Raw genomic sequence first — 71,526 nt, 5'->3', positions numbered from 1 at the left:
CTGGCCTAATGTTTAAGGTCTTAACTCTTACCCTGGCCTACTGGTTAAGGTCTTAACTCTTACTCTGGCCTAGGTCTTAGCTCTTTCTCTGGCCTAATGGTTAAGGTCTTAACTCTTACTCTGGCCTACTGGTTAAGGTCTTAACTCTTACTCTGGCCTAATAGCTAAGGACTTAGACTCGTAATCTGGCCTACTGGTTAAGGTCTTAACTCTTACTCTGGCCTAATAGCTAGGGTCTTAACTCTTACTCTGGCCTAATAGCTAAGGTCTTAGACTCATACTCTGGCCTACTGGTTAAGGTCTTAACTCTTACTCTTTCCTAATAGCTAAGGTCTTAACTCTTACTTTGGCCTAATAGCTAACGTCTTAGACTCGTACTCTGGCCTACTGGTTAAGGTCTTAACTCTTACTCTGGCCTAATAGCTAAGGTCTCAACTCTTACTCTGGCCTAATAGCTAAGGTCTTAGACTCGTACTCTGGCCTAATGGTTAAGGTCTTAACTCTTACTCTGGCCTAATAGCTAAGGTCTTAACTCTTACTCTGGCCTAATAGCTAAGGTCTTAGACTCGTACTCTGGCCTACAGGTTAAGGTCTTAACTCTTACTCTGGCCTACTGGTTAAGGTCTTAACTCTTACTCTGGCCTAATAGCTAAGGTCTTAGACTCGTACTCTGGCCTAATAGCTAAGGTCTTAGACTTGTACTCTGGCCTAATGGTTAAGGTCTTAACTCTTACTCTGGCCTAATAGCTAAGGTCTTAACTCTTACTCTGGCCTCCTGGTTAAGGTCTTCACACTTACTCTGGCCAAATAGCTAAGGTCTTAGACTCGTACTCTGGCCTAATGGTTAAGGTCTTAACTCTTACTCTGGCCTAATAGCTAAGGTCTTAACTCTTACTCTGGCCTAATAACTAAGGTCTTAACTCTTACTCTGGTCTACTGGTTAAGGTCTAAACTCTTACTCTGGCCTAATAGCTAAGGTCTTAACTCTTACTCTGGCCTAATAGCTAAGGTCTTAGACTCGTACTATGGCCTACAGGTTAAGGTCTTAACTCTTACACTGGCCTACTGGGTAAGGTCTTAACTCTTACTCTGGCGTAATAGCTAAGGTCTTAACTCTTACTCCTGCCTAATAGCTAAGGTCTTAGACTCGTACTATGGCCTACAGGTTACGGTCTTAACTCTTACTCTGGCCTACTGGTTAAGGTCTTAACTCTTACTCTGGCCTAATAGCTAAGGTCTTAGACTCGTACTCTGGCCTACTGGTTAAGGTCTTAACTCTTACTCTGGCCTACTGGTTAAGGTCTTAACTCTTACTCTGGCCTAATAGCTAACGTCTTAGACTCGTACTCTGGCCTAATGGTTAAGGTCTTAACTCTTACTCTGGCCTACTGGTTAAGGTCTTAACTCTTACTCTGGCCTACTGGTTAAGGTCTTATCTCTTTCTCTGGCCTAATGGTTAAGGTCTTAACTCTTACTCTGGCCTAATAGCTAAGGTCTTAACTGTTACTCTGGCCTAATAGCAAAGGTCTTAGACTCACACTCTGGCCTACTGGTTAAGGTCTTAACTCTTACTCTGGCTTAATAGCTAAGGTCTTAACTCTTACTCTGGCCTAATAGCTAAGGTCTTAGACTCATACTCTGGCCTAATGGTTAAGGTCTTAACTCTTACTCTGGCCTAATAGCTACGGTCTTAACTCTTACTCTGGCCTAATAGCTAAGGTCTTAGACTCGTACTCTGACCTACTGGTTAAGGTCTTAACTCTTACTCTGGCCTACTGGTTAAGGTCTTAAATCTTACTCTGGCCTAATAACTAAGGTCTTACACTCGTACTCTGGCCTAATAGCTAAGGTCTTAGACTCGTACTCTGGCCTAATGGTTAAGGTCTTAACTCCTACTCTGGCCTACTGGTTAAGGTCTTCACTCTTACTCTGGCCTAATAGCTAAGGTCTTAGACTCGTACTCTGGCCTAATGGTTAAGGTCTTAACTATTACTCTGGCCTAATAGCTAATGTCTTAATTCTTACTCTGGCCTAATAGCTATGGTCTTAACTCTTACTCTGGCCTAATAGCTAAGGTCTTAGACTTGTACTCTGGCCTATAGGTTAAGGTCTTAACTCTTACCCTGGCCTACTGGATAAGGTCTTAATTCTTACTCTGGCCTAATAGCTAAGGTCTTAACTCTTACTCTGACCTAATAGCTAAGGTCTTAGACTCGTACTATGGCCTACAGGTTAAGGTCTTAACTCTTACTCTGGCCTACTGGTTAAGGTCTTAACTCTTACTCTGGCCTAATAGCTAAGGTCTTAGACTCGTACTATGGCCTACAGGTTAAGGTCTTAACTCTTACTCTGGCCTGCTGGTTAAGGTCTTAACTCTTATTCTGGCCTACTGGTTAAGGTCTTAACTCTTACTCTGGCCTACTGGTTAAGGTCTTAACTCTTTCTCTGGCCTAATGGTTAAGGTCTTAACTCTTACTCTGGCCTACTGGTTAAGGTCTTAACTCTTATTCTGGCCTACTGGTTAAGGTCTTAACTCTTACTCTGGCCTACTGGTTAAGGTCTTAACTCTTTCTCTGGCCTAATGGTTAAGGTCTTAACTCTTACTCTGGCCTACTGGTTAAGGTCTTAACTCTTCCTCTGGCCTAATAGCTAAGGTCTTAGACTCGTACTATGGCCTAATGGTTAAGGTCTTAACTCTTACCCTGGCCTAATAGCTAAGGTCATAGACTCATACTCTGGCCTACTGGTTAAGGTCTTAACTCTTACTCTGGCCTAATAGCTAAGGTCTTAACTCTTACTCTGGCCTAATAGCTAAGGTCTTAGACTCGTACTCTGGCCTACTGGTTAAGGTCCTAACTCTTACTCTGGCATGATAGCTAAAGTCTTAACTCTTACTCTGGCCTCATAGCTATGGTCTTAGACTCGTACTCTGGCCTACAGGTTATGGTCTTAACTTTTACTCTGGCCTACTGGTTAAGGTCTTAACTCTTACTCTGGCCTAATAGCTAAGGTCTTAACTCTTACTCTGGCCTAATAGCTAAGGTCTTAGACTCGTACTGTGGCCTACAGGTTAAGGTCTTAACTCTTACTCTGGCCTACTGGTTAAGGTCTTAACTCTGACTCTGGCTTAATAGCTAAGGTCTTAGACTCGTACTATGGCCTACAGGTTAAGGTCTTAACTCTTACTCTGGCCTACTGGTTAAGGTCTTAACTCTTACTCTGGCCTAATAGCTAAGGTCTTAGACTCGTACTATGGCCTACAGGTTAAGGTCTTAACTCTTACTATGGCCTAATAGCTAAGATCTTAGACTCATACTCTGGCCTACTGGTTAAGGTCTTAACTCTTACTCTGGCCTAATAGCTAAGGTCTTAACTCTTACTCTGGCCTTCTGGTTAAGGTCTTAACTCTTACGCTGGCCTACTGGTTAAGGTCTTAACTCTTACTCTGGCCTAATAGCTAAGGTCTTAACTCTTACTCTGGCCTACTGGTTAAGGTCTTAACTCTTACTCTGGCCTACTGGTTAAGGTCTTAACTCTTACTCTGGCCTACTGGTTAAGGTCTTAACTCTTACTCTGGCCTAATAGCTAAGGTCTTAGACTCGTACTCTGGCCTAATAGCTAAGGTCTTAGACTCGTACTCTGGCCTAATGGTTAAGGTCTTAACTATTACTCTGGCCTAACAGCTAAGGTCTTAACTCTTACTCTGGCCTTATAGCTAAGGTCTTAACTCTTACTCTGGCCTTCTGGTTAAGGTCTTAACTCTTACGCTGGCTTACTGGTTAAGGTCTTAACTCTTACTCTGGCCTAATAGCTAAGGTCTTAACTCTTACTCTGGCCTACTGGTTAAGCTCTTAACTCTTACTCTGGCCTAATACCGAAGGTCTTAACTCTTACTCTGGCCTACTGGTTAAGGTCTTAACTCTTACTCTGGCCTAATAGCTAAGGTCTTAGACTCGTACTCTGGCCTACTGGTTAAGGTCTTAACTCTTACTCTGGCGTAATAGCTAAAGTCTTAACTCTTACTCTGGCCTCATAGCTATGGTCTTAGACTCGTACTCTGGCCTACAGGTTATGGTCTTAACTCTTACTCTGGCCTACTGGTTGAGGTCTTAACTCTTACTCTGGCCTAATAGCTAAGGTCTTAACTCTTACTCTGGCCTAATAGCTAAGGTCTTAGACTCGTACTATGGCCTACAGGTTAAGGTCTTAACTCTTACTCTGGCCTACTGGTTAAGGTCTTAACTCTTACTCTGGCCTAATAGCTAAGGTCTTAGACTCGTACTATGGCCTACAGGTTAAGGTCTTAACTCTTACTCTGGCCTACTGGTTAAGGTCTTAACTCTTACTCTGGCCTAATAGCTAAGGTCTTAGACTCGTACCATGGCCTACAGGTTAAGGTCTTAACTCTTACTCTGGCCTAATAGCTAAGGTCTTAGACTCATACTCTGGCATACTGGTTAAGGTCTTAACTCTTACTCTGGCCTAATAGCTAAGGTCTTAACTCTTACTCTGGCCTTCTGGTTAAGGTCTTAACTCTTACGCTGGCCTACTGGTTAAGGTCTTAACTCTTACTCTGGCCTAATAGCTAAGGTCTTAACTCTTACTCTGGCCTACTGGTTAAGGTCTTAACTCTTACTCTGGCCTACTGGTTAAGGTCTTAACTCTTACTCTGGCCTAATAGCTAAGGTCTTAGACTCGTACTCTGGCCTAATAGCTAAGGTCTTAGACTCGTACTCTGGCCTAATGGTTAAGGTCTTAACTATTACTCTGGCCTAACAGCTAAGGTCTTAACTCTTACTCTGGCCTAATAGCTAAGGTCTTAACTCTTACTCTGGCCTAACAGCTAAGGTCTTAGACTCGTACTCTGGCTTACAGGTTAAGGTCTTAACTATTACTCTGGCCTGCTGGTTAAGGTCTTAACTCTTACTCTGGCCTAATAGTTAAGGTCTTAGACTCGTACTATGGCCTACAGGTTAAGGTATTTACTCTTACTCTGGCCTAATAGCTAAGGTCTTAGACTCGTACTCTGGCCTACTGGTTAAGGTCTTAACTCTTACTCTGGCCTAATAGCTAAGCTCTTAACTCTTACTCTGGCCTACTGGTTAAGGTCTTAACTCTTACTCTGGCCTAATAGCTAAGGTCTTAGACTCGTACTCTGGCCTAATGTTTAAGGTCTTAACTCTTACTCTGGCCTAATAGCTAAGGTCTTAGACTCGTACTCTGGCCTAATAGATAAGGTCTTAGACTCGTACACTGGCCTAATGGTTAAGGTCTTAACTCTTACTCTGGCCTAATGTTTAAGGTCTTAACTCTTACCCTGGCCTACTGGTTAAGGTCTTAACTCTTACTCTGGCCTAGGTCTTAGCTCTTTCTCTGGCCTAATGGTTAAGGTCTTAACTCTTACTCTGGCCTACTGGTTAAGGTCTTAACTCTTACTCTGGCCTAATAGCTAAGGACTTAGACTCGTAATCTGGCCTACTGGTTAAGGTCTTAACTCTTACTCTGGCCTAATAGCTAGGGTCTTAACTCTTACTCTGGCCTAATAGCTAAGGTCTTAGACTTATACTCTGGCCTACTGGTTAAGGTCTTAACTCTTACTCTTTCCTAATAGCTAAGGTCTTAACTCTTACTTTGGCCTAATAGCTAACGTCTTAGACTCGTACTATGGCCTACTGGTTAAGGTCTTAACTCTTACTCTGGCCTAATAGCTAAGGTCTCAACTCTTACTCTGGCCTAATAGCTAAGGTCTTAGACTCGTACTCTGGCCTAATGGTTAAGGTCTTAACTCTTACTCTGGCCTAATAGCTAAGGTCTTAACTCTTACTCTGGCCTAATAGCTAAGGTCTTAGACTCGTACTCTGGCCTACAGGTTAAGGTCTTAACTCTTACTCTGGCCTACTGGTTAAGGTCTTAACTCTTACTCTGGCCTAATAGCTAAGGTCTTAGACTCGTACTCTGGCCTAATAGCTAAGGTCTTAGACTTGTACTCTGGCCTAATGGTTAAGGTCTTAACTCTTACTCTGGCCTAATAGCTAAGGTCTTAACTCTTACTCTGGCCTCCTGGTTAAGGTCTTCACACTTACTCTGGCCTAATAGCTAAGGTCTTAGACTCGTACTATGGCCTACAGGTTAAGGTCTTAACTCTTACTCTGGCCTACTGGTTAAGGTCTTAACTCTTACTCTGGCCTAATAGCTAAGGTCTTAGACTCGTACTATGGCCTACAGGTTAAGGTCTTAACTCTTACTCTGGCCTACTGGTTAAGGTCTTAACTCTTACTCTGGCCTAATAGCTAAGGTCTTAGACTCGTACCATGGCCTACAGGTTAAGGTCTTAACTCTTACTCTGGCCTAATAGCTAAGGTCTTAGACTCATACTCTGGCATACTGGTTAAGGTCTTAACTCTTACTCTGGCCTAATAGCTAAGGTCTTAACTCTTACTCTGGCCTTCTGGTTAAGGTCTTAACTCTTACGCTGGCCTACTGGTTAAGGTCTTAACTCTTACTCTGGCCTAATAGCTAAGGTCTTAACTCTTACTCTGGTCTACTGGTTAAGGTCTTAACTCTTACTCTGGCCTACTGGTTAAGGTCTTAACTCTTACTCTGGCCTAATAGCTAAGGTCTTAGACTCGTACTCTGGCCTAATAGCTAAGGTCTTAGACTCATACTCTGGCCTAACGGTTAAGGTCTTAACTCTTACTCTGGCCTAATAGCTAAGGTCTTAACTCTTACTCTGGCCTAACAGCTAAGGTCTTAGACTCGTACTCTGGCCTACAGGTTAAGGTCTTAACTATTACTCTGGCCTACTGGTTAAGGTCTTAACTCTTACTCTGGCCTAATAGCTAAGGTCTTAACTCTTACTCTAGCCTAATAGCTAAGGTCTTAGACTCGTACTATGGCCTACAGGTTAAGGTCTTAACTCTTACTCTGGCCAACTGGTTAAGGTCTTAACTCTTACTCTGGCCTAATAGCTAAGGTCTTAGACTCGTACTATGGCCTACAGGTTAAGGTATTTACTCTTACTCTGGCCTAATAGCTAAGGTCTTAGACTCGTACTCTGGCCTACTGGTTAAGGTCTTAACTCTTACTCTGGCCTAATAGCTAAGCTCTTAACTCTTACTCTGGCCTACTGGTTAAGGTCTTAACTCTTACTCTGGCCTAATAGCTAAGGTCTTAGACTCGTACTCTGGCCTAATGTTTAAGGTCTTAACTCTTACTCTGGCCTAATAGCTAAGGGCTTAGACTCGTACTCTGGCCTAATAGATAAGGTCTTAGACTCGTACACTGGCCTAATGGTTAAGGTCTTAACTCTTACTCTGGCCTAATGTTTAAGGTCTTAACTCTTACCCTGGCCTACTGGTTAAGGTCTTAACTCTTACTCTGGCCTAGGTCTTAGCTCTTTCTCTGGCCTAATGGTTAAGGTCTTAACTCTTACTCTGGCCTACTGGTTAAGGTCTTAACTCTTACTCTGGCCTAATAGCTAAGGACTTAGACTCGTAATCTGGCCTACTGGTTAAGGTCTTAACTCTTACTCTGGCCTAATAGCTAGGGTCTTAACTCTTACTCTGGCCTAATAGCTAAGGTCTTAGACTCATACTCTGGCCTACTGGTTAAGGTCTTAACTCTTACTCTTTCCTAATAGCTAAGGTCTTAACTCTTACTTTGGCCTAATAGCTAACGTCTTAGACTCGTACTCTGGCCTACTGGTTAAGGTCTTAACTCTTACTCTGGCCTAATAGCTAAGGTCTCAACTCTTACTCTGGCCTAATAGCTAAGGTCTTAGACTCGTACTCTGGCCTAATGGTTAAGGTCTTAACTCTTACTCTGGCCTAATAGCTAAGGTCTTAACTCTTACTCTGGCCTAATAGCTAAGGTCTTAGACTCGTACTCTGGCCTACAGGTTAAGGTCTTAACTCTTACTCTGGCCTACTGGTTAAGGTCTTAACTCTTACTCTGGCCTAATAGCTAAGGTCTTAGACTCGTACTCTGGCCTAATAGCTAAGGTCTTAGACTTGTACTCTGGCCTAATGGTTAAGGTCTTAACTCTTACTCTGGCCTAATAGCTAAGGTCTTAACTCTTACTCTGGCCTCCTGGTTAAGGTCTTCACACTTACTCTGGCCTAATAGCTAAGGTCTTAGACTCGTACTCTGGCCTAATGGTTAAGGTCTTAACTCTTACTCTGGCCTAATAGCTAAGGTCTTAACTCTTACTCTGGCCTAATAACTAAGGTCTTAACTCTTACTCTGGTCTACTGGTTAAGGTCTAAACTCTTACTCTGGCCTAATAGCTAAGGTCTTAACTCTTACTCTGGCCTAATAGCTAAGGTCTTAGACTCGTACTATGGCCTACAGGTTAAGGTCTTAACTCTTACACTGGCCTACTGGGTAAGGTCTTAACTCTTACTCTGGCGTAATAGCTAAGGTCTTAACTCTTACTCCTGCCTAATAGCTAAGGTCTTAGACTCGTACTATGGCCTACAGGTTACGGTCTTAACTCTTACTCTGGCCTACTGGTTAAGGTCTTAACTCTTACTCTGGCCTAATAGCTAAGGTCTTAGACTCGTACTCTGGCCTACTGGTTAAGGTCTTAACTCTTACTCTGGCCTACTGGTTAAGGTCTTAACTCTTACTCTGGCCTAATAGCTAACGTCTTAGACTCGTACTCTGGCCTAATGGTTAAGGTCTTAACTCTTACTCTGGCCTACTGGTTAAGGTCTTAACTCTTACTCTGGCCTACTGGTTAAGGTCTTATCTCTTTCTCTGGCCTAATGGTTAAGGTCTTAACTCTTACTCTGGCCTAATAGCTAAGGTCTTAACTGTTACTCTGGCCTAATAGCAAAGGTCTTAGACTCACACTCTGGCCTACTGGTTAAGGTCTTAACTCTTACTCTGGCCTAATAGCTAAGGTCTTAACTCTTACTCTGGCCTAATAGCTAAGGTCTTAGACTCATACTCTGGCCTAATGGTTAAGGTCTTAACTCTTACTCTGGCCTAATAGCTAAGGTCTTAACTCTTACTCTGGCCTAATAGCTAAGGTCTTAGACTCGTACTCTGACCTACTGGTTAAGGTCTTAACTCTTACTCTGGCCTACTGGTTAAGGTCTTAAATCTTACTCTGGCCTAATAACTAAGGTCTTACACTCGTACTCTGGCCTAATAGCTAAGGTCTTAGACTCGTACTCTGGCCTAATGGTTAAGGTCTTAACTCCTACTCTGGCCTACTGGTTAAGGTCTTCACTCTTACTCTGGCCTAATAGCTAAGGTCTTAGACTCGTACTCTGGCCTAATGGTTAAGGTCTTAACTATTACTCTGGCCTAATAGCTAATGTCTTAATTCTTACTCTGGCCTAATAGCTATGGTCTTAACTCTTACTCTGGCCTAATAGCTAAGGTCTTAGACTTGTACTCTGGCCTATAGGTTAAGGTCTTAACTCTTACCCTGGCCTACTGGATAAGGTCTTAATTCTTACTCTGGCCTAATAGCTAAGGTCTTAACTCTTACTCTGACCTAATAGCTAAGGTCTTAGACTCGTACTATGGCCTACAGGTTAAGGTCTTAACTCTTACTCTGGCCTACTGGTTAAGGTCTTAACTCTTACTCTGGCCTAATAGCTAAGGTCTTAGACTCGTACTATGGCCTACAGGTTAAGGTCTTAACTCTTACTCTGGCCTGCTGGTTAAGGTCTTAACTCTTATTCTGGCCTACTGGTTAAGGTCTTAACTCTTACTCTGGCCTACTGGTTAAGGTCTTAACTCTTTCTCTGGCCTAATGGTTAAGGTCTTAACTCTTACTCTGGCCTGCTGGTTAAGGTCTTAACTCTTATTCTGGCCTACTGGTTAAGGTCTTAACTCTTACTCTGGCCTACTGGTTAAGGTCTTAACTCTTTCTCTGGCCTAATGGTTAAGGTCTTAACTCTTACTCTGGCCTACTGGTTAAGGTCTTAACTCTTCCTCTGGCCTAATAGCTAAGGTCTTAGACTCGTACTATGGCCTAATGGTTAAGGTCTTAACTCTTACCCTGGCCTAATAGCTAAGGTCATAGACTCATACTCTGGCCTACTGGTTAAGGTCTTAACTCTTACTCTGGCCTAATAGCTAAGGTCTTAACTCTTACTCTGGCCTAATAGCTAAGGTCTTAGACTCGTACTCTGGCCTACTGGTTAAGGTCCTAACTCTTACTCTGGCATGATAGCTAAAGTCTTAACTCTTACTCTGGCCTCATAGCTATGGTCTTAGACTCGTACTCTGGCCTACAGGTTATGGTCTTAACTTTTACTCTGGCCTACTGGTTAAGGTCTTAACTCTTACTCTGGCCTAATAGCTAAGGTCTTAACTCTTACTCTGGCCTAATAGCTAAGGTCTTAGACTCGTACTGTGGCCTACAGGTTAAGGTCTTAACTCTTACTCTGGCCTACTGGTTAAGGTCTTAACTCTGACTCTGGCTTAATAGCTAAGGTCTTAGACTCGTACTATGGCCTACAGGTTAAGGTCTTAACTCTTACTCTGGCCTACTGGTTAAGGTCTTAACTCTTACTCTGGCCTAATAGCTAAGGTCTTAGACTCGTACTATGGCCTACAGGTTAAGGTCTTAACTCTTACTATGGCCTAATAGCTAAGATCTTAGACTCATACTCTGGCCTACTGGTTAAGGTCTTAACTCTTACTCTGGCCTAATAGCTAAGGTCTTAACTCTTACTCTGGCCTTCTGGTTAAGGTCTTAACTCTTACGCTGGCCTACTGGTTAAGGTCTTAACTCTTACTCTGGCCTAATAGCTAAGGTCTTAACTCTTACTCTGGCCTACTGGTTAAGGTCTTAACTCTTACTCTGGCCTACTGGTTAAGGTCTTAACTCTTACTCTGGCCTACTGGTTAAGGTCTTAACTCTTCCTCTGGCCTAATAGCTAAGGTCTTAGACTCGTACTCTGGCCTAATAGCTAAGGTCTTAGACTCGTACTCTGGCCTAATGGTTAAGGTCTTAACTATTACTCTGGCCTAACAGCTAAGGTCTTAACTCTTACTCTGGCCTAATAGCTAAGGTCTTAACTCTTACTCTGGCCTTCTGGTTAAGGTCTTAACTCTTACGCTGGCTTACTGGTTAAGGTCTTAACTCTTACTCTGGCCTAATAGCTAAGGTCTTAACTCTTACTCTGGCCTACTGGTTAAGCTCTTAACTCTTACTCTGGCCTAATACCGAAGGTCTTAACTCTTACTCTGGCCTACTGGTTAAGGTCTTAACTCTTACTCTGGCCTAATAGCTAAGGTCTTAGACTCGTACTCTGGCCTACTGGTTAAGGTCTTAACTCTTACTCTGGCGTAATAGCTAAAGTCTTAACTCTTACTCTGGCCTCATAGCTATGGTCTTAGACTCGTACTCTGGCCTACAGGTTATGGTCTTAACTCTTACTCTGGCCTACTGGTTGAGGTCTTAACTCTTACTCTGGCCTAATAGCTAAGGTCTTAACTCTTACTCTGGCCTAATAGCTAAGGTCTTAGACTCGTACTATGGCCTACAGGTTAAGGTCTTAACTCTTACTCTGGCCTACTGGTTAAGGTCTTAACTCTTACTCTGGCCTAATAGCTAAGGTCTTAGACTCGTACTATGGCCTACAGGTTAAGGTCTTAACTCTTACTCTGGCCTACTGGTTAAGGTCTTAACTCTTACTCTGGCCTAATAGCTAAGGTCTTAGACTCGTACCATGGCCTACAGGTTAAGGTCTTAACTCTTACTCTGGCCTAATAGCTAAGGTCTTAGACTCATACTCTGGCATACTGGTTAAGGTCTTAACTCTTACTCTGGCCTAATAGCTAAGGTCTTAACTCTTACTCTGGCCTTCTGGTTAAGGTCTTAACTCTTACGCTGGCCTACTGGTTAAGGTCTTAACTCTTACTCTGGCCTAATAGCTAAGGTCTTAACTCTTACTCTGGCCTACTGGTTAAGGTCTTAACTCTTACTCTGGCCTACTGGTTAAGGTCTTAACGCTTACTCTGGCCTACTGGTTAAGGTCTTAACTCTTACTCTGGCCTAATAGCTAAGGTCTTAGACTCGTACTCTGGCCTAATAGCTAAGGTCTTAGACTCGTACTCTGGCCTAATGGTTAAGGTCTTAACTATTACTCTGGCCTAACAGCTAAGGTCTTAACTCTTACTGTGGCCTAATAGCTAAGGTCTTAACTCTTACTCTGGCCTAACAGCTAAGGTCTTAGACTCGTACTCTGGCCTACAGGTTAAGGTCTTAACTATTACTCTGGCCTGCTGGTTAAGGTCTTAACTCTTACTCTGGCCAACTGGTTAAGGTCTTAACTCTTACTCTGGCCTAATAGCTAAGGTCTTAGACTCGTACTATGGCCTACAGGTTAAGGTATTTACTCTTACTCTGGCCTAATAGCTAAGGTCTTAGACTCGTACTCTGGCCTACTGGTTAAGGTCTTAACTCTTACTCTGGCCTAATAGCTAAGCTCTTAACTCTTACTCTGGCCTACTGGTTAAGGTCTTAACTCTTACTCTGGCCTGATAGCTAAGGTCTTAGACTCGTACTCTGGCCTAATATTTAAGGTCTTAACTCTTACTCTGGCCTAATAGCTAAGGTCTTAGACTCGTACTCTGGCCTAATAGATAAGGTCTTAGACTCGTACACTGGCCTAATGGTTAAGGTCTTAACTCTTACTCTGGCCTAATGTTTAAGGTCTTAACTCTTACCCTGGCCTACTGGTTAAGGTCTTAACTCTTACTCTGGCCTAGGTCTTAGCTCTTTCTCTGGCCTAATGGTTAAGGTCTTAACTCTTACTCTGGCCTACTGGTTAAGGTCTTAACTCTTACTCTGGCCTAATAGCTAAGGACTTAGACTCGTAATCTGGCCTACTGGTTAAGGTCTTAACTCTTACTCTGGCCTAATAGCTAGGGTCTTAACTCTTACTCTGGCCTAATAGCTAAGGTCTTAGACTCATACTCTGGCCTACTGGTTAAGGTCTTAACTCTTACTCTTTCCTAATAGCTAAGGTCTTAACTCTTACTTTGGCCTAATAGCTAACGTCTTAGACTCGTACTCTAGCCTACTGGTTAAGGTCTTAACTCTTACTCTGGCCTAATAGCTAAGTTCTCAACTCTTACTCTGGCCTAATAGCTAAGGTCTTAGACTCGTACTCTGGCCTAATGGTTAAGGTCTTAACTCTTACTCCGGCCTAATAGCTAAGGTCTTAACTCTTACTCTGGCCTAATAGCTAAGGTCTTAAACTCGTACTCTGGCCTACAGGTTAAGGTCTTAACTCTTACTCTGGCCTACTGGTTAAGGTCTTAACTCTTACTCTGGCCTAATAGCTAAGGTCTTAGACTCGTACTCTGGCCTAATAGCTAAGGTCTTAGACTTGTACTCTGGCCTAATGGTTAAGGTCTTAACTCTTACTCTGGCCTAATAGCTAAGGTCTTAACTCTTACTCTGGCCTCCTGGTTAAGGTCTTCACACTTACTCTGGCCTAATAGCTAAGGTCTTAGACTCGTACTCTGGCCTAATGGTTAAGGTCTTAACTCTTACTCTGGCCTAATAGCTAAGGTCTTAACTCTTACTCTGGCCTAATAACTAAGGTCTTAGACTCGTACTCTGGCCTACAGGTTAAGGTCTTAACTCTTACTCTGGTCTACTGGTTAAGGTCTAAACTCTTACTCTGGCCTAATAGCTAAGGTCTTAACTCTTACTCTGGCCTAATAGCTAAGGTCTTAGACTCGTACTATGGCCTACAGGTTAAGGTCTTAACTCTTACACTGGCCTACTGGGTAAGGTCTTAACTCTTACTCTGGCGTAATAGCTAAGGTCTTAACTCTTACTCCTGCCTAATAGCTAAGGTCTTAGACTCGTACTATGGCCTACAGGTTACGGTCTTAACTCTTACTCTGGCCTACTGGTTAAGGTCTTAACTCTTACTCTGGCCTAATAGCTAAGGTCTTAGACTCGTACTCTGGCCTACTGGTTAAGGTCTTAACTCTTACTCTGGCCTACTGGTTAAGGTCTTAACTCTTACTCTGGCCTAATAGCTAACGTCTTAGACTCGTACTCTGGCCTAATGGTTAAGGTCTTAACTCTTACTCTGGCCTACTGGTTAAGGTCTTAACTCTTACTCTGGCCTACTGGTTAAGGTCTTATCTCTTTCTCTGGCCTAATGGTTAAGGTCTTAACTCTTACTCTGGCCTAATAGCTAAGGTCTTAACTCTTACTCTGGCCTAATAGCAAAGGTCTTAGACTCACACTCTGGCCTACTGGTTAAGGTCTTAACTCTTACTCTGGCCTAATAGCTAAGGTCTTATCTCTTACACTGGCCTAATAGCTAAGGTCTTAGACTCATACTCTGGCCTAATGGTTAAGGTCTTAACTCTTACTCTGGCCTAATAGCTAAGGTCTTAACTCTTACTCTGGCCTAATAGCTAAGGTCTTAGACTCGTACTATGGCCTACAGGTTAAGGTCTTAACTCTTACTCTGGCCAACTGGTTAAGGTCTTAACTCTTACTCTGGCCTAATAGCTAAGGTCTTAGACTCGTACTATGGCCTACAGGTTAAGGTATTTACTCTTACTCTGGCCTAATAGCTAAGGTCTTAGACTCGTACTCTGGCCTACTGGTTAAGGTCTTCACTCTTACTCTGGCCTAATAGCTAAGCTCTTAACTCTTACTCTGGCCTACTGGTTAAGGTCTTAACTCTTACTCTGGCCTAATAGCTAAGGTCTTAGACTCGTACTCTGGCCTAATGTTTAAGGTCTTAACTCTTACTCTGGCCTAATAGCTAAGGTCTTAGACTCGTACTCTGGCCTAATAGATAAGGTCTTAGACTCGTACACTGGCCTAATGGTTAAGGTCTTAACTCTTACTCTGGCCTAATGTTTAAGGTCTTAACTCTTACCCTGGCCTACTGGTTAAGGTCTTAACTCTTACTCTGGCCTAGGTCTTAGCTCTTTCTCTGGCCTAATGGTTAAGGTCTTAACTCTTACTCTGGCCTACTGGTTAAGGTCTTAACTCTTACTCTGGCCTAATAGCTAAGGACTTAGACTCGTAATCTGGCCTACTGGTTAAGGTCTTAACTCTTACTCTGGCCTAATAGCTAGGGTCTTAACTCTTACTCTGGCCTAATAGCTAAGGTCTTAGACTCATACTCTGGCCTACTGGTTAAGGTCTTAACTCTTACTCTTTCCTAATAGCTAAGGTCTTAACTCTTACTTTGGCCTAATAGCTAACGTCTTAGACTCGTACTCTAGCCTACTGGTTAAGGTCTTAACTCTTACTCTGGCCTAATAGCTAAGTTCTCAACTCTTACTCTGGCCTAATAGCTAAGGTCTTAGACTCGTACTCTGGCCTAATGGTTAAGGTCTTAACTCTTACTCCGGCCTAATAGCTAAGGTCTTAACTCTTACTCTGGCCTAATAGCTAAGGTCTTAAACTCGTACTCTGGCCTACAGGTTAAGGTCTTAACTCTTACTCTGGCCTACTGGTTAAGGTCTTAACTCTTACTCTGGCCTAATAGCTAAGGTCTTAGACTCGTACTCTGGCCTAATAGCTAAGGTCTTAGACTTGTACTCTGGCCTAATGGTTAAGGTCTTAACTCTTACTCTGGCCTAATAGCTAAGGTCTTAACTCTTACTCTGGCCTCCTGGTTAAGGTCTTCACACTTACTCTGGCCTAATAGCTAAGGTCTTAGACTCGTACTCTGGCCTAATGGTTAAGGTCTTAACTCTTACTCTGGCCTAATAGCTAAGGTCTTAACTCTTACTCTGGCCTAATAACTAAGGTCTTAGACTCGTACTCTGGCCTACAGGTTAAGGTCTTAACTCTTACTCTGGTCTACTGGTTAAGGTCTAAACTCTTACTCTGGCCTAAGAGCTAAGGTCTTAACTCTTACTCTGGCCTAATAGCTAAGGTCTTAGACTCGTACTATGGCCTACAGGTTAAGGTCTTAACTCTTACACTGGCCTACTGGGTAAGGTCTTAACTCTTACTCTGGCGTAATAGCTAAGGTCTTAACTCTTACTCCTGCCTAATAGCTAAGGTCTTAGACTCGTACTATGGCCTACAGGTTACGGTCTTAACTCTTACTCTGGCCTACTGGTTAAGGTCTTAACTCTTACTCTGGCCTAATAGCTAAGGTCTTAGACTCGTACTCTGGCCTACTGGTTAAGGTCTTAACTCTTACTCTGGCCTACTGGTTAAGGTCTTAACTCTTACTCTGGCCTAATAGCTAACGTCTTAGACTCGTACTCTGGCCTAATGGTTAAGGTCTTAACTCTTACTCTGGCCTACTGGTTAAGGTCTTAACTCTTACTCTGGCCTACTGGTTAAGGTCTTATCTCTTTCTCTGGCCTAATGGTTAAGGTCTTAACTCTTACTCTGGCCTAATAGCTAAGGTCTTAACTCTTACTCTGGCCTAATAGCAAAGGTCTTAGACTCACACTCTGGCCTACTGGTTAAGGTCTTAACTCTTACTCTGGCCTAATAGCTAAGGTCTTATCTCTTACACTGGCCTAATAGCTAAGGTCTTAGACTCATACTCTGGCCTAATGGTTAAGGTCTTAACTCTTACTCTGGCCTAATAGCTAAGGTCTTAACTCTTACTCTGGCCTAATAGCTAAGGTCTTAGACTCGTACTCTGACCTACTGGTTAAGGTCTTAACTCTTACTCTGGCCTACTGGTTAAGGTCTTAAATCTTACTCTGGCCTAATTTCTAAGGTCTTACACTCGTACTCTGGCCTAATAGCTAAGGTCTTAGACTCGTACTCTGGCCTAATGGTTAAGGTCTTAACTCCTACTCTGGCCTACTGGTTAAGGTCTTCACTCTTACTCTGGCCTAATAGCTAAGGTCTTAGACTCGTACTCTGGCCTAATGGTTAAGGTCTTAACTATTACTCTGGCCTAATAGCTAATGTCTTAATTCTTACTCTGGCCTAATAGCTATGGTCTTAACTCTTACTCTGGCCTAATAGCTAAGGTCTTAGACTTGTACTCTGGCCTATAGGTTAAGGTCTTAACTCTTACCCTGGCCTACTGGATAAGGTCTTAATTCTTACTCTGGCCTAATAGCTAAGGTCTTAACTCTTACTCTGACCTAATAGCTAAGGTCTTAGACTCGTACTATGGCCTACAGGTTAAGGTCTTAACTCTTACTCTGGCCTACTGGTTAAGGTCTTAACTCTTACTCTGGTCTAATAGCTAAGGTCTTAGACTCGTACTATGGCCTACAGGTTAAGGTCTTAACTCTTACTCTGGCCTGCTGGTTAAGGTCTTAACTCTTATTCTGGCCTACTGGTTAAGGTCTTAACTCTTACTCTGGCCTACTGGTTAAGGTCTTAACTCTTTCTCTGGCCTAATGGTTAAGGTCTTAACTCTTACTCTGGCCTACTGGTTAAGGTCTTAACTCTTCCTCTGGCCTAATAGCTAAGGTCTTAGACTCGTACTATGGCCTAATGGTTAAGGTCTTAACTCTTACTATGGCCTAATAGCTAAGGTCTTAACTCTTACCCTGGCCTAATAGCTAAGGTCATAGACTCATACTCTGGCCTACTGGTTAAGGTCTTAACTCTTACTCTGGCCTAATAGCTAAGGTCTTAACTCTTACTCTGGCCTAATAGCTAAGGTCTTAGACTCGTACTCTGGCCTACTGGTTAAGGTCCTAACTCTTACTCTGGCATAATAGCTAAAGTCTTAACTCTTACTCTGGCCTCATAGCTATGGTCTTAGACTCGTACTCTGGCCTACAGGTTATGGTCTTAACTCTTACTCTGGCCTACTGGTTAAGGTCTTAACTCTTACTCTGGCCTAATAGCTAAGGTCTTAACTCTTACTCTGGCCTAATAGCTAAGGTCTTAGACTCGTACTGTGGCCTACAGGTTAAGGTCTTAACTCTTACTCTGGCCTACTGGTTAAGGTCTTAACTCTTACTCTGGCCTAATAGCTAAGGTCTTAGACTCGTACTATGGCCTACAGGTTAAGGTCTTAACTCTTACTCTGGCCTACTGGTTAAGGTCTTAACTCTTACTCTGGCCTAATAGCTAAGGTCTTAGACTCGTACTATGGCCTACAGGTTAAGGTCTTAACTCTTACTATGGCCTAATAGCTAAGGTCTTAGACTCATACTCTGGCCTACTGGTTAAGGTCTTAACTCTTACTCTGGCCGAATAGCTAAGGTCTTAACTCTTACTCTGGCCTTCTGGTTAAGGTCTTAACTCTTACGCTGGCTTACTGGTTAAGGTCTTAACTCTTACTCTGGCCTAATAGCTAAGGTCTTAACTCTTACTCTGGCCTAATGGTTAAGGTCTTAACTCTTACTCTGGCCTAATGGTTAAGGTCTTAACTCTTACTCTGGCCTACTGGTTAATGTCTTAACTCTTACTCTGGCCTACTTGTTAAGGTCTTAATTCTTACTCTGGCCTACTGGTTAAGGTCTTGACTCTTACTCTGGCCTAATAGCTAAGGTCTTAACTCTTACTCTGGCCTAATAGCTAAGGTCTTAGACTCGTACTCTGGCCTAGTGGTTAAGGTCTTAACTCTTACGCTGGCCTAATAGCTAAGGTCTTAACTCTTACTCTGGCCTAATAGGTAAGGTCTTAGACTCGTAATCTGGCCTACTGGTTAAGGTCTTAACTCTTACTCTGGCCTAATACCTAAGGTCTTAACTCTTACTCTGGCCTTCTGGTTAAGGTCTTAACTCTTACTCTGGCCTACTGGTTAAGGTCTTAACTCTTACTCTGGCCTAATAGCTAAGGTCTTAGACTCGTACTCTGGCCTAATGGTTAAGGTCTTAACTCTTACTCTGGCCTAATGGTTAAGGTCTTAACTCTTACTCTGGCCTACTGGTTAATGTCTTAACTCTTACTCTGGCCTACTTGTTAAGGTCTTAATTCTTACTCTGGCCTACTGGTTAAGGTCTTGACTCTTACTCTGGCCTAATAGCTAAGGTCTTAACTCTTACTCTGGCCTAATAGCTAAGGTCTTAGACTCGTACTCTGGCCTAGTGGTTAAGGTCTTAACTCTTACACTGGCCTAATAGCTAAGGTCTTAACTCTTACTCTGGCCTAATAGGTAAGGTCTTAGACTCGTAATCTGGCCTACTGGTTAAGGTCTTAACTCTTACTCTGGCCTAATACCTAAGGTCTTAATTCTTACTCTGGCCTTCTGGTTAAGGTCTTAACTCTTACTCTGGCCTACTGGTTAAGGTCTTAACTCTTACTCTGGCCTAATAGGTAAGGTCTTAGACTCGTAATCTGGCCTACTGGTTAAGCTCTTAACTCTTACTCTGGTCTACTAGCTAAGGTCTTAACTCTTACTCTGGCCTACTGGTTAAGGTCTTAACTCTTACTCTGGCCTAATAGCTAAGGTCTTAGACTCGTACTCTGGCCTAATGGTTAAGGTCTGAACTCTTACTCTAGCCTAATTGTTAAGGTCTTAACTCTTACTCTGGCCTATCGGTTAATTTCTTAATTCTTACTCTGGCCTACTGGTTAAGGTCTTAACTCTTACTCTGGCCTAATAGCTAAGGTCTTAGACTTGTACTCTGGCCTAATAGCTAAGTTCTTAACTCTTACTCTGGCCTAATAGATAAGGTCTTAGACTCGTACTATGGCCTACAAGTTAAGGTCTTAACTCTTTCTCTGGCCTAGTGGTTAAGGTCTTAACTCTTACTCTGGCCTACTGGTTAAGGTCTTAACTCTTACTCTGGCCTACAGGTTAAGGTCTTATCTCTTACTCTGGCCTACATGTTAAGGTCTTAACTCTTACTCTGGCCTAATAGCTAAGGTCTTACACTCGTACTATGGCCTACAGGTTAAGGTCTTAACTCTTACTCTGGCCTAATAGCTAAGGTCTTAGACTCATACTCTGGCCTACTGGTTAAGGTCTTAACTCTTACTCTGGCCTACTGGTTAAGGTCTTAACTCTTACTCTGACATAATAGCTAAGGTCTTAGACTTGTACTATGGCCTACTGGTTAGGGTCTTAACTCTTACTCTGGCCTAATAGCTAAGGTCTTATCTCTCACTCTGGCCTACTGGTTAAGGTCTTAACTCTTACTCTGGCTTAATAGCTAAGGTCTTAGACTCGTACTCTGGCCTAATGGTTAAGGTCTTAATTGTTACTCTGGCCTACAGGTTAAGGTCTTAACTCTTACTCTGGCCTAATAGCTAAGGTCTTAGACTCGTACTATGGCCCACAGGTTAAGGTCTTAACTCTTACTCTGGCCTAATAGCTAAGGTCTTAGACTCATACTATGGCCTATAGGTTAAGGTCTTAACTCTTACTCTGGCCTAATAGCTAAGGTCTTAGACTCGTACTCTGGCCTAATGGTTAAGGTCTTAACTCTTACTCTGGCCTACAGGTTAAGGTCTTAACTCTTACTCTGGCCTACTGGTTAAGGTCTTATCTCTTACTCTGGCCTACTGGTTAAGGTCTTAACTCTTACTCTGGCCTAATAGCTAAGGTCTTAGACTCGTACTATGGCCTAATGGTTAAGGTCTTAACTCTTACTCTGGCCTAATAGCTAAGGTCTTAACTCTTACCCTGGCCTAACAGCTAAGGTCATAGACTCATACTCTGGCCTACTGGTTAAGGTCTTAACTCTTACTCTGGCCTAATAGCTAAGGTCTTAACTCTTACTCTGGCCTAATAGCTAAGGTCTTAGACTCGTACTCTGGCCTACTGGTTAAGGTCTTAACTCTTACTCTGGCGTAATAGCTAAAGTCTTAACTCCTACTCTGGCCTCATAGCTATGGTCTTAGACTCGTACTCTGGCCTACAGGTTATGGTCTTAACTCTTACTCTGGCCTACTGGTTAAGGTCTTAACTCTTACTCTGGCCTAATAGCTAAGGTCTTAACTCTTACTCAGGCCTAATAGCTAAGGTCTTAGACTCGTACTATGGCCTACAGGTTAAGGTCTTAACTCTTACTCTGGCCTACTGGTTAAGGTCTTAACTCTTACTCTGGCCTAATAGCTAAGGTCTTAGACTCGTACTATGGCCTACAGGTTAAGGTCTTAACTCTTACTCTGGCCTACTGGTTAAGGTCTTAACTCTTACTCTGGCCTAATAGCTAAGGTCTTAGACTCATACTATGGCTTAGAGGTAAAGGTCTTAACTCTTACTCTGGCCTAATAGCTAAGGTCTTAGACTCGTACTCTGGCCTACTGGTTATGGTCTTAACTCTTACTCTGGCCTAATAGCTAAGGTCTTAACTCTTACTCTGGCCTTCTGGTTAAGGTCTTAACTCTTACTCTGGCCTACTGGTTAAGGTCTTAACTCTTACTCTGGCCTAATAGCTAAGGTCTTAACTCTTACTCTGGCCTACTGGTTAAGCTCTTAACTCTTACTCTGGCCTAATAGCGAAGGTCTTAACTCTTACTCTGGCCTACTGGTTAAGGTCTTAACTCTTACTCTGGCCTAATAGCTAAGGTCTTAGACTCGTACTCTGGCCTAATGGTTAAGGTCTTAACTCTTACTCTGGCCTAATGGTTAAGGTCTTAACTCTTACTCTGGCCTACTGGTTAATGTCTTAACTCTTACTCTGGCCTACTTGTTAAGGTCTTAATTCTTACTCTGGCCTACTGGTTAAGATCTTGACTCTTACTCTGGCCTGATAGCTAAGGTCTTAACTCTTACTCTGGCCTAATAGCTAAGGTCTTAGACTCGTACTCTGGCCTAGTGGTTAAGGTCTTAACTCTTACTCTGGCCTAATAGCTAAGGTCTTAACTCTCCTCTGGCCTAATAGGTAAGGTCTTAGACTCGTAATCTGGCCTACTGGTTAAGGTCTTAACTCTTACTCTGGCCTAATAGCTAAGGTCTTAACTCTTACTCTGGCCTTCTGGTTAAGGTCTTAACTCTTACTCTGGCCTACTGGTTAAGGTCTTAACTCTCACTCTGGCCTAATAGCTAAGGTCTTCACTCTTACTCTGGCCTACTGGTTAAGCTCTTAACTCTTACTCTGGTCTATCTAGCTAAGGTCTTAACTCTTACTCTGGCCTACTGGTTAAGGTCTTAACTCTTACCCTGGCCTAATAGCTAAGGTCTTAGACTCGTACTCTGGCCTAATGGTTAAGGTCTTAACTCTTACTCTGGCCTAATGGTTAAGGTCTTAACTCTTACTCTGGCCTACTGGTTAATGTCTTAACTCTTACTCTGGCCTACTGGTTAAGGTCTTAACTCTTACTCTGGCCTAATAGCTAAGGTCTTAGACTTGTACTCTGGCCTAATAGCTACGTTCTTAACTCTTACTCTGGCCTAATAGATAAGGTCTTAGACTCGTACTATGGCCTACAAGATAAGGTCTTAACTCTTTCTCTGGCCTAATGGTTAAGGTCTTAACTCTCACTCTGGTTTAATAGCTAAGGTCTTAGACTCTTACTCTGGCCTAGTGGTTAAGGTCTTAACTCTTACTCTGGCCTACTCGTTAAGGTCTTAACTCTTACTCTGGCCTACAGGTTAAGGTCTTATCTCTTGCTCTGGCCTACAGGTTAAGGTCTTAACTCTTACTCTGACCTAATAGCTAAGGTCTTAGATTTGTACTATGGCCTACCGGTTAAGGTCTTAACTCTTACTCTGGCCTACAGGTTAAGGTCTTAACTCTTACTCTGGCCTAATAGCTAAGGTCTTAGACTCGTACTCTGTCCTAATAGATAAGGTCTTAACTCTTACTCTGGCCTAATAGCTAAGCTCTTAACTCTTACTTTGGCCTACTGGTTAAGGTCTTAACTCTTACTCTGGCCTAATAGCTAAGCTCTTAACTCTTACTCTGGCCTACTGGTTAAGGTCTTAACTCTTACTCTGGCCTAATAGCTAAGGTCTTAGACTCGTACTCTGGCCTAATGTTTAAGGTCTTAACTCTTACTCTGGCCTAATAGCTAAGGTCTTAGACTCGTACTCTGGCCTAATAGCTAAGGTCTTAGACTCGTGCACTGGCCTAATGGTTAAGGTCTTAACTCTTACTCTGGCCTAATGTTTAAGGTCTTAACTCTTACCCTGGCCTACTGGTTAAGGTCTTAACTCTTACTCTGGCCTAGGTCTTAGCTCTTTCTCTGGCCTAATGGTTAAGGTCTTAACTCTTACTCTGGCCTACTGGTTAAGGTCTTAACTCTTACTCTGGCCTAATAGCTAAGGACTTAGACTCGTAATCTGGCCTACTGGTTAAGGTCTTAACTCTTACTCTGGCCTAATAGCTAAGGTCTTAACTCTTACTCTGGCCTAATAGCTAAGGTCTTAGACTCAAACTCTGGCCTACTGGTTAAGGTCTTAACTCTTACTCTTTCCTAATAGCTAAGGTCTTAACTCTTACTTTGGCCTAATAGCTAACGTCTTAGACTCGTACTCTGGCCTACTGGTTAAGGTCTTAACTCTTACTCTGGCCTAATAGCTAAGGTCTCAACTCTTACTCTGGCCTAATAGCTAAGGTCTTAGACTCGTACTCTGGCCTAATAGTTAAGGTCTTAACTCTTACTCTGGCCTAATAGCTAAGGTCTTAACTCTTACTCTGGCCTAATAGCTAAGGTCTTAGACTCGTACTCTGGCCTACAGGTTAAGGTCTTAACTCTTACTCTGGCCTACTGGTTAAGGTCTTAACTCTTACTCTGGCCTAATAGCTAAGGTCTTAGACTCGTACTCTGGCCTAATAGCTAAGGTCTTAGACTTGTACTCTGGCCTAATGGTTAAGGTCTTAACTCTTACTCTGGCCTAATAGCTAAGGTCTTAACTCTTACTCTGGCCTCCTGGTTAAGGTCTTCACTCTTACTCTGGCCTAATAGCTAAGGTCTTAGACTCGTACTCTGGCCTTATGGTTAAGGTCTTAACTCTTACTCTGGCCTAATAGCTAAGGTCTTAACTCTTACTCTGGCCTAATAACTAAGGTCTTAGACTCGTACTCTGGCCTACAGGTTAAGGTCTTAACTCTTACTCTGGTCTACTGGTTAAGGTCTAAACTCTTACTCTGGCCTAATAGCTAAGGTCTTAACTCTTACTCTGGCCTAATAGCTAAGGTCTTAGACTCGTACTATGGCCTACAGGTTAAGGTCTTAACTCTTACACTGGCCTACTGGGTAAGGTCTTAACTCTTACTCTGGCGTAATAGCTAAGGTCTTAACTCTTACTCCTGCCTAATAGCTAAGGTCTCAGACTCGTACTATGGCCTACAGGTTACGGTCTTAACTCTTACTCTGGCCTACTGGTTAAGGTCTTAACTCTTACTCTGGCCTAATAGCTAAGGTCTTAACTCTTACTCTGGCCTACTGGTTAAGGTCTTAACTCTTACTCTGGCCTAATAGCTAAGGTCTTAGACTCGTACTCTGGCCTACTGGTTAAGGTCTTAACTCTTACTCTGGTCTACTGGTTAAGGTCTTAACTCTTACTCTGGCCTAATAGCTAACGTCTTAGACTCGTACTCTGGCCTAATGGTTAAGGTCTTAACTCTTACTCTGGCCTACTGGTTAAGGTCTTAACTCTTACTCTGGCCTACTGGTTAAGGTCTTATCTCTTTCTCTGGCCTAATGGTTAAGGTCTTAACTCTTACTCTGGCCTAATAGCTAAGATCTTAACTCTTACTCTGGCCTAATAGCTAAGGTCTTAGACTCACACTCTGGCCTACTGGTTAAGGTCTTAACTCTTACTCTGGCCTAATAGCTAAGGTCTTAACTCTTACTCTGGCCTAATAGCTAAGGTCTTAGACTCATACTCTGGCCTAATGGTTAAGGTCTTAACTCTTACTCTGGCCTAATAGCTAAGGTCTTAACTCTTACTCTGGCCTAATAGCTAAGGTCTTAGACTCGTACTCTGGCCTACTGGTTAAGGTCTTAACTCTTACTCTGGCCTACTGGTTAAGGTCTTAAATCTTACTCTGGCCTAATAACTAAGGTCTTACACTCGTACTCTGGCGTAATAGCTAAGGTCTTAGACTCATACTCTGGCCTAATGGTTAAGGTCTTAACTCCTACTCTGGCCTACTGGTTAAGGTCTTTACTCTTACTCTGGCCTAATAGCTAAGGTCTTAGACTCGTACTCTGGCCTAATGGTTAAGGTCTTAACTATTACTCTGGCCTAATAGCTAAGGTCTTAATTCTTACTCTGGCCTATTAGCCATGGTCTTAACTCTTACTCTGGCCTAATAGCTAAGGTCTTAGACTTGTACTCTGGCCTACAGGTTAAGGTCTTAACTCTTACTCTGGCCTACTGGATAAGGTCTTAATTCTTACTCTGGCCTAATAGCTAAGGTCTTAACTCTTACTCTGACCTACTAGCTAAGGTCTTAGACTCGTACTATGGCCTACAGGTTAAGGTCTTAACTCTTACTCTGGCCTACTGGTTAAGGTCTTAACTCTTACTCTGGCCTAATAGCTAAGGTCTTAGACTCGTACTATGGCCTACAGGTTAAGGTCTTAACTCTTACTCTGGCCTGCTGGTTAAGGTCTTAACTCTTATTCTGGCCTACTGGTTAAGGTCTTAACTCTTACTCTGGCCTACTGGTTAAGGTCTTAACTCTTTCTCTGGCCTAATGGTTAAGGTCTTAACTCTTACTCTGGCCTGCTGGTTAAGGTCTTAACTCTTCCTCTGGCCTAATACCTAAGGTCGTAGACTCGTACTGTTGCCTAATGGTTAAGGTCTTAACTCTTACTATGGCCTAATAGCTAAGGTCTTAACTCTTACCCTGGCCTAATAGCTAAGGTCATAGACTCATACTCTGGCCTACTGGTTAAGGTCTTAACTCTTACTCTGGCCTAATAGCTAAGGTCTTAACTCTTACTCTGCCCTAATAGCTAAGGTCTTAGACTCGAACTCTGGCCTACTGGTTAAGGTCCTAACCCTTACTCTGGCGTGATAGCTAAAGTCTTAACTCTTACTCTGGCCTCATAGCTATGGTCTTAGACTCGTACTCTGGCCTACAGGTTATGGTGTTAACTCTTACTCTGGCCTACTGGTTAAGGTCTTAATTCTTACTCTGGCCTAATAGCTAAGGTCTTAGACTCGTACTCTGGCCTAATAGCTAAGGTCTTAGACTCGTACTCTGGCCTAATGGTTAAGGTCTTAACTCTTACTCTGGCCTAACAGCTAAGGTCTTAACTCTTACTCTGGCCTAATAGCTAAGGTCTTAGACTCGTATTCCGGCCTCCAGGTTAAGGTCTTAACTCTTACTCTGGCCTAATAGCTAAGGTCTTAGACTCGTACTGTGGCCTACAGGTTAAGGTCTTAACTCTTACTCTGGCCTACTGGTTAAGGTCTTAACTCTTACTCTGGCCTAATAGCTAAGGTCTTAGACTCGTACTATGGCCTACAGGTTAAGGTCTTAACTCTTACTCTGGCCTACTGGTTAAGGTCTTAACTCTTACTCTGGCCTAATAGCTAAGGTCTTAGACTCGTACTATGGCCTACAGGTTAAGGTCTTAACTCTTACTATGGCCTAATAGCTAAGGTCTTAGACTCATACTCTGGCCTACTGGTTAAGGTCTTAACTCTTACTCTGGCCGAATAGCTAAGGTCTTAACTCTTACTCTGGCCTTCTGGTTAAGGTCTTAACTCTTACGCTGGCTTACTGGTTAAGGTCTTAACTCTTACTCTGGCCTAATAGCTAAGGTCTTAACTCTTACTCTGGCCTAATGGTTAAGGTCTTAACTCTTACTCTGGCCTAATGGTTAAGGTCTTAACTCTTACTCTGGCCTACTGGTTAATGTCTTAACTCTTACTCTGGCCTACTTGTTAAGGTCTTAATTCTTACTCTGGCCTACTGGTTAAGGTCTTGACTCTTACTCTGGCCTAATAGCTAAGGTCTTAACTCTTACTCTGGCCTAATAGCTAAGGTCTTAGACTCGTACTCTGGCCTAGTGGTTAAGGTCTTAACTCTTACGCTGGCCTAATAGCTAAGGTCTTAACTCTTACTTTGGCCTAATAGGTAAGGTCTTAGACTCGTAATCTGGCCTACTGGTTAAGGTCTTAACTCTTACTCTGGCCTAATACCTAAGGTCTTAACTCTTACTCTGGCCTTCTGGTTAAGGTCTTAACTCTTACTCTGGCCTACTGGTTAAGGTCTTAACTCTTACTCTGGCCTAATAGCTAAGGTCTTAGACTCGTACTCTGGCCTAATGGTTAAGGTCTTAACTCTTACTCTGGCCTAATGGTTAAGGTCTTAACTCTTACTCTGGCCTACTGGTTAATGTCTTAACTCTTACTCTGGCCTACTTGTTAAGGTCTTAATTCTTACTCTGGCCTACTGGTTAAGGTCTTGACTCTTACTCTGGCCTAATAGCTAAGGTCTTAACTCTTACTCTGGCCTAATAGCTAAGGTCTTAGACTCGTACTCTGGCCTAGTGGTTAAGGTCTTAACTCTTACACTGGCCTAATAGCTAAGGTCTTAACTCTTACTCTGGCCTAATAGGTAAGGTCTTAGACTCGTAATCTGGCCTACTGGTTAAGGTCTTAACTCTTACTCTGGCCTAATACCTAAGGTCTTAATTCTTACTCTGGCCTTCTGGTTAAGGTCTTAACTCTTACTCTGGCCTACTGGTTATGGTCTTAACTCTTACTCTGGCCTAATAGGTAAGGTCTTAGACTCGTAATCTGGCCTACTGGTTAAGCTCTTAACTCTTACTCTGGTCTACTAGCTAAGGTCTTAACTCTTACTCTGGCCTACTGGTTAAGGTCTTAACTCTTACTCTGGCCTAATAGCTAAGGTCTTAGACTCGTACTCTGGCCTAATGGTTAAGGTCTGAACTCTTACTCTAGCCTAATTGTTAAGGTCTTAACTCTTACTCTGGCCTATCGGTTAATTTCTTAATTCTTACTCTGGCCTACTGGTTAAGGTCTTAACTCTTACTCTGGCCTAATAGCTAAGGTCTTAGACTTGTACTCTGGCCTAATAGCTAAGTTCTTAACTCTTACTCTGGCCTAATAGATAAGGTCTTAGACTCGTACTATGGCCTACAAGTTAAGGTCTTAACTCTTTCTCTGGCCTAGTGGTTAAGGTCTTAACTCTTACTCTGGCCTACTGGTTAAGGTCTTAACTCTTACTCTGGCCTACAGGTTAAGGTCTTATCTCTTACTCTGGCCTACATGTTAAGGTCTTAACTCTTACTCTGGCCTAATAGCTAAGGTCTTACACTCGTACTATGGCCTACAGGTTAAGGTCTTAACTCTTACTCTGGCCTAATAGCTAAGGTCTTAGACTCATACTCTGGCCTACTGGTTAAGGTCTTAACTCTTACTCTGGCCTACTGGTTAAGGTCTTAACTCTTACTCTGACATAATAGCTAAGGTCTTAGACTTGTACTATGGCCTACTGGTTAGGGTCTTAACTCTTACTCTGGCCTAATAGCTAAGGTCTTATCTCTCACTCTGGCCTACTGGTTAAGGTCTTAACTCTTACTCTGGCTTAATAGCTAAGGTCTTAGACTCGTACTCTGGCCTAATGGTTAAGGTCTTAACTGTTACTCTGGCCTACAGGTTAAGGTCTTAACTCTTACTCTGGCCTAATAGCTAAGGTCTTAGACTCGTACTATGGCCCACAGGTTAAGGTCTTAACTCTTACTCTGGCCTAATAGCTAAGGTCTTAGACTCATACTATGGCCTATAGGTTAAGGTCTTAACTCTTACTCTGGCCTAATAGCTAAGGTCTTAGACTCGTACTCTGGCCTAATGGTTAAGGTCTTAACTCTTACTCTGGCCTACAGGTTAAGGTCTTAACTCTTACTCTGGCCTACTGGTTAAGGTCTTATCTCTTACTCTGGCCTACTGGTTAAGGTCTTAACTCTTACTCTGGCCTAATAGCTAAGGTCTTAGACTCGTACTATGGCCTAATGGTTAAGGTCTTAACTCTTACTCTGGCCTAATAGCTAAGGTCTTAACTCTTACCCTGGCCTAACAGCTAAGGTCATAGACTCATACTCTGGCCTACTGGTTAAGGTCTTAACTCTTACTCTGGCCTAATAGCTAAGGTCTTAACTCTTACTCTGGTCTAATAGCTAAGGTCTTAGACTCGTACTCTGGCCTACTGGTTAAGGTCTTAACTCTTACTCTGGCGTAATAGCTAAAGTCTTAACTCCTACTCTGGCCTCATAGCTATGGTCTTAGACTCGTACTCTGGCCTACAGGTTATGGTCTTAACTCTTACTCTGGCCTACTGGTTAAGGTCTTAACTCTTACTCTGGCCTAATAGCTAAGGTCTTAACTCTTACTCAGGCCTAATAGCTAAGGTCTTAGACTCGTACTATGGCCTACAGGTTAAGGTCTTAACTCTTACTCTGGCCTACTGGTTAAGGTCTTAACTCTTACTCTGGCCTAATAGCTAAGGTCTTAGACTCGTACTATGGCCTACAGGTTAAGGTCTTAACTCTTACTCTGGCCTACTGGTTAAGGTCTTAACTCTTACTCTGGCCTAATAGCTAAGGTCTTAGACTCATACTATGGCTTAGAGGTAAAGGTCTTAACTCTTACTCTGGCCTAGTAGCTAAGGTCTTAGACTCGTACTCTGGCCTACTGGTTATGGTCTTAACTCTTACTCTGGCCTAATAGCTAAGGTCTTAACTCTTACTCTGGCCTTCTGGTTAAGGTCTTAACTCTTACTCTGGCCTACTGGTTAAGGTCTTAACTCTTACTCTGGCCTAATAGCTAAGGTCTTAACTCTTACTCTGGCCTACTGGTTAAGCTCTTAACTCTTACTCTGGCCTAATAGCGAAGGTCTTAACTCTTACTCTGGCCTACTGGTTAAGGTCTTAACTCTTACTCTGGCCTAATAGCTAAGGTCTTAGACTCGTACTCTGGCCGAATGGTTAAGGTCTTAACTCTTACTCTGGCCTAATGGTTAAGGTCTTAACTCTTACTCTGGCCTACTGGTTAATGTCTTAACTCTTACTCTGGCCTACTTGTTAAGGTCTTAATTCTTACTCTGGCCTACTGGTTAAGATCTTGACTCTTACTCTGGCCTGATAGCTAAGGTCTTAACTCTTACTCTGGCCTAATAGCTAAGGTCTTAGACTCGTACTCTGGCCTAGTGGTTAAGGTCTTAACTCTTACTCTGGCCTAATAGCTAAGGTCTTAACTCTCCTCTGGCCTAATAGGTAAGGTCTTAGACTCGTAATCTGGCCTACTGGTTAAGGTCTTAACTCTTACTCTGGCCTAATAGCTAAGGTCTTAACTCTTACTCTGGCCTTCTGGTTAAGGTCTTAACTCTTACTCTGGCCTACTGGTTAAGGTCTTAACTCTCACTCTGGCCTAATAGCTAAGGTCTTCACTCTTACTCTGGCCTACTGGTTAAGCTCTTAACTCTTACTCTGGTCTATCTAGCTAAGGTCTTAACTCTTACTCTGGCCTACTGGTTAAGGTCTTAACTCTTACCCTGGCCTTATAGCTAAGGTCTTAGACTCGTACTCTGGCCTAATGGTTAAGGTCTTAACTCTTACTCTGGCCTAATGGTTAAGGTCTTAACTCTTACTCTGGCCTACTGGTTAATGTCTTAACTCTTACTCTGGCCTACTGGTTAAGGTCTTAACTCTTACTCTGGCCTAATAGCTAAGGTCTTAGACTTGTACTCTGGCCTAATAGCTACGTTCTTAACTCTTACTCTGGCCTAATAGATAAGGTCTTAGACTCGTACTATGGCCTACAAGATAAGGTCTTAACTCTTTCTCTGGCCTAATGGTTAAGGTCTTAACTCTCACTCTGGCTTAATAGCTAAGGTCTTAGACTCTTACTCTGGCCTAGTGGTTAAGGTCTTAACTCTTACTCTGGCCTACTCGTTAAGGTCTTAACTCTTACTCTGGCCTACAGGTTAAGGTCTTATCTCTTGCTCTGGCCTACAGGTTAAGGTCTTAACTCTTACTCTGACCTAATAGCTAAGGTCTTAGATTTGTACTATGGCCTACCGGTTAAGGTCTTAACTCTTACTCTGGCCTACAGGTTAAGGTCTTAACTCTTACTCTGGCCTAATAGCTAAGGTCTTAGACTCGTACTCTGGCCTAATAGATAAGGTCTTAACTCTTACTCTGGCCTAATAGCTAAGCTCTTAACTCTTACTTTGGCCTACTGGTTAAGGTCTTAACTCTTACTCTGGCCTAATAGCTAAGCTCTTAACTCTTACTCTGGCCTACTGGTTAAGGTCTTAACTCTTAATCTGGCCTAATAGCTAAGGTCTTAGACTCGTACTCTGGCCTAATGTTTAAGGTCTTAACTCTTACTCTGGCCTAATAGCTAAGGTCTTAGACTCGTACTCTGGCCTAATAGCTAAGGTCTTAGACTCGTGCACTGGCCTAATGGTTAAGGTCTTAACTCTTACTCTGGCCTAATGTTTAAGGTCTTAACTCTTACCCTGGCCTACTGGTTAAGGTCTTAACTCTTACTCTGGCCTAGGTCTTAGCTCTTTCTCTGGCCTAATGGTTAAGGTCTTAACTCTTACTCTGGCCTACTGGTTAAGGTCTTAACTCTTACTCTGGCCTAATAGCTAAGGACTTAGACTCATACTCTGGCCTACTGGTTAAGGTCTTAACTCTTACTCTTTCCTAATAGCTAAGGTCTTAACTCTTACTTTGGCCTACTAGCTAACGTCTTAGACTCGTACTCTGGCCTACTGGTTAAGGTCTTAACTCTTACTCTGGCCTAATAGCTAAGGTCTCAACTCTTACTCTGGCCTAATAGCTAAGGTCTTAGACTCGTACTCTGGCCTAATAGTTAAGGTCTTAACTCTTACTCTGGCCTAATAGCTAAGGTCTTAACTCTTACTCTGGCCTAATAGCTAAGGTCTTAGACTCGTACTCTGGCCTACAGGTTAAGGTCTTAACTCTTACTCTGGCCTACTGGTTAAGGTCTTAACTCTTACTCTGGCCTAATAGCTAAGGTCTTAGACTCGTACTCTGGCCTAATAGCTAAGGTCTTAGACTTGTACTCTGGCCTAATGGTTAAGGTCTTAACTCTTACTCTGGCCTAATAGCTAAGGTCTTAACTCTTACTCTGGCCTCCTGGTTAAGGTCTTCACTCTTACTCTGGCCTAATAGCTAAGGTCTTAGACTCGTACTCTGGCCTTATGGTTAAGGTCTTAACTCTTACTCTGGCCTAATAGCTAAGGTCTTAACTCTTACTCTGGCCTAATAACTAAGGTCTTAGACTCGTACTCTGGCCTACAGGTTAAGGTCTTAACTCTTACTCTGGTCTACTGGTTAAGGTCTAAACTCTTACTCTGGCCTAATAGCTAAGGTCTTAACTCTTACTCTGGCCTAATAGCTAAGGTCTTAGACTCGTACTATGGCCTACAGGTTAAGGTCTTAACTCTTACACTGGCCTACTGGGTAAGGTCTTAACTCTTACTCTGGCGTAATAGCTAAGGTCTTAACTCTTACTCCTGCCTAATAGCTAAGGTCTCAGACTCGTACTATGGCCTACAGGTTACGGTCTTAACTCTTACTCTGGCCTACTGGTTAAGGTCTTAACTCTTACTCTGGCCTAATAGCTAAGGTCTTAACTCTTACTCTGGCCTACTGGTTAAGGTCTTAACTCTTACTCTGGCCTAATAGCTAAGGTCTTAGACTCGTACTCTGGCCTACTGGTTAAGGTCTTAACTCTTACTCTGGCCTACTGGTTAAGGTCTTAACTCTTACTCTGGCCTAATAGCTAACGTCTTAGACTCGTACTCTGGCCTAATGGTTAAGGTCTTAACTCTTACTCTGGCCTACTGGTTAAGGTCTTAACTCTTACTCTGGCCTACTGGTTAAGGTCTTATCTCTTTCTCTGGCCTAATGGTTAAGGTCTTAACTCTTACTCTGGCCTAATAGCTAAGATCTTAACTCTTACTCTGGCCTAATAGCTAAGGTCTTAGACTCACACTCTGGCCTACTGGTTAAGGTCTTAACTCTTACTCTGGCCTAATAGCTAAGGTCTTAACTCTTACTCTGGCCTAATAGCTAAGGTCTTAGACTCATGCTCTGGCCTAATGGTTAAGGTCTTAACTCTTACTCTGGCCTAATAGCTAAGGTCTTAACTCTTACTCTGGCCTAATAGCTAAGGTCTTAGACTCGTACTCTGGCCTACTGGTTAAGGTCTTAACTCTTACTCTGGCCTACTGGTTAAGGTCTTAAATCTTACTCTGGCCTAATAACTAAGGTCTTACACTCGTACTCTGGCGTAATAGGTAAGGTCTTAGACTCATACTCTGGCCTAATGGTTAAGGTCTTAACTCCTACTCTGGCCTACTGGTTAAGGTCTTCACTCTTACTCTGGCCTAATAGCTAAGGTCTTAGACTCGTACTCTGGCCTAATGGTTAAGGTCTTAACTATTACTCTGGCCTAATAGCTAAGGTCTTAATTCTTACTCTGGCCTATTAGCCATGGTCTTAACTCTTACTCTGGCCTAATAGCTAAGGTCTTAGACTTGTACTCTGGCCTACAGGTTAAGGTCTTAACTCTTACTCTGGCCTACTGGATAAGGTCTTAATTCTTACTCTGGCCTAATAGCTAAGGTCTTAACTCTTACACTGACCTACTAGCTAAGGTCTTAGACTCGTACTATGGCCTACAGGTTAAGGTCTTAACTCTTACTCTGGCCTACTGGTTAAGGTCTTAACTCTTACTCTGGCCTAATAGCTAAGGTCTTAGACTCGTACTATGGCCTACAGGTTAAGGTCTTAACTCTTACTCTGGCCTGCTGGTTAAGGTCTTAACTCTTATTCTGGCCTACTGGTTAAGGTCTTAACTCTTACTCTGGCCTACTGGTTAAGGTCTTAACTCTTTCTCTGGCCTAATGGTTAAGGTCTTAACTCTTACTCTGGCCTGCTGGTTAAGGTCTTAACTCTTCCTCTGGCCTAATACCTAAGGTCTTAGACTCGTACTGTGGCCTAATGGTTAAGGTCTTAACTCTTACTATGGCCTAATAGCTAAGGTCTTAACTCTTACCCTGGCCTAATAGCTAAGGTCATAGACTCATACTCTGGCCTACTGGTTAAGGTCTTAACTCTTACTCTGGCCTAATAGCTAAGGTCTTAACTCTTACTCTGCCCTAATAGCTAAGGTCTTAGACTCGAACTCTGGCCTACTGGTTAAGGTCCTAACTCTTACTCTGGCGTGATAGCTAAAGTCTTAACTCTTACTCTGGCCTCATAGCTATGGTCTTAGACTCGTACTCTGGCCTACAGGTTATGGTGTTAACTCTTTCTCTGGCCTACTGGTTAAGGTCTTAACTCTTACTCTGGCCTAATAGCTAAGGTCTTAACTCTTACTCTGGCCTACTGGTTAAGGTCTTCACACTTACTCTGGCCTAATAGCTAAGGTCTTAGACTCGTACTCTGGCCTAATGGTTAAGGTCTTAACTCTTACTCTAGCCTAATTGTTAAGGTCTTAACTCTTACTCTGGCCTACCGGTTAATGTCTTAACTCTTACTCTGGCCTACTGGTTAAGGTCTTAACTCTTACCATGGCCTAATAGCTAAGGTCTTAGACTTGTACTCTGGCCTAATAGCTAAGTTCTTAACTCTTACTCTGGCCTAATAGATAAGGTCTTAGACTCGTACTATGGCCTACAAGTTAAGGTCTTAACTCTTACTCTGGCCTAATAGCTAAGGTCTTAGACTCTTACTCTGGCCTAGGTCTTAGCTCTTTCTCTGGCCTAATGGTTAAGGTCTTAACTCTTACTCTGGCCTACTGGTTAAGGTCTTAACTCTTACTCTGGCCTAATAGCTAAGGACTTAGACTCGTCATCTGGCCTACTGGTTAAGGTCTTAACTCTTACTCTGGCCTAATAGCTAAGGTCTTAACTCTTACTCTGGCCTAATAGCTAAGGTCTTAGACTCATACTCTGGCCTACTGGTTAAGGTCTTAACTCTTACTCTTTCCTAATAGCTAAGGTCTTAACTCTTACTTTGGCCTAATAGCTAACGTCTTAGACTCGTACTCTGGCCTACTGGTTAAGGTCTTAACTCTTACTCTGGCCTAATAGCTAAGGTCTCAACTCTTACTCTGGCCTAATAGCTAAGGTCTTAGACTCGTACTCTGGCCTAATAGTTAAGGTCTTAACTCTTACTCTGGCCTAATAGCTAAGGTCTTAACTCTTACTCTGGCCTAATAGCTAAGGTCTTAGACTCGTACTCTGGCCTACAGGTTAAGGTCTTAACTCTTACTCTGGCCTACTGGTTAAGGTCTTAACTCTTACTCTGGCCTAATAGCTAAGGTCTTAGACTCGTACTCTGGCCTAATAGCTAAGGTCTTAGACTTGTACTCTGGCCTAATGGTTAAGGTCTTAACTCTTACTCTGGCCTAATAGCTAAGGTCTTAACTCTTACTCTGGCCTCCTGGTTAAGGTCTTCACTCTTACTCTGGCCTAATAGCTAAGGTCTTAGACTCGTACTCTGGCCTTATGGTTAAGGTCTTAACTCTTACTCTGGCCTAATAGCTAAGGTCTTAACTCTTACTCTGGCCTAATAACTAAGGTCTTAGACTCGTACTCTGGCCTACAGGTTAAGGTCTTAACTCTTACTCTGGTCTACTGGTTAAGGTCTAAACTCTTACTCTGGCCTAATAGCTAAGGTCTTAACTCTTACTCTGGCCTAATAGCTAAGGTCTTAGACTCGTACTATGGCCTACAGGTTAAGGTCTTAACTCTTACACTGGCCTACTGGGTAAGGTCTTAACTCTTACTCTGGCGTAATAGCTAAGGTCTTAACTCTTACTCCTGCCTAATAGCTAAGGTCTCAGACTCGTACTATGGCCTACAGGTTACGGTCTTAACTCTTACTCTGGCCTACTGGTTAAGGTCTTAACTCTTACTCTGGCCTAATAGCTAAGGTCTTAACTCTTACTCTGGCCTACTGGTTAAGGTCTTAACTCTTACTCTGGCCTATTTCTATTTCTATTTCAGGATTTGGTGAAGCGCAGCAGCTACCCCGGCAAAGGGGTGTCCCGGCGCTAAGAACAGGCGCGCAAACTGAGGATAGAGGGGGAGGGGGGGAGGGGGAAACTAGGGAGCGGGGAATAGGTGAGTCTTAATTGCTTTGCGAAAGGCAGGGAGGGAGTCAATGGAGCGAATGCTAAGGGGGAGATCGTTCCACAGTGTGGGGGCAAGGACGCTAAAGGAGCGGCCTCCAGTTCGGCAGAGTCGAATCCTAGGGATTGTCAGGAGGAGTTGGTTGGCAGAGCGTAAAGCACGGCCAGGAACGTAAGGTTGGGCAAGGCTACGGAGCAGAGGGGGATTTCCTTGTTTCACGATCTTAAAGATCGTGACTAAGGCCTTGAATTTGATTCGGCGATCCACGGGCAGCCAGTGGAGCTTACGGATGGTAGCTCTGGCTGAACATCTGCGTGGGAGGCCAACCAGCGTTCTGGCTGCCACATTTTGTATGCGTTGGAACCTAGCGGTATCCGCTTTATTAGCTCCCAAAAGGAGGACGTTAGCGTAGTCCAGGCGCGATAGAATGGTGGCCTGGACGATAAGCTGGCGGGCCTTAGAATCGAAGAGCCCAAGTATGGGCCTGAGGTTCCTTAAAAGGCCTATGCAGGTGGCGGCCACCTTTTTGGTGTGGGACTGGAAGCTAAGGTTGGCATCAACCCAGACTCCCAGATTTTTGACACAATTTTTGGGGAGTGGAGTGGCGCCTAGGGATGACGGCCACCAGTGCTCGTTCCAAAGGCTGGTGTTACGGCCTAGGAGGAGCACCTCGGTTTTCCCGGCGTTGAGTTGGAGGTAGTTGTCCGTCATCCATCGGGCCACAGCAGTCATACCCTTTTTAAAGTTGGATGCCACGAGGGACGGGCTTTCCGAGAGGGTGACAACCAGCTGGGTGTCGTCCGCGTACGAGACAAGCGTGAGCTCCCACTCTCTAGCCACGTCCGTGAGTGGCTGGACGTATAGATTAAAGAGGGAGGGGCTCAACGCTGAACCCTGGGGGACACCTTGAGCGATGGGGTGAGGTTTAGAAAGATAAGGAGGAGCCGACACCTTGAAGGATCTATCCTTAAGAAAGGATCGGAACCATGCAAGTGCAAGGCCAGTCACCCCGGTCATCTCCAGACGTTTCAGAAGGATGTCATGGGATACCGTGTCAAAGGCCGCGCTGAGATCAAGGAGAATCAGCGCAGCACTATGACCGGAATCTAAAATCATCCGGAGATGCTCCGTAGTGGCCAGTAGGGCAGACTCCGTACTATGGCCTGCACGGAAGCCATTTTGGGAGGGGTCTAGAATTCCATGACTTTCCACATGTTTCGAAAGAATGTCATTAACATGGGTTTCGGCAATTTTGGACATCCAGGGGAGAAGGGATATGGGCCGAAAATTTTCTGGCTTGGTGGGGTCGAGGGTAGGTTTTTTAATTATCGGTGATACCCATGCTTGTTTCCAAGCTATGGGTACGAAACCTGTAGAAAAGGAGAGGTTGAGGATGTTCAGCATGGGGGATAGAAAAAAGTCCATCGAGGCCAGGAAATGAGAAGGACTCATGGGGTCGGCTGGGGAACCAGTCTTCACTTTCTTGCCTAGTCTGATCAGGTCTGCAGCGGTGATGGCAGAAATTTGGGACAGAGGTAAGATGTTAGGGGCTGTGGTCATAGAAACTCCATTGAAAGGAGCGATCTGTGGAAAGGTTGCATAAATTTTCTGGACTTTTTCAATGAAATAGGTTGCGAGCTGCTCACATTGCTCGTGGGAAGAGATTTTTGGAGGGGGCGCCCTAGGGTTTTGGAGCTCTTTCACTAGTTTAAAGATGATTTTAGATGGGTTCGCATTGGAGTTAATTTTGTTGGAATAAAAAGAAGCACGGGAAGATCTAATAGCTTTATGGTAGGTCTTAAGCCTGGATAGATATTCAGCCTTATCCTGGTTATCATATTGTTTCCTCCATAGGCGCTCAGCCTTTTTGCACTCCTTGCGCATTGCTCTAAGAGTGTCGTCGAACCATGGGTTGGAGGGTGTATTACGTCCTTTAGTCAGTTTAGCCGGAATAAGAGTGTCGAGGCCGTTACTGATCCAGTTGGTGAACGAGGTATAGGTCGCGTCTATATCCTGGTTGGCTTCGTTTTGGAACTCTCCAAGGGTTTCATGTAAGGCAAGTGGGGAGAGTTTGTGCCAGGGTCTTTTTAGACGCTGAATGGATTCAGTTTTGATTTGACGTTGGGGTGCCGGGACGCTCAGTTTAACAAGATGGTGATCCGTCCATCCCATGGGGGTGGGGGTTTCTGCAGCTGCCTCTTGTATGTTAGAAAAGATCGGATCTAGGGTATGTCCAGCTATATGGGTAGAGGTGTGGACTAGGGAGTTAAGTTGCAGTGCCGAGAGGTCTGCAAGAAGATTAGTGATGGTATTATCGCCAATCGCATCAAAGTGCAAGTTTAGGTCACCTAGAATGGTGAAGTTGGCGAATTTAGTAGTGAGCACTGTGGCCGTTTCGAGGAGGGCATTAATAAATCTAGTGGCCTGGCCTGGAGGGCGATACATGTATAGGCCTGATAGCATAAATTGGGGGGTCACACTAATTTTAAATTGGGCGCATTCACAGTCTTGGAGAGGTTCCTTGATAAAAGAACAGGTCAGCTGTTTTTTATAAATAATTGCGATGCCGCCACCGCGAGATTCACGGTTAATGGTGACCAGGTTGTACTCATCTGGGAGCGTTAGGTTGGGGATGGTGGTAATGTCATCTCGGAGCCATGTTTCGCATAGAAACAGTACATCAGGGTTTTCCTCCTGAAGAAGCGTATTCACCTCAGGGTGATGTTTAACGAGGGATCTGCAGTTGAGTTGGAGTATCATCAGTGGCGGAATTGTAGTATTTGGGAGGTCACACCGTACCCTAGTGGGTGCGTTGGTGGAGAAGTGGCAGTGGTTGCAGTGGAGATGCGTAAGACCCAGAATGCCAGTGGTGTTAGAGCATTTTTGGTGAAGGTTCAGATGTAGGAGTTCCTTACCGTCGTAGCATATGCGTTGACAGGGCCTGGACGGGCCAGGGGGGGTGGCGAGAGGCGATGGTCTGGCGATGACGGGCGAAGACGGGCTTGCCTTAGGCGCGCCTTCGGCGCGCAAACGGCGCGCCCGCTGCGCCCGTCCGCTGCGCGTCCGGTGAATGCACATCCTTAAGAGAGAGAGAGGAGGTGATTGGGCGTGGCCTGCGGGTGGGCGTGGCCTCTGTTCCTCGCCAGTAATGGCGGCAGAACTGTCTTTTCTGGCGGACTCGTTGCAGCGAAAGGTTCGCTGTTTAGGCGTACTTTTAGCCCAGGAGGAGGTGCCTGAAGGGTGAGTGCGCAGGTTAAAATACAATTTTACTAATCAGTGACACAGAAAATAAGTTTTTAAAAAGTGGTTCGTCTTCTCCCGGCTTCCGCCTCAGGAGTTTGCGTAGTTCTGACAGGGTCGCGCTTTCGGCAGCGTTTAAATACCAGGGCGGGTGGGCGTGGCCTGCGGGTGGGCGTGGCCTCTGTTCCTCGCCAGTAATGGCGGCAGAACTGTCTTTTCTGGCGGACTCGTTGCAGCGAAAGGTTCGCTGTTTAGGCGTACTTTTAGCCCAGGAGGAGGTGCCTGAAGGGTGAGTGCGCAGGTTAAAATACAATTTTACTAATCAGTGACACAGAAAATAAGTTTTTAAAAAGTGGTTCGTCTTCTCCCGGCTTCCGCCTCAGGAGTTTGCCTAATAGCTAAGGTCTTAGACTCGTACTCTGGCCTACTGGTTAAGGTCTTAACTCTTACTCTGGCCTACTGGTTAAGGTCTTAACTCTTACTCTGGCCTAATAGCTAACGTCTTAGACTCGTACTCTGGCCTAATGGTTAAGGTCTTAACTCTTACTCTGGCCTACTGGTTAAGGTCTTAACTCTTACTCTGGCCTACTGGTTAAGGTCTTATCTCTTTCTCTGGCCTAATGGTTAAGGTCTTAACTCTTACTCTGGCCTAATAGCTAAGATCTTAACTCTTACTCTGGCCTAATAGCTAAGGTCTTAGACTCACACTCTGGCCTACTGGTTAAGGTCTTAACTCTTACTCTGGCCTAATAGTTAAGGTCTTAACTCTTACTCTGGCCTAATAGCTAAGGTCTTAGACTCGTACTCTGGCCTAATGGTTAAGGTCTTAACTCTTACTCTGGCCTAATAGCTAAGGTCTTAACTCTTACTCTGGCCTAATAGCTAAGGTCTTAGACTCGTACTCTGGCCTACTGGTTAAGGTCTTAACTCTTACTCTGGCCTACTGGTTAAGGTCTTAAATCTTACTCTGGCCTAATAACTAAGGTCTTACACTCGTACTCTGGCGTAATAGCTAAGGTCTTAGACTCATACTCTGGCCTAATGGTTAAGGTCTTAACTCCTACTCTGGCCTACTGGTTAAGGTCTTCACTCTTACTCTGGCCTAATAGCTAAGGTCTTAGACTCGTACTCTGGCCTAATGGTTAAGGTCTTAACTATTACTCTGGCCTAATAGCTAAGGTCTTAATTCTTACTCTGGCCTATTAGCCATGGTCTTAACTCTTACTCTGGCTAATAGCTAAGGTCTTAGACTTGTACTCTGGCCTACAGGTTAAGGTCTTAACTCTTACTCTGGCCTACTGGATAAGGTCTTAATTCTTACTCTGGCCTAATAGCTAAGGTCTTAACTCTTACTCTGACCTACTAGCTAAGGTCTTAGACTCGTACTATGGCCTACAGGTTAAGGTCTTAACTCTTACTCTGGCCTACTGGTTAAGGTCTTAACTCTTACTCTGGCCTAATAGCTAAGGTCTTAGACTCGTACTATGGCCTACAGGTTAAGGTCTTAACTCTTACTCTGGCCTGCTGGTTAAGGTCTTAACTCTTATTCTGGCCTACTGGTTAAGGTCTTAACTCTTACTCTGGCCTACTGGTTAAGGTCTTAACTCTTTCTCTGGCCTAATGGTTAAGGTCTTAACTCTTACTCTGGCCTGCTGGTTAAGGTCTTAACTCTTCCTCTGGCCTAATACCTAAGGTCTTAGACTCGTACTGTGGCCTAATGGTTAAGGTCTTAACTCTTACTATGGCCTAATAGCTAAGGTCTTAACTCTTACCCTGGCCTAATAGCTAAGGTCATAGACTCATACTCTGGCCTACTGGTTAAGGTCTTAACTCTTACTCTGGCCTAATAGCTAAGGTCTTAACTCTTACTCTGCCCTAATAGCTAAGGTCTTAGACTCGAACTCTGGCCTACTGGTTAAGGTCCTAACTCTTACTCTGGCGTGATAGCTAAAGTCTTAACTCTTACTCTGGCCTCATAGCTATGGTCTTAGACTCGTACTCTGGCCTACAGGTTATGGTGTTAACTCTTACTCTGGCCTACTGGTTAAGGTCTTAACTCTTACTCTGGCCTAATAGCTAAGGTCTTAACTCTTACTCTGGCCTAATAGCTAAGGTCTTAGACTCGTACTGTGGCCTACAGGTTAAGGTCTTAACTCTTACTCTGGCCTACTGGTTAAGGTCTTAACTCTTACTCTGGCCTAATAGCTAAGGTCTTAGACTCGTACTATGGCCTACAGGTTAAGGTCTTAACTCTTACTCTGGCCTACTGGTTAAGGTCTTAACCCTTACTCTGGCCTAATAGCTAAGGTCTTAGACTCGTACTATGGCCTACAGGTTAAGGTCTTAACTCTTACTCTGGCCGAATAGCTAAGGTCTTAACTCTTACTCTGGCCTTCTGGTTAAGGTCTTAACTCTTACGCTGGCTTACTGGTTAAGGTCTTAACTCTTACTCTGGCCTAATAGCTAAGGTCTTAACTCTTACTCTGGCCTACTGGTTAAGCTCTTAACTCTTACTCTGGCCTAATAGCGAAGGTCTTAACTCTTACTCTGGCCTACTGGTTAAGGTCTTAACTCTTACTCTGGCCTAATAGCTAAGGTCTAATACTCGTACTCTGGCCTAATGGTTAAGGTCTTAACTCTTACTCTGGCCTAATGGTTAAGGTCTTAACTCTTACTCTGGCCTACTGGTTAATGTCTTAACTCTTACTCTGGCCTACTTGTTAAGGTCTTAATTCTTACTCTATCCTTCTGGTTAAGGTCTTGACTCTTACTCTGGCCTAATAGCTAAGGTCTTAGACTCGTACTCTGGCCTAATGGTTAAGGTCTTAACTCTTACTCTGGCCTAATAGCTAAGGTCTTAACTCTTACTCTGGCCTACTGGTTAAGGTCTTCACACTTACTCTGGCCTAATAGCTAAGGTCTTAGACTCGTACTCTGGCCTAATGGTTAAGGTCTTAACTCTTACTCTAGCCTAATTGTTAAGGTCTTAACTCTTACTCTGGCCTACCGGTTAATGTCTTAACTCTTACTCTGGCCTACTGGTTAAGGTCTTAACTCTTACCATGGCCTAATAGCTAAGGTCTTAGACTCGTACTATGGCCTACAAGTTAAGGTCTTAACTCTTTCTCTGGCCTACTGGTTAAGGTCTTAACTCTTACTCTGGCCTAATAGCTAAGGTCTTAGACTCTTACTCTGGCCTAGTGGTTAAGGTCTTAACTCTTACTCTGGCCTACTGGTTAAGGTCTTAACTCTTACTCTGGCCTACAGGTTAAGGTCTTATCTTTTACTCTGGCCTACATGTTAAGGTCTTAACTCTTACTCTGGCCTAATAGCTAAGGTCTTAGACTCGTACTATGGCCTACAGGTTAAGGTCTTAACTCTTACACTGGCCTACTGGGTAAGGTCTTAACTCTTACTCTGGCGTAATAGCTAAGGTCTTAACTCTTACTCCTGCCTAATAGCTAAGGTCTTAGACTCGTACTATGGCCTACAGGTTACGGTCTTAACTCTTACTCTGGCCTACTGGTTAAGGTCTTAACTCTTACTCTGGCCTAATAGCTAAGGTCTTAGACTCGTACTCTGGCCTACTGGTTAAGGTCTTAACTCTTACTCTGGCCTACTGGTTAAGGTCTTAACTCTTACTCTGGCCTAATAGCTAACGTCTTAGACTCGTACTCTGGCCTAATGGTTAAGGTCTTAACTCTTACTCTGGCCTACTGGTTAAGGTCTTAACTCTTACTCTGGCCTACTGGTTAAGGTCTTATCTCTTTCTCTGGCCTAATGGTTAAGGTCTTAACTCTTACTCTGGCCTAATAGCTAAGGTCTTAACTCTTACTCTGGCCTAATAGCAAAGGTCTTAGACTCACACTCTGGCCTACTGGTTAAGGTCTTAACTCTTACTCTGGCCTAATAGCTAAGGTCTTAACTCTTACACTGGCCTAATAGCTAAGGTCTTAGACTCATACTCTGGCCTAATGGTTAAGGTCTTAACTCTTACTCTGGCCTAATAGCTAAGGTCTCAACTCTTACTCTGGCCTAATAGCTAAGGTCTTAGACTCGTACTCTGACCTACTGGTTAAGGTCTTAACTCTTACTCTGGCCTACTGGTTAAGGTCTTAAATCTTACTCTGGCCTAATAACTAAGGTCTTACACTCGTACTCTGGCCTAATAGCTAAGGTCTTAGACTCGTACTCTGGCCTAATGGTTAAGGTCTTAACTCCTACTCTGGCCTACTGGTTAAGGTCTTCACTCTTACTCTGGCCTAATAGCTAAGGTCTTAGACTCGTACTCTGGCCTAATGGTTAAGGTCTTAACTATTACTCTGGCTTAATAGCTAATGTCTTAATTCTTACTCTGGCCTAATAGCTATGGTCTTAACTCTTACTCTGGCCTAATAGCTAAGGTCTTAGACTTGTACTCTGGCCTATAGGTTAAGGTCTTAACTCTTACCCTGGCCTACTGGATAAGGTCTTAATTCTTAGTCTGGCCTAATAGCTAAGGTCTTAACTCTTACTCTGACCTAATAGCTAAGGTCTTAGACTCGTACTATGGCCTACAGGTTAAGGTCTTAACTCTTACTCTGGCCTACTGGTTAAGGTCTTAACTCTTACTCTGGTCTAATAGCTAAGGTCTTAGACTCGTACTATGGCCTACAGGTTAAGGTCTTAACTCTTACTCTGGCCTGCTGGTTAAGGTCTTAACTCTTATTCTGGCCTACTGGTTAAGGTCTTAACTCTTACTCTGGCCTACTGGTTAAGGTCTTAACTCTTTCTCTGGCCTAATGGTTAAGGTCTTAACTCTTACTCTGGCCTACTGGTTAAGGTCTTAACTCTTCCTCTGGCCTAATAGCTAAGGTCTTAGACTCGTACTATGGCCTAATGGTTAAGGTCTTAACTCTTACTATGGCCTAATAGCTAAGGTCTTAACTCTTACCCTGGCCTAATAGCTAAGGTCATAGACTCATACTCTGGCCTACTGGTTAAGGTCTTAACTCTTACTCTGGCCTAATAGCTAAGGTCTTAACTCTTACTCTGGCCTAATAGCTAAGGTCTTAGACTCGTACTCTGGCCTACTGGTTAAGGTCCTAACTCTTACTCTGGCATAATAGCTAAAGTCTTAACTCTTACTCTGGCCTCATAGCTATGGTCTTAGACTCGTACTCTGGCCTACAGGTTATGGTCTTAACTCTTACTCTGGCCTACTGGTTAAGGTCTTAACTCTTACTCTGGCCTAATAGCTAAGGTCTTAACTCTTACTCTGGCCTAATAGCTAAGGTCTTAGACTCGTACTATGGCCTACAGGTTAAGGTCTTAACTCTTACTCTGGCCTACTGGTTAAGGTCTTAACTCTTACTCTGGTCTAATAGCTAAGGTCTTAGACTCGTACTATGGCCTACAGGTTAAGGTCTTAACTCTTACTCTGGCCTGCTGGTTAAGGTCTTAACTCTTATTCTGGCCTACTGGTTAAGGTCTTAACTCTTACTCTGGCCTACTGGTTAAGGTCTTAACTCTTTCTCTGGCCTAATGGTTAAGGTCTTAACTCTTACTCTGGCCTACTGGTTAAGGTCTTAACTCTTCCTCTGGCCTAATAGCTAAGGTCTTAGACTCGTACTATGGCCTAATGGTTAAGGTCTTAACTCTTACTATGGCCTAATAGCTAAGGTCTTAACTCTTACCCTGGCCTAATAGCTAAGGTCATAGACTCATACTCTGGCCTACTGGTTAAGGTCTTAACTCTTACTCTGGCCTAATAGCTAAGGTCTTAACTCTTACTCTGGCCTAATAGCTAAGGTCTTAGACTCGTACTCTGGCCTACTGGTTAAGGTCCTAACTCTTACTCTGGCATAATAGCTAAAGTCTTAACTCTTACTCTGGCCTCATAGCTATGGTCTTAGACTCGTACTCTGGCCTACAGGTTATGGTCTTAACTCTTACTCTGGCCTACTGGTTAAGGTCTTAACTCTTACTCTGGCCTAATAGCTAAGGTCTTAACTCTTACTCTGGCCTAATAGCTAAGGTCTTAGACTCGTACTATGGCCTACAGGTTAAGGTCTTAACTCTTACTCTGGCCTAATAGCTAAGGTCTTAGACTCGTACTATGGCCTACAGGTTAAGGTCTTAACTCTTACTATGGCCTAATAGCTAAGGTCTTAGACTCATACTCTGGCCTACTGGTTAAGGTCTTAACTCTTACTCTGGCCGAATAGCTAAGGTCTTAACTCTTACTCTGGCCTTCTGGTTAAGGTCTTAACTCTTACGCTGGCTTACTGGTTAAGGTCTTAACTCTTACTCTGGCCTAATAGCTAAGGTCTTAACTCTTACTCTGGCCTAATGGTTAAGGTCTTAACTCTTACTCTGGCCTAATGGTTAAGGTCTTAACTCTTACTCTGGCCTACTGGTTAATGTCTTAACTCTTACTCTGGCCTACTTGTTAAGGTCTTAATTCTTACTCTGGCCTACTGGTTAAGGTCTTGACTCTTACTCTGGCCTAATAGCTAAGGTCTTAACTCTTACTCTGGCCTAATAGCTAAGGTCTTAGACTCGTACTCTGGCCTAGTGGTTAAGGTCTTAACTCTTACGCTGGCCTAATAGCTAAGGTCTTAACTCTTACTCTGGCCTAACAGGTAAGGTCTTAGACTCGTAATCTGGCCTACTGGTTAAGGTCTTAACTCTTACTCTGGCCTAATACCTAAGGTCTTAACTCTTACTCTGGCCTTCTGGTTAAGGTCTTAACTCTTACTCTGGCCTACTGGTTAAGGTCTTAACTCTTACTCTGGCCTAATAGCTAAGGTCTTAGACTCGTACTCTGGCCTAATGGTTAAGGTCTTAACTCTTACTCTGGCCTAATGGTTAAGGTCTTAACTCTTACTCTGGCCTACTGGTTAATGTCTTAACTCTTACTCTGGCCTACTTGTTAAGGTCTTAATTCTTACTCTGGCCTACTGGTTAAGGTCTTGACTCTTACTCTGGCCTAATAGCTAAGGTCTTAACTCTTACTCTGGCCTAATAGCTAAGGTCTTAGACTCGTACTCTGGCCTAGTGGTTAAGGTCTTAACTCTTACACTGGCCTAATAGCTAAGGTCTTAACTCTTACTCTGGCCTAATAGGTAAGGTCTTAGACTCGTAATCTGGCCTACTGGTTAAGGTCTTAACTCTTACTCTGGCCTAATACCTAAGGTCTTAATTCTTACTCTGGCCTTCTGGTTAAGGTCTTAACTCTTACTCTGGCCTACTGGTTAAGGTCTTAACTCTTACTCTGGCCTAATAGGTAAGGTCTTAGACTCGTAATCTGGCCTACTGGTTAAGCTCTTAACTCTTACTCTGGTCTACTAGCTAAGGTCTTAACTCTTACTCTGGCCTACTGGTTAAGGTCTTAACTCTTACTCTGGCCTAATAGCTAAGGTCTTAGACTCGTACTCTGGCCTAATGGTTAAGGTCTGAACTCTTTCTCTAGCCTAATTGTTAAGGTCTTAACTCTTACTCTGGCCTATCGGTTAATTTCTTAATTCTTACTCTGGCCTACTGGTTAAGGTCTTAACTCTTACTCTGGCCTAATAGCTAAGGTCTTAGACTTGTACTCTGGCCTAATAGCTAAGTTCTTAACTCTTACTCTGGCCTAATAGATAAGGTCTTAGACTCGTACTATGGCCTACAAGTTAAGGTCTTAACTCTTTCTCTGGCCTAGTGGTTAAGGTCTTAACTCTTACTCTGGCCTACTGGTTAAGGTCTTAACTCTTACTCTGGCCTACAGGTTAAGGTCTTATCTCTTACTCTGGCCTACATGTTAAGGTCTTAACTCTTACTCTGGCCTAATAGCTAAGGTCTTACACTCGTACTATGGCCTACTGGTTAAGGTCTTAACTCTTACTCTGGCCTAATAGCTAAGGTCTTAGACTCATACTCTGGCCTACTGGTTAAGGTCTTAACTCTTACTCTGGCCTACTGGTTAAGGTCTTAACTCTTACTCTGACATAATAGCTAAGGTCTTAGACTTGTACTATGGCCTACTGGTTAGGGTCTTAACTCTTACTCTGGCCTAATAGCTAAGGTCTTATCTCTCACTCTGGCCTACTGGTTAAGGTCTTAACTCTTACTCTGGCTTAATAGCTAAGGTCTTAGACTCGTACTCTGGCCTAATGGTTAAGGTCTTAACTGTTACTCTGGCCTACAGGTTAAGGTCTTAACTCTTACTCTGGCCTAATAGCTAAGGTCTTAGACTCGTACTATGGCCCACAGGTTAAGGTCTTAACTCTTACTCTGGCCTAATAGCTAAGGTCTTAGACTCATACTATGGCCTATAGGTTAAGGTCTTAACTCTTACTCTGGCCTAATAGCTAAGGTCTTAGACTCGTACTCTGGCCTAATGGTTAAGGTCTTAACTCTTACTCTGGCCTACAGGTTAAGGTCTTAACTCTTACTCTGGCCTACTGGTTAAGGTCTTATCTCTTACTCTGGCCTACTGGTTAAGGTCTTAACTCTTACTCTGGCCTAATAGCTAAGGTCTTAGACTCGTACTATGGCCTAATGGTTAAGATCTTAACTCTTACTCTGGCCTAATAGCTAAGGTCTTAACTCTTACCCTGGCCTAACAGCTAAGGTCATAGACTCATACTCTGGCCTACTGGTTAAGGTCTTAACTCTTACTCTGGCCTAATAGCTAAGGTCTTAACTCTTACTCTGGCCTAATAGCTAAGGTCTTAGACTCGTACTCTGGCCTACTGGTTAAGGTCTTAACTCTTACTCTGGCGTAATAGCTAAAGTCTTAACTTCTACTCTGGCCTCATAGCTATGGTCTTAGACTCGTACTCTGGCCTACAGGTTATGGTCTTAACTCTTACTCTGGCCTACTGGTTAAGGTCTTAACTCTTACTCTGGCCTAATAGCTAAGGTCTTAACTCTTACTCAGGCCTAATAGCTAAGGTCTTAGACTCGTACTATGGCCTACAGGTTAAGGTCTTAACTCTTACTCTGGCCTACTGGTTAAGGTCTTAACTCTTACTCTGGCCTAATAGCTAAGGTCTTAGACTCGTACTATGGCCTACAGGTTAAGGTCTTAACTCTTACTCTGGCCTACTGGTTAAGGTCTTAACTCTTACTCTGGCCTAATAGCTAAGGTCTTAGACTCATACTATGGCTTAGAGGTAAAGGTCTTAACTCTTACTCTGGCCTAATAGCTAAGGTCTTAGACTCGTACTCTGGCCTACTGGTTATGGTCTTAACTCTTACTCTGGCCTAATAGCTAAGGTCTTAACTCTTACTCTGGCCTTCTGGTTAAGGTCTTAACTCTTACTCTGGCCTACTGGTTAAGGTCTTAACTCTTACTCTGGCCTAATAGCTAAGGTCTTAACTCTTACTCTGGCCTACTGGTTAAGCTCTTAACTCTTACTCTGGCCTAATAGCGAAGGTCTTAACTCTTACTCTGGCCTACTGGTTAAGGTCTTAACTCTTACTCTGGCCTAATAGCTAAGGTCTTAGACTCGTACTCTGGCCTAATGGTTAAGGTCTTAACTCTTACTCTGGCCTAATGGTTAAGGTCTTAACTCTTACTCTGGCCTACTGGTTAATGTCTTAACTCTTACTCTGGCCTACTTGTTAAGGTCTTAATTCTTACTCTGGCCTACTGGTTAAGATCTTGACTCTTACTCTGGCCTGATAGCTAAGGTCTTAACTCTTACTCTGGCCTAATAGCTAAGGTCTTAGACTCGTACTCTGGCCTAGTGGTTAAGGTCTTAACTCTTACTCTGGCCTAATAGCTAAGGTCTTAACTCTCCTCTGGCCTAATAGGTAAGGTCTTAGACTCGTAATCTGGCCTACTGGTTAAGGTCTTAACTCTTACTCTGGCCTAATAGCTAAGGTCTTAACTCTTACTCTGGCATTCTGGTTAAGGTCTTAACTCTTACTCTGGCCTACTGGTTAAGGTCTTAACTCTCACTCTGGCCTAATAGCTAAGGTCTTCACTCTTACTCTGGCCTACTGGTTAAGCTCTTAACTCTTACTCTGGTCTATCTAGCTAAGGTCTTAACTCTTACTCTGGCCTACTGGTTAAGGTCTTAACGCTTACCCTGGCCTAATAGCTAAGGTCTTAGACTCGTACTCTGGCCTAATGGTTAAGGTCTTAACTCTTACTCTGGCCTAATGGTTAAGGTCTTAACTCTTACTCTGGCCTACTGGTTAATGTCTTAACTCTTACTCTGGCCTACTGGTTAAGGTCTTAACTCTTACTCTGGCCTAATAGCTAAGGTCTTAGACTTGTACTCTGGCCTAATAGCTACGTTCTTAACTCTTACTCTGGCCTAATAGATAAGGTCTTAGACTCGTACTATGGCCTACAAGATAAGGTCTTAACTCTTTCTCTGGCCTAATGGTTAAGGTCTTAACTCTCACTCTGGCTTAATAGCTAAGGTCTTAGACTCTTACTCTGGCCTAGTGGTTAAGGTCTTAACTCTTACTCTGGCCTACTCGTTAAGGTCTTAACTCTTACTCTGGCCTACAGGTTAAGGTCTTATCTCTTGCTCTGGCCTACAGGTTAAGGTCTTAACTCTTACTCTGACCTAATAGCTAAGGTCTTAGATTTGTACTATGGCCTACCGGTTAAGGTCTTAACTCTTACTCTGGCCTACAGGTTAAGGTCTTAACTCTTACTCTGGCCTAATAGCTAAGGTCTTAGACTCGTACTCTGGCCTAATAGATAAGGTCTTAACTCTTACTCTGGCCTAATAGCTAAGCTCTTAACTCTTACTTTGGCCTACTGGTTAAGGTCTTAACTCTTACTCTGGCCTAATAGCTAAGCTCTTAACTCTTACTCTGGCCTACTGGTTAAGGTCTTAACTCTTACTCTGGCCTAATAGCTAAGGTCTTAGACTCGTACTCTGGCCTAATGTTTAAGGTCTTAACTCTTACTCTGGCCTAATAGCTAAGGTCTTAGACTCGTACTCTGGCCTAATAGCTAAGGTCTTAGACTCGTGCACTGGCCTAATGGTTAAGGTCTTAACTCTTACTCTGGCCTAATGTTTAAGGTCTTAACTCTTACCCTGGCCTACTGGTTAAGGTCTTAACTCTTACTCTGGCCTAGGTCTTAGCTCTTTCTCTGGCCTAATGGTTAAGGTCTTAACTCTTACTCTGGCCTACTGGTTAAGGTCTTAACTCTTACTCTGGCCTAATAGCTAAGGACTTAGACTCGTAATCTGGCCTACTGGTTAAGGTCTTAACTCTTACTCTGGCCTAATAGCTAAGGTCTTAACTCTTACTCTGGCCTAATAGCTAAGGTCTTAGACTCATACTCTGGCCTACTGGTTAAGGTCTTAACTCTTACTCTTTCCTAATAGCTAAGGTCTTAACTCTTACTTTGGCCTAATAGCTAACGTCTTAGACTCGTACTCTGGCCTACTGGTTAAGGTCTTAACTCTTACTCTGGCCTAATAGCTAAGGTCTCAACTCTTACTCTGGCCTAATAGCTAAGGTCTTAGACTCGTACTCTGGCCTAATAGTTAAGGTCTTAACTCTTACTCTGGCCTAATAGCTAAGGTCTTAACTCTTACTCTGGCCTAATAGCTAAGGTCTTAGACTCGTACTCTGGCCTACAGGTTAAGGTCTTAACTCTTACTCTGGCCTACTGGTTAAGGTCTTAACTCTTACTCTGGCCTAATAGCTAAGGTCTTAGACTCGTACTCTGGCCTAATAGCTAAGGTCTTAGACTTGTACTCTGGCCTAATGGTTAAGGTCTTAACTCTTACTCTGGCCTAATAGCTAAGGTCTTAACTCTTACTCTGGCCTCCTGGTTAAGGTCTTCACTCTTACTCTGGCCTAATAGCTAAGGTCTTAGACTCGTACTCTGGCCTTATGGTTAAGGTCTTAACTCTTACTCTGGCCTAATAGCTAAGGTCTTAACTCTTACTCTGGCCTAATAACTAAGGTCTTAGACTCGTACTCTGGCCTACAGGTTAAGGTCTTAACTCTTACTCTGGTCTACTGGTTAAGGTCTAAACTCTTACTCTGGCCTAATAGCTAAGGTCTTAACTCTTTCTCTGGCCTAATAGCTAAGGTCTTAGACTCGTACTATGGCCTACAGGTTAAGGTCTTAACTCTTACACTGGCCTACTGGGTAAGGTCTTAACTCTTACTCTGGCGTAATAGCTAAGGTCTTAACTCTTACTCCTGCCTAATAGCTAAGGTCTCAGACTCGTACTATGGCCTACAGGTTACGGTCTTAACTCTTACTCTGGCCTACTGGTTAAGGTCTTAACTCTTACTCTGGCCTAATAGCTAAGGTCTTAACTCTTACTCTGGCCTACTGGTTAAGGTCTTAACTCTTACTCTGGCCTAATAGCTAAGGTCTTAGACTCGTACTCTGGCCTACTGGTTAAGGTCTTAACTCTTACTCTGGCCTACTGGTTAAGGTCTTAACTCTTACTCTGGCCTAATAGCTAACGTCTTAGACTCGTACTCTGGCCTAATGGTTAAGGTCTTAACTCTTACTCTGGCCTACTGGTTAAGGTCTTAACTCTTACTCTGGCCTACTGGTTAAGGTCTTATCTCTTTCTCTGGCCTAATGGTTAAGGTCTTAACTCTTACTCTGGCCTAATAGCTAAGATCTTAACTCTTACTCTGGCCTAATAGCTAAGGTCTTAGACTCACACTCTGGCCTACTGGTTAAGGTCTTAACTCTTACTCTGGCCTAATAGCTAAGGTCTTAACTCTTACTCTGGCCTAATAGCTAAGGTCTTAGACTCATACTCTGGCCTAATGGTTAAGGTCTTAACTCTTACTCTGGCCTAATAGCTAAGGTCTTAGACTCGTACTCTGGCCTACTGGTTAAGGTCTTAACTCTTACTCTGGCCTACTGGTTAAGGTCTTAAATCTTACTCTGGCCTAATAACTAAGGTCTTACACTCGTACTCTGGCGTAATAGCTAAGGTCTTAGACTCATACTCTGGCCTAATGGTTAAGGTCTTAACTCCTACTCTGGCCTACTGGTTAAGGTCTTCACTCTTACTCTGGCCTAATAGCTAAGGTCTTAGACTCGTACTCTGGCCTAATGGTTAAGGTCTTAACTATTACTCTGGCCTAATAGCTAAGGTCTTAATTCTTACTCTGGCCTATTAGCCATGGTCTTAACTCTTACTCTGGCCTAATAGCTAAGGTCTTAGACTTGTACTCTGGCCTACAGGTTAAGGTCTTAACTCTTACTCTGGCCTACTGGATAAGGTCTTAATTCTTACTCTGGCCTAATAGCTAAGGTCTTAACTCTTACTCTGACCTACTAGCTAAGGTCTTAGACTCGTACCATGGCCTACAGGTTAAGGTCTTAACTCTTACTCTGGCCTACTGGTTAAGGTCTTAACTCTTACTCTGGCCTAATAGCTAAGGTCTTAGACTCGTACTATGGCCTACAGGTTAAGGTCTTAACTCTTACTCTGGCCTGCTGGTTAAGGTCTTAACTCTTATTCTGGCCTACTGGTTAAGGTCTTAACTCTTACTCTGGCCTACTGGTTAAGGTCTTAACTCTTTCTCTGGCCTAATGGTTAAGGTCTTAACTCTTACTCTGGCCTGCTGGTTAAGGTCTTAACTCTTCCTCTGGCCTAATACCTAAGGTCTTAGACTCGTACTGTGGCCTAATGGTTAAGGTCTTAACTCTTACTATGGCCTAATAGCTAAGGTCTTAACTCTTACCCTGGCCTAATAGCTAAGGTCATAGACTCATACTCTGGCCTACTGGTTAAGGTCTTAACTCTTACTCTGGCCTAATAGCTAAGGTCTTAACTCTTACTCTGCCCTAATAGCTAAGGTCTTAGACTCGAACTCTGGCCTACTGGTTAAGGTCCTAACTCTTACTCTGGCGTGATAGCTAAAGTCTTAACTCTTACTCTGGCCTCATAGCTATGGTCTTAGACTCGTACTCTGGCCTACAGGTTATGGTGTTAACTCTTACTCTGGCCTACTGGTTAAGGTCTTAACTCTTACTCTGGCCTAATAGCTAAGGTCTTAACTCTTACTCTGGCCTAATAGCTAAGGTCTTAGACTCGTACTGTGGCCTACAGGTTAAGGTCTTAACTCTTACTCTGGCCTACTGGTTAAGGTCTTAACTCTTACTCTGGCCTAATAGCTAAGGTCTTAGACTCGTACTATGGCCTACAGGTTAAGGTCTTAACTCTTACTCTGGCCTACTGGTTAAGGTCTTAACCCTTACTCTGGCCTAATAGCTAAGGTCTTAGACTCGTACTATGGCCTACAGGTTAAGGTCTTAACTCTTACTCTGGCCGAATAGCTAAGGTCTTAACTCTTACTCTGGCCTTCTGGTTAAGGTCTTAACTCTTACGCTGGCTTACTGGTTAAGGTCTTAACTCTTACTCTGGCCTAATAGCTAAGGTCTTAACTCTTACTCTGGCCTACTGGTTAAGCTCTTAACTCTTACTCTGGCCTAATAGCGAAGGTCTTAACTCTTACTCTGGCCTACTGGTTAAGGTCTTAACTCTTACTCTGGCCTAATAGCTAAGGTCTAATACTCGTACTCTGGCCTAATGGTTAAGGTCTTAACTCTTACTCTGGCCTAATGGTTAAGGTCTTAACTCTTACTCTGGCCTACTGGTTAATGTCTTAACTCTTACTCTGGCCTACTTGTTAAGGTCTTAATTCTTACTCTGGCCTTCTGGTTAAGGTCTTGACTCTTACTCTGGCCTAATAGCTAAGGTCTTAGACTCGTACTCTGGCCTAATGGTTAAGGTCTTAACTCTTACTCTGGCCTAATAGCTAAGGTCTTAACTCTTACTCTGGCCTACTGGTTAAGGTCTTCACACTTATTCTGGCCTAATAGCTAAGGTCTTAGACTCGTACTCTGGCCTAATGGTTAAGGTCTTAACTCTTACTCTAGCCTAATTGTTAAGGTCTTAACTCTTACTCTGGCCTACAGGTTAAGGTCTTATCTCTTACTCTGGCCTACATGTTAAGGTCTTAACTCTTACCATGGCCTAATAGCTAAGGTCTTAGACTTGTACTCTGGCCTAATAGCTAAGTTCTTAACTCTTACTCTGGCCTAATAGATAAGGTCTTAGACTCGTACTATGGCCTACAAGTTAAGGTCTTAACTCTTACTCTGGCCTACTGGTTAAGGTCTTAACTCTTACTCTGGCCTAATAGCTAACGTCTTAGACTCGTACTCTGGCCTAATGGTTAAGGTCTTAACTCTTACTCTGGCCTACTGGTTAAGGTCTTATCTCTTTCTCTGGCCTAATGGTTAAGGTCTTAACTCTTACTCTGGCCTAATAGCTAAGATCTTAACTCTTACTCTGGCCTAATAGCTAAGGTCTTAGACTCACACTCTGGCCTACTGGTTAAGGTCTTAACTCTTACTCTGGCCTAATAGCTAAGGTCTTAACTCTTACTCTGGCCTAATAGCTAAGGTCTTAGACTCATACTCTGGCCTAATGGTTAAGGTCTTAACTCTTACTCTGGCCTAATAGCTAAGGTCTTAACTCTTACTCTGGCCTAATAGCTAAGGTCTTAGACTCGTACTCTGGCCTACTGGTTAAGGTCTTAACTCTTACTCTGGCCTACTGGTTAAGGTCTTAAATCTTACTCTGGCCTAATAACTAAGGTCTTACACTCGTACTCTGGCGTAATAGCTAAGGTCTTAGACTCATACTCTGGCCTAATGGTTAAGGTCTTAACTCCTACTCTGGCCTACTGGTTAAGGTCTTCACTCTTACTCTGGCCTAATAGCTAAGGTCTTAGACTCGTACTCTGGCCTAATGGTTAAGGTCTTAACTATTACTCTGGCCTAATAGCTAAGGTCTTAATTCTTACTCTGGCCTATTAGCCATGGTCTTAACTCTTACTCTGGCCTAATAGCTAAGGTCTTAGACTTGTACTCTGGCCTACAGGTTAAGGTCTTAACTCTTACTCTGGCCTACTGGATAAGGTCTTAATTCTTACTCTGGCCTAATAGCTAAGGTCTTAACTCTTACTCTGACCTACTAGCTAAGGTCTTAGACTCGTACTATGGCCTACAGGTTAAGGTCTTAACTCTTACTCTGGCCTACTGGTTAAGGTCTTAACTCTTACTCTGGCCTAATAGCTAAGGTCTTAGACTCGTACTATGGCCTACAGGTTAAGGTCTTAACTCTTACTCTGGCCTGCTGGTTAAGGTCTTAACTCTTATTCTGGCCTACTGGTTAAGGTCTTAACTCTTACTCTGGCCTACTGGTTAAGGTCTTAACTCTGTCTCTGGCCTAATGGTTAAGGTCTTAACTCTTACTCTGGCCTGCTGGTTAAGGTCTTAACTCTTCCTCTGGCCTAATACCTAAGGTCTTAGACTCGTACTGTGGCCTAATGGTTAAGGTCTTAACTCTTACTATGGCCTAATAGCTAAGGTCTTAACTCTTACCCTGGCCTAATAGCTAAGGTCATAGACTCATACTCTGGCCTACTGGTTAAGGTCTTAACTCTTACTCTGGCCTAATAGCTAAGGTCTTAACTCTTACTCTGCCCTAATAGCTAAGGTCTTAGACTCGAACTCTGGCCTACTGGTTAAGGTCCTAACTCTTACTCTGGCGTGATAGCTAAAGTCTTAACTCTTACTCTGGCCTCATAGCTATGGTCTTAGACTCGTACTCTGGCCTACAGGTTATGGTGTTAACTCTTACTCTGGCCTACTGGTTAAGGTCTTAACTCTTACTCTGGCCTAATAGCTAAGGTCTTAACTCTTACTCTGGCCTAATAGCTAAGGTCTTAGACTCGTACTGTGGCCTACAGGTTAAGGTCTTAACTCTTACTCTGGCCTACTGGTTAAGGTCTTAACTCTTACTCTGGCCTAATAGCTAAGGTCTTAGACTCGTACTATGGCCTACAGGTTAAGGTCTTAACTCTTACTCTGGCCTACTGGTAAGGTCTTAACCCTTACTCTGGCCTAATAGCTAAGGTCTTAGACTCGTACTATGGCCTACAGGTTAAGGTCTTAACTCTTACTCTGGCCGAATAGCTAAGGTCTTAACTCTTACTCTGGCCTTCTGGTTAAGGTCTTAACTCTTACGCTGGCTTACTGGTTAAGGTCTTAACTCTTACTCTGGCCTAATAGCTAAGGTCTTAACTCTTACTCTGGCCTACTGGTTAAGCTCTTAACTCTTACTCTGGCCTAATAGCGAAGGTCTTAACTCTTACTCTGGCCTACTGGTTAAGGTCTTAACTCTTACTCTGGCCTAATAGCTAAGGTCTAATACTCGTACTCTGGCCTAATGGTTAAGGTCTTAACTCTTACTCTGGCCTAATGGTTAAGGTCTTAACTCTTACTCTGGCCTACTGGTTAATGTCTTAACTCTTACTCTGGCCTACTTGTTAAGGTCTTAATTCTTACTCTGGCCTTCTGGTTAAGGTCTTGACTCTTACTCTGGCCTAATAGCTAAGGTCTTAGACTCGTACTCTGGCCTAATGGTTAAGGTCTTAACTCTTACTCTGGCCTAATAGCTAAGGTCTTAACTCTTACTCTGGCCTACTGGTTAAGGTCTTCACACTTACTCTGGCCTAATAGCTAAGGTCTTAGACTCGTACTCTGGCCTAATGGTTAAGGTCTTAACTCTTACTCTAGCCTAATTGTTAAGGTCTTAACTCTTACTCTGGCCTACCGGTTAATGTCTTAACTCCTACTCTGGCCTACTGGTTAAGGTCTTAACTCTTACCATGGCCTAATAGCTAAGGTCTTAGACTTGTACTCTGGCCTAATAGCTAAGTTCTTAACTCTTACTCTGGCCTAATAGATAAGGTCTTAGACTCGTACTATGGCCTACAAGTTAAGGTCTTAACTCTTTCTCTGGCCTACTGGTTAAGGTCTTAACTCTTACTCTGGCCTAATAGCTAAGGTCTTAGACTCTTACTCTGGCCTAGTGGTTAAGGTCTTAACTCTTACTCTGGCCTACTGGTTAAGGTCTTAACTCTTACTCTGGCCTACAGGTTAAGGTCTTATCTCTTACTCTGGCCTACATGTTAAGGTCTTAACTCTTACTCTGGCCTAATAGCTAAGGTCTTAGACTCGTACTATGGCCTACAGGTTAAGGTCTTAACTCTTACTCTGGCCTAATAGCTAAGGTCTTAGACTCATACTCTGGCCTACTGGTTAAGGTCTTAACTCTTACTCTGGCCTACTGGTTAAGGTCTTAACTCTTACTCTGACCTAATAGCTAAGGTCTTAGACTTGTACTATGGCCTACTGGTTAAGGTCTTAACTCTTACTCTGGCCTAATAGTTAAGGTCTTATCTCTCACTCTGGCCTACTGGTTAAGGTCTTAACTCTTACTCTGGCTTAATAGCTAAGGTCTTAGACTCGTACTCTGGCCTAATGGTTAAGGTCTTAACTGTTACTCTGGCCTACAGGTTAAGGTCTTAACTCTTACTCTGGCCTAATAGCTAAGGTCTTAGACTCGTACTATGGCCTACAGGTTAAGGTCTTAACTCTTACTCTGGCCTAATAGCTAAGGTCTTAGACTCATACTATGGCCTATAGGTTAAGGTCTTAACTCTTACTCTGGCCTAATAGCTAAGGTCTTAGACTCGTACTCTGGCCTAATGGTTAAGTTCTTAACTCTTACTCTGGCCTACAGGTTAAGGTCTTAACTCTTACTCTGGCCTACTGGTTAAGGTCTTATCTCTTACTCTGGCCTACTGGTTAAGGTCTTAACTCTTACTCTGGCCTAATAGCTAAGGTCTTAGACTCGTACTATGGCCTAATGGTTAAGGTCTTAACTCTTACTCTGGCCTAATAGCTAAGGTCTTAACTCTTACCCTGGCCTAATAGCTAAGGTCATAGACTCATACTCTGGCCTACTGGTTAAGGTCTTAACTCTTACTCTGGCCTAATAGCTAAGGTCTTAACTCTTACTCTGGCCTAATAGCTAAGGTCTTAGACTCGTACTCTGGCCTACTGGTTAAGGTCTTAACTCTTACTCTGGCGTAATAGCTAAAGTCTTAACTCCTACTCTGGCCTCATAGCTATGGTCTTAGACTCGTACTCTGGCCTACAGGTTATGGTCTTAACTCTTACTCTGGCCTACTGGTTAAGGTCTTAACTCTTACTCTGGCCTAATAGCTAAGGTCTTAACTCTTATTTAGGCCTAATAGCTAAGGTCTTAGACTCGTACTATGGCCTACAGGTTAAGGTCTTAACTCTTACTCTGGCCTACTGGTTAAGGTCTTAACTCTTACTCTGGCCTAATAGCTAAGGTCTTAGACTCGTACTATGGCCTACAGGTTAAGGCCTTAACTCTTACTCTGGCCTACTGGTTAAGGTCTTAACTCTTACTCTGGCCTAATAGCTAAGGTCTTAGACTCATACTATGGCTTAGAGGTAAAGGTCTTAACTCTTACTCTGGCCTAATAGCTAAGGTCTTAGACTCGTACTCTGGCCTACTGGTTATGGTCTTAACTCTTACTCTGGCCTAATAGCTAAGGTCTTAACTCTTACTCTGGCCTTCTGGTTAAGGTCTTAACTCTTACTCTGGCCTACTGGTTAAGGTCTTAACTCTTACTCTGGCCTAATAGCTAAGGTCTTAACTCTTACTCTGGCCTACTGGTTAAGCTCTTAACTCTTACTCTGGCCTAATAGCGAAGGTCTTAACTCTTACTCTGGCCTACTGGTTAAGGTCTTAACTCTTACTCTGGCCTAATAGCTAAGGTCTTAGACTCGTACTCTGGCCTAATGTTTAAGGTCTTAACTCTTACTCTGGTCTAATGGTTAAGGTCTTAACTCTTACTCTGGCCTACTGATTAATGTCTTAACTCTTACTCTGGCCTACTTGTTAAGGTCTTAATTCTTACTCTGGCCTACTGGTTAAGGTCTTGACTCTTACTCTGGCCTGATAGTTAAGGTCTTAACTCTTACTCTGGCCTAATAGCTAAGGTCTTAGACTCATACTCTGGCCTAGTGGTTAAGGTCTTAACTCCTACTCTGGCCTAATAGGTAAGGTCTTAGACTCGTAATCTGGCCTACTGGTTAAGGTCTTAACTCTTACTCTGGCCTAATAGCTAAGGTCTTCACTCTTACTCTGGCCTACTGGTTAAGCTCTTAACTCTTACTCTGGTCTATCTAGCTAAGGTCTTGACTCTTACTCTGGCCTAATAGCTAAGGTCTTAACTCTTACTCTGGCCTAATAGCTAAGGTCTTAGACTCGTACTCTGGCCTAGTGGTTAAGGTCTTAACTCTTACGCTGGCCTAATAGCTAAGGTCTTAACTCTTACTCTGGCCTAATAGGTAAGGTCTTAGACTCGTAATCTGGCCTACTGGTTAAGGTCTTAACTCTTACTCTGGCCTACTGGTTAAGGTCTTAACTCTTACTCTGGCCTAATAGCTAAGGTCTTCAATCTTACTCTGGCCTACTGGTTAAGCTCTTAACTCTTACTCTGGTCTACTAGCTAAGGTCTTAACTCTTACTCTGGCCTACTGGTTAAGGTCTTAACTCTTACTCTGGCCTAATAGCTAAGGTCTTAGACTCGTACTATGGCCTACAGGTTAAGGTCTTAACTCTTACTCTGGCCTACTGGTTAAGGTCTTAACTCTTACTCTGGCCTAATAGCTAAGGTCTTAGACTCGTACTATGGCCTACAGGTTAAGGTCTTAACTCTTACTCTGGCCTAATAGCTAAGGTCTTAGACTCATACTCTGGCCTACTGGTTAAGGTCTTAACTCTTACTCTGGCCTAATAGCTAAGGTCTTAACTCTTACTCTGGCCTACTGATTAAGGTCTTAACTCCTACTCTGGCCTACTGGTTAAGGTCTTAACTCTTACTCTGGCCTAATAGCTAAGGTCTTAGACTCGTACTCTGGCCTAATAGCTAAGGTCTTAGACTCATACTCTGGCCTAATGGTTAAGGTCTTAACTCTTACTCTGGCCTAACAGCTAAGGTCTTAACTCTTACTCTGGCCTAATAGCTAAGGTCTTAACTCTTACTCTGGCCTAATAGCTAAGGTCTTAGACTCGTACTCTGGCCTACAGGTTAAGGTCTTAACTATTACTCTGGCCTACTGGTTAAGGTCTTAACTCTTACTCTGGCCTACTGGTTAAGGTCTTAACTCTTTCTCTGGCCTACAGGTTAAGGTCTTAACTCTTACTCTGGCCTGCTGGTTAAGGTCTTAACTCTTCCTCTGGCCTAATACCTAAGGTCTTAACTCTTACCCTGGCCTAATAGCTAAGGTCATAGACTCATACTCTGGCCTACTGGTTAAGGTCTTAACTCTTACTCTGGCCTAATAGCTAAGGTCTTAACTCTTACTCTGCCCTAATAGCTAAGGTCTTAGACTCGAACTCTGGCCTACTGGTTAAGGTCCTAACTCTTACTCTGGCGTGATAGCTAAAGTCTTAACTCTTACTCTGGCCTCATAGCTATGGTCTTAGACTCGTACTCTGGCCTACAGGTTATGGTGTTAACTCTTACTCTGGCCTACTGGTTAAGGTCTTAACTCTTACTCTGGCCTAATAGCTAAGGTCTTAACTCTTACTCTGGCCTAATAGCTAAGGTCTTAGACTCGTACTGTGGCCTACAGGTTAAGGTCTTAACTCTTACTCTGGCCTACTGGTTAAGGTCTTAACTCTTACTCTGGCCTAATAGCTAAGGTCTTAGACTCGTACTATGGCCTACAGGTTAAGGTCTTAACTCTTACTCTGGCCTACTGGTTAAGGTCTTAACCCTTACTCTGGCCTAATAGCTAAGGTCTTAGACTCGTACTATGGCCTACAGGTTAAGGTCTTAACTCTTACTCTGGCCGAATAGCTAAGGTCTTAACTCTTACTCTGGCCTTCTGGTTAAGGTCTTAACTCTTACGCTGGCTTACTGGTTAAGGTCTTAACTCTTACTCTGGCCTAATAGCTAAGGTCTTAACTCTTACTCTGGCCTACTGGTTAAGCTCTTAACTCTTACTCTGGCCTAATAGCGAAGGTCTTAACTCTTACTCTGGCCTACTGGTTAAGGTCTTAACTCTTACTCTGGCCTAATAGCTAAGGTCTAATACTCGTACTCTGGCCTAATGGTTAAGGTCTTAACTCTTACTCTGGCCTAATGGTTAAGGTCTTAACTCTTACTCTGGCCTACTGGTTAATGTCTTAACTCTTACTCTGGCCTACTTGTTAAGGTCTTAATTCTTACTCTGGCCTTCTGGTTAAGGTCTTGACTCTTACTCTGGCCTAATAGCTAAGGTCTTAGACTCGTACTCTGGCCTAATGGTTAAGGTCTTAACTCTTACTCTGGCCTAATAGCTAAGGTCTTAACTCTTACTCTGGCCTACTGGTTAAGGTCTTCACACTTACTCTGGCCTAATAGCTAAGGTCTTAGACTCGTACTCTGGCCTAATGGTTAAGGTCTTAACTCTTACTCTAGCCTAATTGTTAAGGTCTTAACTCTTACTCTGGCCTACAGGTTAAGGTCTTATCTCTTACTCTGGCCTACATGTTAAGGTCTTAACTCTTACCATGGCCTAATAGCTAAGGTCTTAGACTTGTACTCTGGCCTAATAGCTAAGTTCTTAACTCTTACTCTGGCCTAATAGATAAGGTCTTAGACTCGTACTATGGCCTACAAGTTAAGGTCTTAACTCTTACTCTGGCCTACTGGTTAAGGTCTTAACTCTTACTCTGGCCTAATAGCTAACGTCTTAGACTCGTACTCTGGCCTAATGGTTAAGGTCTTAACTCTTACTCTGGCCTACTGGTTAAGGTCTTAACTCTTACTCTGGTCTACTGGTTAAGGTCTAATCTCTTTCTCTGGCCTAATGGTTAAGGTCTTAACTCTTACTCTGGCCTAATAGCTAAGATCTTAACTCTTACTCTGGCCTAATAGCTAAGGTCTTAGACTCACACTCTGGCCTACTGGTTAAGGTCTTAACTCTTACTCTGGCCTAATAGCTAAGGTCTTAACTCTTACTCTGGCCTAATAGCTAAGGTCTTAGACTCATACTCTGGCCTAATGGTTAAGGTCTTAACTCTTACTCTGGCCTAATAGCTAAGGTCTTAACTCTTACTCTGGCCTAATAGCTAAGGTCTTAGACTCGTACTCTGGCCTACTGGTTAAGGTCTTAACTCTTACTCTGGCCTACTGGTTAAGGTCTTAAATCTTACTCTGGCCTAATAACTAAGGTCTTACACTCGTACTCTGGCGTAATAGCTAAGGTCTTAGACTCATACTCTGGCCTAATGGTTAAGGTCTTAACTCCTACTCTGGCCTACTGGTTAAGGTCTTCACTCTTACTCTGGCCTAATAGCTAAGGTCTTAGACTCGTACTCTGGCCTAATGGTTAAGGTCTTAACTATTACTCTGGCCTAATAGCTAAGGTCTTAATTCTTACTCTGGCCTATTAGCCATGGTCTTAACTCTTACTCTGGCCTAATAGCTAAGGTCTTAGACTTGTACTCTGGCCTACAGGTTAAGGTCTTAACTCTTACTCTGGCCTACTGGATAAGGTCTTAATTCTTACTCTGGCCTAATAGCTAAGGTCTTAACTCTTACTCTGACCTACTAGCTAAGGTCTTAGACTCGTACTATGGCCTACAGGTTAAGGTCTTAACTCTTACTCTGGCCTACTGGTTAAGGTCTTAACTCTTACTCTGGCCTAATAGCTAAGGTCTTAGACTCGTACTATGGCCTACAGGTTAAGGTCTTAACTCTTACTCTGGCCTGCTGGTTAAGGTCTTAACTCTTATTCTGGCCTACTGGTTAAGGTCTTAACTCTTACTCTGGCCTACTGGTTAAGGTCTTAACTCTTTCTCTGGCCTAATGGTTAAGGTCTTAACTCTTACTCTGGCCTGCTGGTTAAGGTCTTAACTCTTCCTCTGGCCTAATACCTAAGGTCTTAGACTCGTACTGTGGCCTAATGGTTAAGGTCTTAACTCTTACTATGGCCTAATAGCTAAGGTCTTAACTCTTACCCTGGCCTAATAGCTAAGGTCATAGACTCATACTCTGGCCTACTGGTTAAGGTCTTAACTCTTACTCTGGCCTAATAGCTAAGGTCTTAACTCTTACTCTGCCCTAATAGCTAAGGTCTTAGACTCGAACTCTGGCCTACTGGTTAAGGTCCTAACTCTTACTCTGGCGTGATAGCTAAAGTCTTAACTCTTACTCTGGCCTCATAGCTATGGTCTTAGACTCGTACTCTGGCCTACAGGTTATGGTGTTAACTCTTACTCTGGCCTACTGGTTAAGGTCTTAACTCTTACTCTGGCCTAATAGCTAAGGTCTTAACTCTTACTCTGGCCTAATAGCTAAGGTCTTAGACTCGTACTGTGGCCTACAGGTTAAGGTCTTAACTCTTACTCTGGCCTACTGGTTAAGGTCTTAACTCTTACTCTGGCCTAATAGCTAAGGTCTTAGACTCGTACTATGGCCTACAGGTTAAGGTCTTAACTCTTACTCTGGCCTACTGGTTAAGGTCTTAACCCTTACTCTGGCCTAATAGCTAAGGTCTTAGACTCGTACTATGGCCTACAGGTTAAGGTCTTAACTCTTACTCTGGCCGAATAGCTAAGGTCTTAACTCTTACTCTGGCCTTCTGGTTAAGGTCTTAACTCTTACGCTGGCTTACTGGTTAAGGTCTTAACTCTTACTCTGGCCTAATAGCTAAGGTCTTAACTCTTACTCTGGCCTACTGGTTAAGCTCTTAACTCTTACTCTGGCCTAATAGCGAAGGTCTTAACTCTTACTCTGGCCTACTGGTTAAGGTCTTAACTCTTACTCTGGCCTAATAGCTAAGGTCTAATACTCGTACTCTGGCCTAATGGTTAAGGTCTTAACTCTTACTCTGGCCTAATGGTTAAGGTCTTAACTCTTACTCTGGCCTACTGGTTAATGTCTTAACTCTTACTCTGGCCTACTTGTTAAGGTCTTAATTCTTACTCTGGCCTTCTGGTTAAGGTCTTGACTCTTACTCTGGCCTAATAGCTAAGGTCTTAGACTCGTACTCTGGCCTAATGGTTAAGGTCTTAACTCTTACTCTGGCCTAATAGCTAAGGTCTTAACTCTTACTCTGGCCTACTGGTTAAGGTCTTCACACTTACTCTGGCCTAATAGCTAAGGTCTTAGACTCGTACTCTGGCCTAATGGTTAAGGTCTTAACTCTTACTCTAGCCTAATTGTTAAGGTCTTAACTCTTACTCTGGCCTACCGGTTAATGTCTTAACTCTTACTCTGGCCTACTGGTTAAGGTCTTAACTCTTACCATGGCCTAATAGCTAAGGTCTTAGACTTGTACTCTGGCCTAATAGCTAAGTTCTTAACTCTTACTCTGGCCTAATAGATAAGGTCTTAGACTCGTACTATGGCCTACAAGTTAAGGTCTTAACTCTTTCTCTGGCCTACTGGTTAAGGTCTTAACTCTTACTCTGGCCTAATAGCTAAGGTCTTAGACTCTTACTCTGGCCTAGTGGTTAAGGTCTTAACTCTTACTCTGGCCTACTGGTTAAGGTCTTAACTCTTACTCTGGCCTACAGGTTAAGGTCTTATCTCTTACTCTGGCCTACATGTTAAGGTCTTAACTCTTACTCTGGCCTAATAGCTAAGGTCTTAGACTCGTACTATGGCCTACAGGTTAAGGTCTTAACTCTTACTCTGGCCTAATAGCTAAGGTCTTAGACTCATACTCTGGCCTACTGGTTAAGGTCTTAACTCTTACTCTGGCCTACTGGTTAAGGTCTTAACTCTTACTCTGACCTAATAGCTAAGGTCTTAGACTTGTACTATGGCCTACTGGTTAAGGTCTTAACTCTTACTCTGGCCTAATAGTTAAGGTCTTATCTCTCACTCTGGCCTACTGGTTAAGGTCTTAACTCTTACTCTGGCTTAATAGCTAAGGTCTTAGACTCGTACTCTGGCCTAATGGTTAAGGTCTTAACTGTTACTCTGGCCTACAGGTTAAGGTCTTAACTCTTACTCTGGCCTAATAGCTAAGGTCTTAGACTCGTACTATGGCCTACAGGTTAAGGTCTTAACTCTTACTCTGGCCTAATAGCTAAGGTCTTAGACTCATACTATGGCCTATAGGTTAAGGTCTTAACTCTTACTCTGGCCTAATAGCTAAGGTCTTAGACTCGTACTCTGGCCTAATGGTTAAGTTCTTAACTCTTACTCTGGCCTACAGGTTAAGGTCTTAACTCTTACTCTGGCCTACTGGTTAAGGTCTTATCTCTTACTCTGGCCTACTGGTTAAGGTCTTAACTCTTACTCTGGCCTAATAGCTAAGGTCTTAGACTCGTACTATGGCCTAATGGTTAAGGTCTTAACTCTTACTCTGGCCTAATAGCTAAGGTCTTAACTCTTACCCTGGCCTAATAGCTAAGGTCATAGACTCATACTCTGGCCTACTGGTTAAGGTCTTAACTCTTACTCTGGCCTAATAGCTAAGGTCTTAACTCTTACTCTGGCCTAATAGCTAAGGTCTTAGACTCGTACTCTGGCCTACTGGTTAAGGTCTTAACTCTTACTCTGGCGTAATAGCTAAAGTCTTAACTCCTACTCTGGCCTCATAGCTATGGTCTTAGACTCGTACTCTGGCCTACAGGTTATGGTCTTAACTCTTACTCTGGCCTACTGGTTAAGGTCTTAACTCTTACTCTGGCCTAATAGCTAAGGTCTTAACTCTTATTTAGGCCTAATAGCTAAGGTCTTAGACTCGTACTATGGCCTACAGGTTAAGGTCTTAACTCTTACTCTGGCCTACTGGTTAAGGTCTTAACTCTTACTCTGGCCTAATAGCTAAGGTCTTAGACTCGTACTATGGCCTACAGGTTAAGGCCTTAACTCTTACTCTGGCCTACTGGTTAAGGTCTTAACTCTTACTCTGGCCTAATAGCTAAGGTCTTAGACTCATACTATGGCTTAGAGGTAAAGGTCTTAACTCTTACTCTGGCCTAATAGCTAAGGTCTTAGACTCGTACTCTGGCCTACTGGTTATGGTCTTAACTCTTACTCTGGCCTAATAGCTAAGGTCTTAACTCTTACTCTGGCCTTCTGGTTAAGGTCTTAACTCTTACTCTGGCCTACTGGTTAAGGTCTTAACTCTTACTCTGGCCTAATAGCTAAGGTCTTAACTCTTACTCTGGCCTACTGGTTAAGCTCTTAACTCTTACTCTGGCCTAATAGCGAAGGTCTTAACTCTTACTCTGGCCTACTGGTTAAGGTCTTAACTCTTACTCTGGCCTAATAGCTAAGGTCTTAGACTCGTACTCTGGCCTAATGTTTAAGGTCTTAACTCTTACTCTGGTCTAATGGTTAAGGTCTTAACTCTTACTCTGGCCTACTGATTAATGTCTTAACTCTTACTCTGGCCTACTTGTTAAGGTCTTAATTCTTACTCTGGCCTACTGGTTAAGGTCTTGACTCTTACTCTGGCCTGATAGTTAAGGTCTTAACTCTTACTCTGGCCTAATAGCTAAGGTCTTAGACTCATACTCTGGCCTAGTGGTTAAGGTCTTAACTCCTACTCTGGCCTAATAGGTAAGGTCTTAGACTCGTAATCTGGCCTACTGGTTAAGGTCTTAACTCTTACTCTGGCCTAATAGCTAAGGTCTTCACTCTTACTCTGGCCTACTGGTTAAGCTCTTAACTCTTACTCTGGTCTATCTAGCTAAGGTCTTGACTCTTACTCTGGCCTAATAGCTAAGGTCTTAACTCTTACTCTGGCCTAATAGCTAAGGTCTTAGACTCGTACTCTGGCCTAGTGGTTAAGGTCTTAACTCTTACGCTGGCCTAATAGCTAAGGTCTTAACTCTTACTCTGGCCTAATAGGTAAGGTCTTAGACTCGTAATCTGGCCTACTGGTTAAGGTCTTAACTCTTACTCTGGCCTACTGGTTAAGGTCTTAACTCTTACTCTGGCCTAATAGCTAAGGTCTTCAATCTTACTCTGGCCTACTGGTTAAGCTCTTAACTCTTACTCTGGTCTACTAGCTAAGGTCTTAACTCTTACTCTGGCCTACTGGTTAAGGTCTTAACTCTTACTCTGGCCTAATAGCTAAGGTCTTAGACTCGTACTATGGCCTACAGGTTAAGGTCTTAACTCTTACTCTGGCCTACTGGTTAAGGTCTTAACTCTTACTCTGGCCTAATAGCTAAGGTCTTAGACTCGTACTATGGCCTACAGGTTAAGGTCTTAACTCTTACTCTGGCCTAATAGCTAAGGTCTTAGACTCATACTCTGGCCTACTGGTTAAGGTCTTAACTCTTACTCTGGCCTAATAGCTAAGGTCTTAACTCTTACTCTGGCCTACTGATTAAGGTCTTAACTCCTACTCTGGCCTACTGGTTAAGGTCTTAACTCTTACTCTGGCCTAATAGCTAAGGTCTTAGACTCGTACTCTGGCCTAATAGCTAAGGTCTTAGACTCATACTCTGGCCTAATGGTTAAGGTCTTAACTCTTACTCTGGCCTAACAGCTAAGGTCTTAACTCTTACTCTGGCCTAATAGCTAAGGTCTTAACTCTTACTCTGGCCTAATAGCTAAGGTCTTAGACTCGTACTCTGGCCTACAGGTTAAGGTCTTAACTATTACTCTGGCCTACTGGTTAAGGTCTTAACTCTTACTCTGGCCTACTGGTTAAGGTCTTAACTCTTTCTCTGGCCTACAGGTTAAGGTCTTAACTCTTACTCTGGCCTGCTGGTTAAGGTCTTAACTCTTCCTCTGGCCTAATACCTAAGGTCTTAACTCTTACCCTGGCCTAATAGCTAAGGTCATAGACTCATACTCTGGCCTACTGGTTAAGGTCTTAACTCTTACTCTGGCCTAATAGCTAAGGTCTTAACTCTTACTCTGCCCTAATAGCTAAGGTCTTAGACTCGAACTCTGGCCTACTGGTTAAGGTCCTAACTCTTACTCTGGCGTGATAGCTAAAGTCTTAACTCTTACTCTGGCCTCATAGCTATGGTCTTAGACTCGTACTCTGGCCTACAGGTTATGGTGTTAACTCTTACTCTGGCCTACTGGTTAAGGTCTTAACTCTTACTCTGGCCTAATAGCTAAGGTCTTAACTCTTACTCTGGCCTAATAGCTAAGGTCTTAGACTCGTACTGTGGCCTACAGGTTAAGGTCTTAACTCTTACTCTGGCCTACTGGTTAAGGTCTTAACTCTTACTCTGGCCTAATAGCTAAGGTCTTAGACTCGTACTATGGCCTACAGGTTAAGGTCTTAACTCTTACTCTGGCCTACTGGTTAAGGTCTTAACCCTTACTCTGGCCTAATAGCTAAGGTCTTAGACTCGTACTATGGCCTACAGGTTAAGGTCTTAACTCTTACTCTGGCCGAATAGCTAAGGTCTTAACTCTTACTCTGGCCTTCTGGTTAAGGTCTTAACTCTTACGCTGGCTTACTGGTTAAGGTCTTAACTCTTACTCTGGCCTAATAGCTAAGGTCTTAACTCTTACTCTGGCCTACTGGTTAAGCTCTTAACTCTTACTCTGGCCTAATAGCGAAGGTCTTAACTCTTACTCTGGCCTACTGGTTAAGGTCTTAACTCTTACTCTGGCCTAATAGCTAAGGTCTAATACTCGTACTCTGGCCTAATGGTTAAGGTCTTAACTCTTACTCTGGCCTAATGGTTAAGGTCTTAACTCTTACTCTGGCCTACTGGTTAATGTCTTAACTCTTACTCTGGCCTACTTGTTAAGGTCTTAATTCTTACTCTGGCCTTCTGGTTAAGGTCTTGACTCTTACTCTGGCCTAATAGCTAAGGTCTTAGACTCGTACTCTGGCCTAATGGTTAAGGTCTTAACTCTTACTCTGGCCTAATAGCTAAGGTCTTAACTCTTACTCTGGCCTACTGGTTAAGGTCTTCACACTTACTCTGGCCTAATAGCTAAGGTCTTAGACTCGTACTCTGGCCTAATGGTTAAGGTCTTAACTCTTACTCTAGCCTAATTGTTAAGGTCTTAACTCTTACTCTGGCCTACAGGTTAAGGTCTTATCTCTTACTCTGGCCTACATGTTAAGGTCTTAACTCTTACCATGGCCTAATAGCTAAGGTCTTAGACTTGTACTCTGGCCTAATAGCTAAGTTCTTAACTCTTACTCTGGCCTAATAGATAAGGTCTTAGACTCGTACTATGGCCTACAAGTTAAGGTCTTAACTCTTACTCTGGCCTACTGGTTAAGGTCTTAACTCTTACTCTGGCCTAATAGCTAACGTCTTAGACTCGTACTCTGGCCTAATGGTTAAGGTCTTAACTCTTACTCTGGCCTACTGGTTAAGGTCTTAACTCTTACTCTGGCCTACTGGTTAAGGTCTAATCTCTTTCTCTGGCCTAATGGTTAAGGTCTTAACTCTTACTCTGGCCTAATAGCTAAGATCTTAACTCTTACTCTGGCCTAATAGCTAAGGTCTTAGACTCACACTCTGGCCTACTGGTTAAGGTCTTAACTCTTACTCTGGCCTAATAGCTAAGGTCTTAACTCTTACTCTGGCCTAATAGCTAAGGTCTTAGACTCATACTCTGGCCTAATGGTTAAGGTCTTAACTCTTACTCTGGCCTAATAGCTAAGGTCTTAACTCTTACTCTGGCCTAATAGCTAAGGTCTTAGACTCGTACTCTGGCCTACTGGTTAAGGTCTTAACTCTTACTCTGGCCTACTGGTTAAGGTCTTAAATCTTACTCTGGCCTAATAACTAAGGTCTTACACTCGTACTCTGGCGTAATAGCTAAGGTCTTAGACTCATACTCTGGCCTAATGGTTAAGGTCTTAACTCCTACTCTGGCCTACTGGTTAAGGTCTTCACTCTTACTCTGGCCTAATAGCTAAGGTCTTAGACTCGTACTCTGGCCTAATGGTTAAGGTCTTAACTATTACTCTGGCCTAATAGCTAAGGTCTTAATTCTTACTCTGGCCTATTAGCCATGGTCTTAACTCTTACTCTGGCCTAATAGCTAAGGTCTTAGACTTGTACTCTGGCCTACAGGTTAAGGTCTTAACTCTTACTCTGGCCTACTGGATAAGGTCTTAATTCTTACTCTGGCCTAATAGCTAAGGTCTTAACTCTTACTCTGACCTACTAGCTAAGGTCTTAGACTCGTACTATGGCCTACAGGTTAAGGTCTTAACTCTTACTCTGGCCTACTGGTTAAGGTCTTAACTCTTACTCTGGCCTAATAGCTAAGGTCTTAGACTCGTACTATGGCCTACAGGTTAAGGTCTTAACTCTTACTCTGGCCTGCTGGTTAAGGTCTTAACTCTTATTCTGGCCTACTGGTTAAGGTCTTAACTCTTACTCTGGCCTACTGGTTAAGGTCTTAACTCTTTCTCTGGCCTAATGGTTAAGGTCTTAACTCTTACTCTGGCCTGCTGGTTAAGGTCTTAACTCTTCCTCTGGCCTAATACCTAAGGTCTTAGACTCGTACTGTGGCCTAATGGTTAAGGTCTTAACTCTTACTATGGCCTAATAGCTAAGGTCTTAACTCTTACCCTGGCCTAATAGCTAAGGTCATAGACTCATACTCTGGCCTACTGGTTAAGGTCTTAACTCTTACTCTGGCCTAATAGCTAAGGTCTTAACTCTTACTCTGCCCTAATAGCTAAGGTCTTAGACTCGAACTCTGGCCTACTGGTTAAGGTCCTAACTCTTACTCTGGCGTGATAGCTAAAGTCTTAACTCTTACTCTGGCCTCATAGCTATGGTCTTAGACTCGTACTCTGGCCTACAGGTTATGGTGTTAACTCTTACTCTGGCCTACTGGTTAAGGTCTTAACTCTTACTCTGGCCTAATAGCTAAGGTCTTAACTCTTACTCTGGCCTAATAGCTAAGGTCTTAGACTCGTACTGTGGCCTACAGGTTAAGGTCTTAACTCTTACTCTGGCCTACTGGTTAAGGTCTTAACTCTTACTCTGGCCTAATAGCTAAGGTCTTAGACTCGTACTATGGCCTACAGGTTAAGGTCTTAACTCTTACTCTGGCCTACTGGTTAAGGTCTTAACCCTTACTCTGGCCTAATATCTAAGGTCTTAGACTCGTACTATGGCCTACAGGTTAAGGTCTTAACTCTTACTCTGGCCGAATAGCTAAGGTCTTAACTCTTACTCTGGCCTTCTGGTTAAGGTCTTAACTCTTACGCTGGCTTACTGGTTAAGGTCTTAACTCTTACTCTGGCCTAATAGCTAAGGTCTTAACTCTTACTCTGGCCTACTGGTTAAGCTCTTAACTCTTACTCTGGCCTAATAGCGAAGGTCTTAACTCTTACTCTGGCCTACTGGTTAAGGTCTTAACTCTTACTCTGGCCTAATAGCTAAGGTCTAATACTCGTACTCTGGCCTAATGGTTAAGGTCTTAACTCTTACTCTGGCCTAATGGTTAAGGTCTTAACTCTTACTCTGGCCTACTGGTTAATGTCTTAAC

Source organism: Triturus cristatus, chromosome 4_2 (genome assembly GCF_964204655.1).
Source record: "Triturus cristatus chromosome 4_2, aTriCri1.1, whole genome shotgun sequence".
NCBI classification, from domain to species: domain Eukaryota; kingdom Metazoa; phylum Chordata; class Amphibia; order Caudata; family Salamandridae; genus Triturus; species Triturus cristatus.
The sequence above is the reverse complement of the archived record's forward strand: the minus strand, read 5'-3'. Positions refer to the sequence as shown.